The 72,089-nt window shown below is 37.5% G+C and overlaps 1 protein-coding gene across 1 annotated transcript; it reads right to left on the bottom strand.

The window, feature by feature from the left end:
• Positions 1–24,103: 24,103 nt before the first annotated feature.
• NAA30 (N-alpha-acetyltransferase 30, NatC catalytic subunit) lies at positions 24,104–46,836 on the bottom strand. Its single transcript, XM_032623860.1, has 5 exons — positions 46,752–46,836; positions 45,727–46,486; positions 40,844–40,967; positions 39,023–39,078; positions 24,104–30,430 (listed from the first exon to the last, which is right to left on the bottom strand). The coding sequence occupies exons 2-5, from the start codon at positions 46,483–46,485 to the stop codon at positions 30,293–30,295; spliced, it is 1,077 nt and encodes a 358-aa protein (XP_032479751.1). The 5' UTR covers position 46,486; positions 46,752–46,836; the 3' UTR covers positions 24,104–30,292.
• Between the last annotated feature and the right edge of the window lie 25,253 nt (positions 46,837–72,089).

The raw sequence follows: 72,089 nt of genomic DNA, 5'->3' as shown, positions 1-72,089 counted from the left end.
GCTGTTCGGCCCCACCTCAATTTGGAGGGTGCTACTCATCCTCCAAGAATCAACTATGTTTTCTATACAGTCCCTGGGGTGGGCTGTCCATCCCACATACTGTGCAAAGGAGTCCCCAAGGCTCTCAGTTCTCAGCTCCCTCGCCTGCTTCTTTGGAGGCCGTGGAAACTTCCTTGCAATACCTGCAGGAGTCGAGGCTTGGAGGTGCAGGCCCTTTCTACTGAAACATATCTTGTTGCCATTATTACTCTGCTGCAGCCCCCAGATGTTGCTTTAAGGCAGGTTCATAATTTTCATTCTTTTTCATAAAGGGCACACCCCAAAATATATGTTCCTATCCACCCTGCAGATAGAGATGTAGCTTTCTGCTTTTAAGTCAACAAATCTTCCTGAAGACGGCAGGGGATAGTCAAAACATTTAACTATGCACAGAGCATGGGCAGTAGTCAGAATGGCTCCGGCAGGGTCCTCTAAACAGGACGCACTGAATGAGAATCTGCCCGGAGTCTCTACATGATCCCACCTCCCAGGTTTTCACACCAAAGGACAGGCCAAGGAGAAAGCCCCACATAAACTTCTCAGCTCTTTTACTTTCTCCTCTCAGTTTCTTCCAAAATACTTGCCTCTAAGCCAAGGAGGAATTTTCTTTCTTCTTTATGTGGTTGGCAACCTGTTCCTGAGTCATCACCTTTCAACCTCTTACCCTATGTCCAGAACACAAATGCTTCGTTCTCTCTGTTCTAAGACTTATGGGATCTGGCTCTTAACATCTAAGGGGAACTTTTTAAAGTGCAAAAGCCCCCTTCTCAAGAACCTGACCTCGTTATTGAAGACAAAGATCTCAAGGTTATTGCAGCAGCATAAAATTTGAAACAATATTAATGTCTATCTATAGTGGTAATTGAAAAATTATAGTATGGAACCTCAATAAAATCAATGTAACACTATAGAGAATTTTTTTAAAGGATTGTCTTAGGCGTCCATGATATATTACTAAGTGAAAAAACTAAGGCAAATTACAGGGTAATGTGTATAATGTATAACTTTTTTTCCTGTTTATGCATGTCGTAGAAGAGAAAAGTATGAGACAAACTACTCCAAATTAACAGTATTTATGGTAGGGTGGAATTGGAGCATATCTTAGGTCAGGTTCCCCCCAAAGCAGACCCTGAGGTGACTTGAGCACAAGTTATTTTTTAAAGAAGAGATGTCAGGAAAAATCAGTTAAGGGAGGGGGGAATCAGGACAATGAAGGGGAAGAACCCAAATAAAGGTGCAATTTCAGGCAAAATTCTGAGGAAGGTAATTTATCTCACAGGAGACCCTGGAGTATGATTGAGATATCAGAGTTGTTGAGACCGACACCAGGAAGCTCTTCATAATCCTGTAACCTCTAGTCATTGGCTAGGGATGACTGGTGGAGAGTAACTGCCTGGCCCTCCAGCCCTCTGTTCATGGGGGTAGTGAGCTCCACTAGCCCAAAGCAGTTTGCTGAAGATGAGTCTCAGGTGAGAGTCATTGAAAGTGAAAGAAATTTGCCCCAAAGGAAGGGCACACCAAATGGTAAAATGTATTCAAGAAGATCTGGAGTAGCAACAGTATATGCCATGGAGTAGAAGGGGGAGATGATCCAGTGCAACTATATATTTTACATAGTTAGAATCATTGCAAAGTGTAGCAAAACAGACATTCCTGCCATATGCCAGATATATCATATACACTCAATTACTGTTATTTTGAAGTAGTGGATAGATGGATGATTGTGGCAATTTTACTTTTTCAGGAAGCAATCTAGAAGCTTCCAAGAAAGTCTTCAAAATTATTTGTTCTTTTTGACCCAGTATTCTATGTATAGGATAAATTCTTAAGGATATGAACATGTAAACAATTTTTTGAATAAAAAGACATTCAATGCAACATTACAAAAGCAAAGAACTTTAAGATAAATATATTAATTTCACAGAGGTAAAATAGGCTGACAAAAACAAGTGTCTATAAATATAAACAGGTGAAAAAGACAATGTGAAATCTTGAAAATGTAAAATACAATTTAAAAAATAGCTGCTCAATAAATGAGCAGAATTGCATAATTGACATTGAAGATAATTTAGTGAGCTAAAACATTTGTTCAAGGAAATCTCCAACAATGTAGAAGAAAGGGGTAAACCATGAAAGATGGATCTAATAATTCCCCTTCCTTAGAAAAAAGACAGGAAATACAGCAGAACAAAGATGGCAGTAGACTTTTCATCAAAAACTATACAATCCAGAAAACAATAACATCTTTAAAGTACTAAAAGGAAAAAAAAAAAAACCTGTCAACCTAGAATTTTATACCCAGAGAAAATATATTTCATAAATGAAGACAAAGTGAAGACTATTTTAGACATTCAAAGCTGTAACAATTCATCATCAGCTGACCGGCATTGAAAAAAATGTCAAAGAAAGTTCTTTAGGCAGAAGGAAAATGCTATCAGAAGGAATTATGAATCACCCAAAGGAATGAAGAGCACTAGAAATGGTAAATATATGTAGGTAAATATAAAATACTTTTAAAAATTTTTCAGAACCTCTATAAAAGTTAATTGACTGTTTAAAGAAAAACAACAATGTATTATGAGATTTCATGTATACTTATATAGTTATATATTTTAATAATATTAGTATACATTATTATATATTACATTTTATTTATGTATATATCTTTTTTACATATATATGTAAAATGCATGTATTGACATGTGTTGACATCAACAACAATAAAGGCCAGGAAAGAGGATATGGAAGTATACTGTTGTAAGGCTTTTCCACTATACATGAGTGACTTAATATTACTAAAAGGCAGACTGTGATATATAAATAAGTATACTACAGCAACCACTTAAAAAAAAAAAAAGAAAGAGGAGGAATGGCTAATATGCCAGTAAGGGGAGATAAAATCAAATCATAAAAAATAATCTAAGAAAAGCAGAAGAAAGAGGAAAAGTTGGACAAAAGAGAAAATGCAAAAATTAGATCCAAAAGCCAAGGTGTCCTAATTAAACCCAGCTTGTCAATAATTGTATTAAATATAAATGGTCAACAGCACAATTTAAGTGCAAAGATGGTCAGATTTGATAAAAGAGCAAGAATCAACTCTATGCTATCTTCAAGAAACAAACTTTAAATATAAAGACACAGATAGTTTAAAAGTAAAAGGATGGAACAAGGTGTACCATTCCAACATTATACGATACAGAGTAGCCATATTAGCGTTGAACAAAGTAGACTTCAGAGCATGTAACAAGCATCATCACCATTAGCAGCCAAAGTTATATATCCATCCAGTTTAGCAAGGACAGAAATAAAAGATTGTATTGAATCCCTCCCACCCTTCCCACCTGCATGAAACTCAAATCCCCGAAAGGAATCTGACCGCCATGCTGAATCACACCCCCACTCTTTGGGAAAGCAGGTCCAGATGATTGAGAGCCTCACAGAGTCACATGAACTTGAGAAGGGTAGTTTCCCAAAGAATAGATCCAAAGACACTGAAGAAAAGCAGCAGATGTGAAGCAATTATACTCCAATAAAGAGCTATTAAAAATAATAATAATTTTAAAAATGTTTAAGGACTGTCTACTTTCCTAACACATCACACAGGTATAAAGCATAGCAATACCATCGTCCTATCCAAGAATAACTTGACAGTGGTAGAGGAGAATGAGAGGAGCTTTTAGGTGCTTATTAGTTCTGAAGACAATGCACACTAGTCTCTCCTTATCCATGGGGCATAGTTCCAAGACCCCCCGTGGATGCCTAAAACTGTGGATAATACCAAACCCTACATATCAGTATTATTTGTAATCTCAAAACCCTATACATACATATTCCCTTATAATACATATCTGAGGTACGACAGCAAAACTAGCACAAATTTCTTCTTTCGTCTTCACAATTTCGTGGATAGAAAATTTGTTCTTACCATTGATCTCAGCAATCTCATTATACAACTTTTTTTTTTTTTTTTTTTTTTACTAAGTCAAGAACTTCCACCTTTTTGTATAAAGGAAGCACTTTACAGCTTCACTTTGGCATATCCGAATTGCTAGCATCACTACTGTTGTGCTTTGGGGCCGTTATCAAGTACAGTAAGGGTTACTTGAACACAAGCACTATGATACCTCAACAGTCAATCGACACAGTTACTAAATGACTAACAGGTGGGATATACTGGACAAAGGGATGATTCACATCCTGGGCAGGAAGGAGCAGGACTATCACACTACTTAGAATGGCACACAATTTAAAGCTTATAAGTTGCTTATTTCTGGAATTTTCCACTGACTATTTTGAAACCACAGTTGATTACAGGTAAATGAAACCATGGAAAACAAAAACCTTGGATAAGGAGGGACTACTGTATTGCCTTTTAACCAGAAAATGACTTTCCAAGAGAATGAATGAAGAAATAATTTTTCCCCAGAATTTATCAGCATAAACTTAAAACTTTGAGAATCTCAGGAATGACAAAAAATGTTAACATTGAATCCAAGTTTTCAGTAAAGAAACAAAAGGTGATTTTAGTCTCCTACGTTTTGTACTCCACTGGACTTACTCAAATGTTCCTGTTATCCTTCAACGTTTCCCCAAAAATTTTCCTCCAAAACTATAATCGAAATCTTATCCCACCATGTATACTTGGGAACTCTCTACATCTGCTTCCAGATCATAAAACACCGGGAGACTTACGGAGAGCAGGTAAGATTTAGGTCAAGGTAGAGCATCTCAAACCACAGATTACTGGAACTGAAGGGGAATTTAGGAACTTTCTATTCCACCCTCTCTCCCACAGGGACAGAGGTAACCACAGCACTCATAGATGACCTTCAGGACAGGTTGGTTGACCAGTTGATTTTGATACATACTGATTTAGTTTAACTGGCAAATGTCTTCATAACTATTTGAAAAGAAACTTATTTTCCCTTTAGTACGTTTTACAATGTAACACACACACAGCCCACTAACACCACCCATCCCCCCAAAAAAGAGGCACAAATCCCCAGTATTTCTCTAGGAGGGGATCTACCCATTATGGGCCTTCTTCAGTCTAAGGGTTGTAGAAGTTTGCCACCTACTGACCTTTCACTGAAGTACTTTGTCCTCCATGAAATGGAGATTGCTAACAACAATGTCAGCAACATACACTGGGGCTGTAGCATTGTACAACTGTTTCCCAATAAAATGTGAAGGGTTTTTTTTTTTTTCCATTTTCTTAAAAAATAATCCAATAGGAAGGAGAATCAAAGCTCAAAGATCCCACTTGAATATTAAAGTGTTCATGTTTGTCTGAAGGCCCTCTGCTGGCCATTCTCATTATATGTATTCTTTAATGTAAAAAGGAAAAAAAGTGAAATTAATCACAAAAATTGAGGGACAGTGAAGATATTTTCCAACATGAAGCATTTCTTTTTATTGCTCACGCTCCTCACTGGAGTTTGAGACAGCTGCCAGGAATTCCTTATTACCCATTTCTGGAAAACAGGTCTAAAGATCTGACCCTGACCTTCTGTCTTGTTCTGAGCTGGCTTCAATTTTTCCATTATTCTTTGCAAAGTTCCTGTTATCTAGCTTTTGGCTTCTTTCCTGACTTAGTGTTTCAGAGGTGGTCCTAAAAATAGGCTATAATGGACATACCAAGTCTTTAAAATACTATCTAATTACTAACAGACTGGGAGCTCATAAAGGCAGACGCATTATACCATCCTCAGTTACTACACAGTGATTCCCTGCAGGCCAGGTTGTGAACGTGTCAGGACAAGACGTATCACCCACCAAATTCTGAGGGCAGAGTCTGTCCCACTATTTATCCTCCCTTCCCCAATCCCATTTTTAATTTTTCCCCATCCTTGTTTCCTCTTAAGAATCTATTGGGCTTCCCTGCCATCTCTTTCCTTTACCCTGCATGCTAGGATCATCCTTGTCGATATTGGAAAATAAAATATGTATTTATTTGTTTAGGGGTAGGATGACCAGAGGATTTTTGAAATCCCTTATGGACATCTGATTCTGTGGTGATAAATCAATCCACTGCAGAGCTGACTTACAACATATTAACACAGATATAAATGAACTGAAAGTTTTTTTAGATAAATGAAAACTAGTTGATAAGAATTGGCCTATAGAAACTATGACTTGTGAAGGGATATGATTATAACCATAATAAAACTGACCATTAGCAAAAGAGCATAGAAATTCAAAAACTAGAAATAGAGAGACTGTAACGGATACAGACTAGAAAATGTATTACCAGAGCCAGAAATCTTTGAATTTTGGGTGACAGTCACTGCCACAATTTCTCAATCTAAATGCTAAGACGTTAAGAGAAATCTTTGATAAGACATGGCTACATCAAACTGAGCAGAAACTGTTTCTGGTCAGAGATTTAAATTTAACCTAATCTTTTAAATGCTTTAAAATATTCCAGAATAAAACTACCTCTCGGTGAATACCTATTATGCTGCTTCTCTATTGCTACCTATCAAACCACTCCACAATCCAGTAGTTTCAAATAATCATTTATTTGCTCAAATTTGGCAGTTTGGGTGGGACTTGGTAGGACAGCTTATCTCTGGGCCAAATGACATCAGTCTGGGGCACTTCTACTGGTCCTAGAGAATCCATTCCAAGATGGTTCACTCACATGGTTGGCAAATTGTTGTTGGCTGTCAACTGGGAACTGACAGGCCAGAGCTTCATTTCTCTTCAATATGAATCTCTCCATGTGGCTGCTTGGGCTTCCTTATGGCATGGCAACTGATTCCAAGAAGGAAATGGAAACTGCCAGTTTCTTAAAGACTGGGTTTGAAACTGGCACAGTGTCACTTTTGCCACATTCAGTTGATCAAAACCATCAGAGGCCTAACCCAGATTCAAGAGGATGAGCTGCTATGCCTACAAACTCTTTGTTACTCTCTCCATTGAGAGGTAGGTGTGTTTCCCCATCCTTTTGAATCTTTATATAATATTACATAAAATGTTATATATTATATGTATAAATATATACAAATGACATGTATATGTCTTTTAACTTCAAAACACTATGAAGTGCTAATCAGTTTTTCCACTTTTAAAAATTTCCCCTAATTTTCATATGTGTAAACTCATCCCTGGAAATATTAAGTATCTTGACTAATATGATGTAGAGAAATAAGAAAAAAGAACTGAAGAAGTTTTCCTTTTCCTTAACTACCCAAGACCAATCGTAACTTCTGCTTCACACAGAACCCCTGAAGAAGAGAAAAGAAGCAAAGGGGTACAGGAAGAGAAGGTACCAAGGAGAACTGCAGAGACTATCAAGAGAGTTGTTTCTCCGAACGTGATGCTAACGTGCAAGCTCCATGAGGGTAAAGATTTCTGTCTGGTTTGTTCCGTACTAGAGACCCAGCACTAGCCCAACACAACGGTTTCACAAATATCTATTGAATGAATGAATGAATGAATGAATATGTGGTCCAAAAAAACCACTTCAGGTTTTAATGCAGCTTAACATAATAGGAAGAGGATTTGGAATTATATAAATATTTTTCATAATTAAAAATAAACTTCAATCAAAAATAAAAATGCAGTCCCTAAATACTGAAAACAAAGGAATATAAAATTGGTGGCATAACCACACAGAGAATAATTATTTCAAGTTACTGTTCAAAATAGCATTTTGACTCCACATCTTGAGTGGGATATAAGATGAAAACCTAAAGGATAAAAGAACCATGAAGAAAACAATTGTATCAGATACCTTTACTGATAGTGGTAATACCTGAAACTATATGTACATTGTAAAATAAAAAAATAGATAATTATGAACCAAGATTTTTAGCATAAAAGACATAAATGTAAAATCAAAGTTCAGTAAAGCTCTATACTCTAAAATTTGAATTGGAAATTTCAATATGAACACATAATTTTTTCCTTTAAATATATATATGTATATATTTCTTAGCTCTAGCCACTAAAAAGCCCTGAAAGCAATAACAGTCCAGTAGCTGTGAGTACTACCACCACCCAATTTGTGCTCTCTAAAGACCATTTCCTAAAAAAAAAATAAAGACCATTTCCTACTAGAAAGAATCAGGGCTGCTTGGAGAAATGACTGATTCCAGTAAACAGTAGGAAAGTGCAAGATGATCCTGGACCATTTTATTGTGCATGAAAGCAAGAAAATTATCAAATACTATTGATATTATGCTTAAAGGTTATAGTAGCCACGTGAAGGGGTTTCACCTGGTCAATTTGAACATGAAAAAATCTGCAATGGATTAAAATATGAAAGATATAAAAATCCAGTAGTTCATAATCACACTCAAAAGATGAATATACTGATCACCTTGGAGATTTCTAGCACACTAACTCATTATTCTTAAAATTGGTAAGGAACAGGAAAGGAATAGCAATTAATCCTGCCTTTCTTATACAAATTGGATTTCAGCATAATCAAATAGTTGATGAAAGAAAATTCTTTATAGAAACATTCCCACTAATATATACAAACAGAGTGTTAGCATTAGAATGACACCATGTCCATGTCACAACCCCTAATAAAATAATGGATCTAAGCAGTAAACACCAACAGCTACTAAACCTAGGTGAAAAGCTGTTAGGAATTTTGTAATCAGGTCAGGCTGACACCACTTGAACCTACTGATGAATCTTTTCATTATTTTTTTAAAGTATGTATCAAGAACTGTGAAGGGCCTAAGATTTTATTCTATTTGCAAGCTAACAAATTAACCTGCCACAATTTCATGGAAGCTAATGGTTAATTTGGTCTGTCAACTTGAGTGGGCCAGGGGGGCATTAAACATTATTTCTGGGCGTGTCTGTGAGGGTATTCCTGGATGAGATTAACATTTGAATCAGACTAAGTAAAGCAGACTGGCCTCCCCAATGTTGGTGGGCCTCATCCAATCTATCAAAGGCCTGAATAAAATAAAAGGATTCTGTCTTTGAGCTGGGACATCGGTCTTCTCCTACCTTCAGACTTAGACCAAAACTTGTAGCAGTATCAGCATATTTCCTTCTCAGACCTTTGGACTTGGACTGGAACTTACACATTTTGTTCTCCTGGGTCTCTAGGTTGCTGACTGCAGATCTTGGTGGATTTGGAGAACCCACACTAATACAGAAACCAAGGATAGTCTATTACAGCAATTGCAGTAGTCAGAGTTACCATCATTTTCACACTGGTACCTCGAGCCTCAATTCTAACAGACTGACACAAAGAGGGTCAGATGACCCTTACATGTAGTGGACTGCATTAGAGGAAAGGAACTCCAAGCTTAGGGTATTCTAATATTTTATCCTATACAATCAGCTTGCTTGTCTTTTGCTCTAGCGGAAGATACTAGCTCTTTCTTCCAAGACTGTTCACCATACAAACATCCTGGAAAAGATGGTGCAGACAAAGGGCTGCCGTCTAGCCTCAACTCCCTGACCCACTGCACTCACATACATTCACGCCTACTGCCCAGGCTCTGAGGAAAGAGGAATCGCCCGAGTCAGGAGGTCTGGTTTCAGCTTCGGTTCTGGCTCTCACAAGCTGAGAGACATTGGTCAATTCGAGCTTCTGGGTCATGAACTCAAGTGCGGCCACTGAGGTCTACGGGTCAAGGGGCCCTTGCCTCCTGTTAAGAGCACCTGGCTGAAATCTTGACGGGAGGAAGCTGATGGTGTTGGGAGGCATCAAAAGTAGCAGTTTAGATCTGGAAGTGATGAGCCCTACAGTAATCCTTTGAAGGCAGGCTGGTCCTTTCTCCTCGTGAAATCATCCAAATGGTCTTTTTTTTGGTACAAATATAGAGAAAAGAACCTCTATGAAATATTTCCATTTGAGAAGAGGGTCTTTGCTTTAAATCTGCATGACCAAAACCTGGCAGCAGTACATTTAATCCCTCAGTAATATTTGACATTTGATAGATCACAAAAGAGGAGTAAAACCACTTAACAAAATATGTATCTCATGTAAATGATCAATAAGACCAGAAACTGGGCAGCAGCAAGACCCTACACCCAGAATACAGGGAAACCATACTCTGGTCACCACTTATATCCTCGTTCTAAAAGACTACCTGCCTGTGAAAGATTCCTACCCTCAGGTGAAACAAGCCAGTCAAATCACTCTCATTTTTCCCCCACAGCCAATTAAGCATAGAGACCTTAATTGTCTTAAAAATCGTCTTCACATTCATCACTGACCCTTATTTCTTTATTCTGCTTTAAGAATAAGTCTGCTAGTATGGAAGCACCCAATATACATGAATCCTACTGTTAGGCTTAAATTCCTCCAAGACAGTGTCTCTGTTTTCCTGAAGAGCATCCCTTGGAAAGGGAAAACAAAGTCAAAATACAAGAGGCTGGTCCACATAGTGTTTGCTGCATAAAGCGCTGGCTTTAAAGACAAAAGACAAGGGTCAAAACTCTTCATGGTCACTTACTAGCTGTGTGATTATGTGCATACTTCAGACACTCTATCTCCCTTTCTTCATCTGTGGAACAGTGATAATAAATCATCTACCCACCAGGTGATTTATGATGATTGAATACAACATTCTCTGTGAAAGCACTCAGCATAAATGATTAAATAAGTGCTGATGGACAGTCTGCTTTCTTTCTGCTGAAGAGTATAATTTTTCCAGTCATCTCTCCTTGATCCATGAGAAAAACTGGAGAAAGGAAACAAACTTGTACGAGGGATTGTGGAGCACGTGGACTCCGTCTGTCTCTAGTCCCTTCTCAGTCTTAATTAATAAGAACGCCAGCCAGCCAAACCTGAAGGCCTGAAGGCCTGGCCTGTCGGGGTGGCATCCTAGGGGATAGCTCATTGCAACTCTGCCAGGCAGGCCAGGGCTCTGGCTTTGATGCCACCCCTTTCAGACACACTAGCACAGCCTTGACACACGAAAGTTGATGAACAAGTTGACACATTTGTCCTGTAATTGCAGGTGTTGGCAAGCCAAGTTTCAACACACTAATTTGCTTGTCAATTATGAAAGCTCTGATGGATACTAATGACAAGTTCAACCTCACATATGACCAGGAATGACTGACCACAACTTCTAAGCTAGAACTTTCCTAGACCGGAGTAAAAACATGCTAATCCAGTGTTTCTCAAGGTGTGGTTCCCTGCTCCAGAACCTGCTGGGGATCTCATTAAAATGCAGACGTTCCGGGCTTCCCTGGTGGCGCAGTGGTTGAGAGTCCGCCTGCCGATGCAGGGGATACGGGTTCGTGCCCCGGTCCGGGAGGGTCCCACATGCCGCGGTAGCGGCTGGGCCCGTGAGCCATGGCCGCTGAGCCTGCGCGTCCGGAGCCTGTGCTCCGCAACGGGAGAGGCCACAACAGTGAGAGGCCTGCGTACCGCAAAAACAACAACAACAAAATGCAGACGTTCCCCAGAGCTACTGAATCAGGATCTCTGGGTGTGAACCCAGGGATCAGCAACGGCACCACAGGAGTTTGCATGCTTATTAAAGTTTTGTCACCAGTAAAGCCCGTAAACAATTCCAAAGGAATAAAACTACAATTTAGGTAATAAAATAAAGTCTAACCTTTTTTTTTCCTTTGTGCTTCGTCCAGTTTCTCTTGCTCCTGGGGTGTCGCGTATAGAGGCCTTGCACCCAGCACTAGGAACCAGAGTCCCTAGTGCGAAAAGGCAGCACCAACAGTTCAGCTGGAGGAACCTTCTACAGAGACGCTGCACCCAGCACTGTGACCTGGAGCCTGAGCAGCACAGCTGCGTTCGCCTGGGAAGAGCCCCGCCCCCTCCCTGGTAATATATATTCCTATAAATCAGCCCCGCCCACAGCCTGCAGGGAGAGCGCCTGCTCTACAGCTGGAGCTCGTACCTCTCCGTTCTTTGATCAAAGAATAAAGCTTTCCTTTCCTTCTGAACCCAAGAACTTGGTCTCATTCTATTGGTGTGAGTAACATCCAGTAGAAGAACCCTTTTTGGGGCCGGACTCTGGAGGGTTGGTACCAGTTTGAGGACTGGTTAAGCAAACTCATAATTATCATTCAAACTACGAAGGCTTCAAGGGCTATATGTAATAGATAATACTTCAAACCAGGACGTTTAAATATATTGAAATGCTGAATTCCAAAATATTTGGTTATGATTTTTTTTTTTTTAAATGAGTGCAGTGTGAGAAGCATAAACTGATATGGGAAATCGGATTTGGGGAATTGTACCTACATGAATCAAGCACGTTGGTTGCGCTCAAATGGGCAGATCTGTCCACTATGAAATAAAACGACTTCAGTGGTTTCAGCTGGGTGTTACATCAGTCTCTGATAATAAGAATAGCACAGTAGATAGTCACTTGACAACTCAATTACTAGCTGTGATAATTGAATATGAACCTTCGCTTTGGGTTTTTAACATGTCTGTTTTGAACTTAGAATTGAATTCAAGTAAGAAAAACACTTTACGTTACACTGAGTAGTAGAACTTCCACTTCAGGCTTTATTAAAGAAAAAAATATACCATGTCTTCCCCTTCCATTTCCTTTACTCCAGACCAAGAATTTAGCTAATGTAGCTAGCATGGTAAATGGGGGTGGGGCCAAAGAGGCAGCCTTGTGGTTAGGACATTGGTTACACTTGGGAGAATTGACTAAGTAAGTAAATATATTGAGGCTAATGAGACCCAGGTGTTTCAGTGCTGAAGGGAGTTACAAATAGGTAAATGAAGCAAGGATAAACCCTGTGGTGTTGGATTGGAATTAGAGGGATCAATGTGAATTCACGGTTTTTTAACATAGAGAGATGATAGATAGATAGGTAGGTAGATAGATAGATAGATAATTGATAGATGATAAATAGATATAGGTGCGTGTGTATATATATGAATGTGTTCTTCTGCTAAGAAGAGCTAAAAGCAATGACACCCAATACCAATGAGTACTAAGATCGCAGTTTCTAAATTACATTCTCCCCTAAAGTAATGAGGACTCTTTAAAGAAATGACTAAGTCCAGGGCTGTGGCATAGGAATAGCAGATGAGCCTAGAACATTGTTGTGCCAGAAAGTAAGGAAGTGCTCAAAAAATGATGGGAACATGTCAAAAGGACATAGGAACAAGCTTGAGGGGGGTCTAATAAATAATAATTGTAACAGGTAAGAACACATTGAATAAAATAGAAGTCTGCAAGTCCATATTTATATAAATAAATGAATGAATATATAAATTAATGAGGGGAAATGAAAAGCTCTACCTTATAAGAAAATTTCAAATAATAAATATAAAGGAAACAATGAAATTAGAAAATCGCCATTTGGCAAATGGCATGGTACTAACCGATTTAATCATGGATTATCAACAGATGCTAAAAGTAATAGGTGAAAATTTGATGAGAAGCATGATATTTACATAGCTCAAAGCACCTCTCCATAACATACTTATTCAATGCTTATTAATAAATAAGTACATAATAGTTACTAACTTTATAATAGACTAACCAGACAGATACCATCTTAACCCAGTGATTAAAATGAACATCAATAGCGATAGGACAAATAAATATCATGTTCCCCCTTATATTTACACACTGAGAACACATCACTTCTGTAGTATTCCCGCCAGAAATGTGTAATCTGAATCTAGTCATGAGGAAATGCCAGACAAAACCAAATTAAGGAACATTTTACAGAGTAAATTTTTAAAACTGTCCATGTTATAAAAGATAAGGAAGGACTGGGGAACTCTTCTAGACTGAGAGAGACTAAAATAAAGGACAACTAACTGTAACACGTGATCTTAGACCAGATCCCAGACTTACAAAGGATATTTGGGGGTCATTATTGGATAACTGTCAAATTTTTAGTGAAGTCTATGGATTAGATGACAGTATTGTTCAACATTAATTTCTTGCTGCTATATAAGAAAGAGTCTATTTTTAGGGAATTTAAACATTAAGGGACAATGGAATGTCATGTCTATAGCCTACAAATGGTTCAGAAAAAAATAATAAAAATATAGAGAGAGAAGGAATAATAAAGGAAAAGTGGTAAAATGTTCATGTAGGGGAGAAAAAAAATTGTCCTTTATTTGCTTATGTTCCTCCCTGAGGCCTGCAAATTAAACTGACAAAAGACAGCTTAACACAGGAGAAAAAGGTTTATTCATGTACACAGGGGACCCAGCAGAAGAAGTAGCTGGCTTATTAAATGGTTTAAGTTAAAGGTTTATAACCCTAACTTAGGGAAAAAGGAGAGGGGAGAAAAGGTTTTTCTGGGCAAAATAAATAGGTTTCTTTAGGAAAGACAAATGGGTTTTTAGGAGACCAATCAAGAGATAAGAAAGTTAGTGATAATGTTTGTCTGTACAGGTATGAGTGCTCTTTCTGTCTCCTTCAGGGCCATAAAACTCCTCTGGAGAAGAAATTTGGGATAGATTTTATTCACATTCTTCCACCTGGGAGTAAATCCACTCCAAATAAGGAATTTATGGCAGCCTCATTTCCCAGACATTGCTGCTTTTAGCAAGATATGGGAAGCTCCAAGAATACTTCTGCATCTGTTGATTCTCAAATATCTTGAGCTTAAAATAATCTTTACACCAAATCTGGGGTTCTGAGTGAGTCCTTACATTAACAAGTGAGAAATCTTGATGAAAGATATATAGGCTTTCCTTGTACTCTATTTTGCAAATTTTCTATAAATTTGAAATTATTTCGAAACAAAAAGTTTCAAAGGTATGTACACCCCATCCTCACAAATTGGAAATTTAATTTTAAAAATATTGTCAGCTCATTGGTTTATTAAAGAAGTGAACTCTGAAGGATGGATTGAATGTAAAAGGAAAGATTTAATTTCCATAAATAAGTGAGTAGTAAGCATGTATCCTTGAGGAAGAGGGCCGTATAAGGAACATTAGTAACTTAATCCAGGTAGAACAGGGTATTTAGAGCATCCTCAGAGCTCTTCAGTAAGAAATGCAGCCTTATCTGTCAGACAACAGATCTCAGGCTGAGTGTAGGATAACCACTCAACAGAAGGCTCTGCTGACAGCTTTCTGGGCTATAACCTATTGCAAAGATGACCTTGTGTCCGCAGTTTGATTTTCTTGCCTAAATCCTTATCTTAAGAAAGTAACATAATGTTCAGATCTTCAAAGTTAAAATAAAAGATCTTTCAAAAATGAACTTATCAGGACTTCCGTGGTGGTGCGGTGGCTAAGAATCTGCCTGCCAATGCAGGGGACATGGGTTCAAGCCCTGATCCAGGAAGATCCCACGTGCCACGGAGCGGCTAAACCTGTGTGCCACAACTTCTGAGACTGAACTCTAGAGTCCGTGCACCACAACTACTGAGCCTGAGCACCACAACTACTGAAGCCCGCGTGCCTAGAGCCCGTGCTCTGCAACAAGAGAAGCTACTGAAGTGAGAAACCCACGCACCACAACGAAGAGTAGCCCCCTCTCGCCACAACTAGAGAAAGCACGCGCGCAGCAATGAAGACCCAATGCAGCCAAAAATAAATAAATAAATATTTTTTTAAAAAAGAACTTATCTACGAAACAGAAACAGACTCACAGACAGAGAGAACAGACTTGTGGTTGCCAAGGGAGAGGGGTGGGTGGGGGAGGGGTGGACTGGGAGTTTGGGATTAACAGGTGCAAATAGTATATATAGGATGGATAAACAACGAGGTCCTACCATGTAGCACAGGGAACTATACTCAATACTCTGTGATAAATCATAATGGAAAAGAATATGAAAAAGAATGTATATACATGTATAACTAAATCACTTTGCTGTACAGCAGGAATTAGCACAACATTGTAAATCAACTATACTTCAGTAAAATAAACTTAAAATAATAATCACAATAAAAAATAAAAGGTCCTTGTTTTTCTGTTTCGCAAAATGAAAGTTCTGATATTTTCCAAATAATAATAATATAAGCAACTCACATGTATTAAGGACTTACTTGGGGTCAGAACCTCTCCTCAGTGTGTTATGTGCATTGTTTTATTTACTCATCTCCATTTCCCTATGAGGTATGAATCACTATTGTTCTCTTTATTTTACAAATAAGGAAACAAGATGCTCTGAGCGATTCAAGTCTCCAGGATCACCAAGATCTTACGTGGCTGTATCAGAGTTTGAACCTAGGCTTTCTAATATCAAAGTCCAGGTAATTAACTGCTATATAGGGTGCTATGCTATTCCTCATCATTCTGTGGCTCCCTCCAGACTCCAATTTATAGTAATAACTTAGGGTCCAATCATGTAACAGATATACCATCTCAGCCAAAAAAAAAGATCCTGAGGGACATAAGGAACAGACTTGTGGTTGCCAAGGGGTTGGGGGGGGAAGGGATGGACTGAGAGTTTGGGGTTAGTAGATGCAAACTATTACATATGGAATGGATGAACAACAAGGTCCTACTGTATAGCACAGGGAACTATACTCAATGTCCTGGGATAAACCATAATGGAAAAGAATATAAATAACAATGTATATATATAATATATATATATATATATATATATATATATATATATACGTATGTATAACTGAGTCACTTTGCTGTAATAGCAGAAATTAACACAACTTTGTAAATCAACTATACTTCAATTTAAAAAAAACCCTGAGGTGCCCAAAAGGAAACCAATTTAAGGTAACTATCTCAATATAAACCCAAGAAAAAAGGGAACTGCTCTGCAAATAAGAGCTACCCTAGGTCATAGTTGACTCACATCATACAGTTTAATGCCTTTGGTGCCTCACTGCTGTGGCAAACCGATAAGCGTTCAGCTCTCTTTTGTTGTTTTGGCTAAAGGTCAGGAGGGAGAGGTTGTTTGGAAATGATACTGAAAAATACCCATCTCCAGCTTTAATTAATTTTTCTTTATTTATTTAATTAATTTCTCTTTTCAAGGGACTCGACTCAGTCCCTTGACTCTCTCTCACACACAACTGTTAAGTATGTCAAATAGCTGCTCCTACACAGTAGCTACTAAAATAAAATGGGAGCATCGAAGAGCCAGGACCAAACTAGAAGAAAATCATCATCCCCAACTCTTAATTCAGTCCTAGGAATGCTCGAACTCTTTTCTGCTTCAGTACACAAGGGATGATAGTCAAATGTGTGACACACCCCCTTGCACATTTCCTGCAGGATTAACTGAAACCCTACTCAATTCTCTTTCATTCAACTCCGTAATGAACTATTTAGGAAGAGAATCTAAAAAAAGAATGGATATATGTATGTGTATAAGTATAACAGATTCACTTTGCTGTACGCCTGAAACAACCACAACATTGTAAATCAAGTATAATCCAAAAAAAGATTTTTAGAAAAAGAAATCAGAATCAAGTGAGCTCAAGTGACATTATTATACAGAAGCCATCGATTCTAATTTATGAAAAAGAATACCTTTTGTAAACTTTTAAATGCCAACTATTATTGGTAATAAGTCACAAATAGCTATGGATATGATACGTATTATTATTGATATGATACATATTATTATACATATTCTAGGTTAAATTCGATTGTTGCTTCTTTCAGGACTGTTGCATTTTCCCCCTCTTTTGCAAATTATTTTATTTTATCTAGATCCCTACCATAGCAGATCAGAAAGAAGGATGGCAGAGAAGTCTGTTAGAAATTGCTCTAGCCCAAGAATTTGTACTGATCAAGTCTGGACTTCTCCATCATCAGCTGGGAGATAGGGTGGTAAGGACTGTGATGTGGAGAGCAGGGCTTGAAATCTCTCTCTCTCACTCACACACACACGCGCGCACACACACACACGCACACGCACACGCGCACACACACACCTTTACTGAGGTAAAACTGACAAATAAAATTGTGTATAATTAAGTTGTACAACTTGACGTTTTGATATACATATACATTGTGAAATGAACAGTGTCAGCAAGATATTAAGCATCTCCATCGCCTCATATAGTTACTATTTTCTTTTCGTTCTTTTTGTGTGTGTGTGTGTGTGTGTGTGTGTGTGTGTGTGTGTGTGTGTGGTGAGCACTTAAGATCTACCCTCTTAGCAAACTTCAAGTCTACAATACAGTATCGTTAACTACAGTCACTTTGCTGTATGTTATTTCTCCAGAACTCATTCATCTTGCACAGCTGAAACTTTGTACCCCTTGACCAATATCTTCTCATTCCCCACCTCCACCCCCAGCCTCTGGCAACCACCATTCTTCTCTCTGCTTTTATGAGTTTGACTATTTTAGTTTCCACACATAAGTGAGATCATGCAGTATTTGTCTCGCTATGTCATTCCCACGTACAGGACCCCTCTGGTTGTAGAATGTTATCATCCAGGCCCTGGTGGCCTGACTTTGGTAGGCACATTTGACTCAAAGTTGACAGGATAGGGTCAAGGTCCAAAAGGATCAGAGAATGGGTTCCTCAGACCAGATGGCAGCCACTACTTGTGTATTCTTATATCAGCATTTGGGTTCTGCAGGACTTCCCTGGTGGTCCAGTGCGTACGACTCCGCGCTCCCAATGCAGGGGGCTGGGGTTCAATCCTTGGTCGGGGAACTAGGTGCCACATGCATGCCACAACGAAGATCCCGCGTGCTGCAACTAAGACCCAGTGCAGCCAAAATAAATAAATAAGTATTTTTAAAAAATATTTCATTTCTACCCTTGTATTCCCAGAACCCAGAGAGCTGGACAGGTTGATGGCACAAGTGCCACCTCCAAGGTCTGCCTTTGGTGCCCCTGTGTGAAATAGGCTCTGAAAACTTTAGCATTAAATAATAGCAGTAGTAGCAGTAAATTTAAGTACATCATGTCACAGCATGGGCTATTTAATAATCACAAGTATATGAAGTAACTTTTATTATTCCTATTTTCCAGATGAGAAAATTGAGGGGAATTCCCTCAATTCCCAGGGGGAATTTAGGCACTGAGGTGGCCCATCAGAACTGGGGCAAAGTAGCTGGACCTTTACATGCCGACAAGAACTAGGCTTTGAATACAGACTGTTCGGGAAAGGAGTGTAACACTGGGCAAAGCAGCTCTTTTTGGTTGAGGTACTTCCTGAAGGGGACTGACAGCTGAGGACAGTCTGCCAGCAGCACTCCCAACCCTGGGAGAGAGTGAGGTCTTCATTCCTGAAGGGGGACAGGATTATTTCAGAGGGATTTTTGTTTTTGCTACCTCCCCCCAACACACACACATAAAATCCACGACACTCACCAATGCCTTTTAGATTTTTTTTTAAGAGAAGGAACAGAGAGATGCTACAAAAGACTGATTATGAACTGAAAAGAGAGAATTAGACTGCTGAAAAGATCCAGCCACATTTGCATTACTTGTATTGCCCAGTTTTTTTGTTTGTTTTTGGCCATGCCCCACGGCTTGCAGGATCTCACTTCCCAGACCAGGAACTAAACCTGGGCCACAGCAGTGAAAGCCGGGGATCCTAACCATAGGCCACCAGGGAACTCCTTTATGGCCCAGTTTTAAACTGCTTACAAAGAGGACTTCTCCCTTGCTGCCTAATTAATCCTTCAAAATTTGCCTTCCATAACTCTGACTCACCATACATCTGAATGCTTATTTGTTTCCAAGCTTCCCATTCAAATTTGGGGACTGCTGTCTGCTCCAAGAATACAGATAACTCCAGAGCCAGCAGGCTTTCAATTAGCACTTTGTTTTCCCTTCCCTAGACTTCTGCTGTCTTAGACCTCACAGGCTATTTGATGCTAAAGGAGTGGAGGTTTTCTTCCACAGTGTCAGGTGCAGTGTCTGGCACATAGTAGGTGCTCAATAAAGATTGATCAGATGACTAAATGGTATGTTCTAGTTGGAAACTTAAAACATTTCTTCTAATGCTAGCAGCATCTCACCACTCCCTCCGTGTTTGTGCCACATGGTCTCCCACTGGCTACACAAGGCATAGATCCATTTTCCAGGAGCTATGCTCTCAGACTTGGGACCAAAAGGATTAAGATTACCCCCCAGGCAGCCCTCTACCCAGGTATCCAAATACATAAACTAGTAGTTATTTTAGTTAAACCCCTGAGATTTGAAACAAACAAAGTGAGGCTCACACATAGTAAAGTAACCATTCAAAAGAAAATTCAGTAATTTGCAATTAAGTCCAAAAAATGGTTGACTCACACATACACACAAGTTAACCACTTTTCCTTGGTAAAGGCAAACTAAATTTAGTCCAAAAAGTTACCTGTTTTTCAAAGTAGATGTAATGGTTTTTGCTGACATTGCACTTGGAAAAAATTATATCCTTATAATATTTTTTAAAAATTTTGTAAAAACAAAATCATTCTGGATTAAGACTCAGAAGCTTCTATTTCAATCCACAAAATCTCTGCTGATATTCTTTCCCCTTCTTTTGTCTGTTTAAATAAGCAGACTCTTGGCCTTAGCTGGATCCCCTTTGCCTCTGTCTGTTTTTCTATGTATAAAAATGACCCTGTTTCCTGGCCTTGATTCTCCTTGCTGTCAGTAGGCTGCTTTTACTGAAAAGGTGTGTTCATGTTCTTGGCTTTACCAGTAAATTGATTTTATAGCTGAATTGGCAAGGCTCTGTGGGTGGGGAAGCCAGAAGTGGCATATCAGGTGGTCGAGGAATGTGAAAATTTAGGTTACAGATTAGAAAAACTTCAAAATGTACACTGCACATTTTAAAAGCACTGCTGGTTGTAAAGCACTAAAGTTATTCCTCATAACTGAGTGTATGTATAAATAACATTAAAACAAAATAAGTGTCCAACCACATTAGGTTAATAAAAAATGGTTTCATTTGGATAAAATATATAAATTAGACATCTCAATTTCCATAAAATTTTCTTGTTCAGATTCCTGGGTCTAATTTACAATTCAGGATTGATTGTATTTGGATTTATGCGTCTGAGCAATTAAACGTTTGACATGATAAAAAGAAAAATCTCCTTTATATTCACGACAAATACAGTAGGCCTTTGCTTCTTTTTGAAAAATGCAGGAAAATAATACAGAAAGAAAAATATTTAGGAACTCACTGATTCTCCAGGGTTTTTGCCTTGTTAACATCTCTGGCACCATAAAAAGTAATATACCGACCATCTCTGTATATCATAAAGAGCTTCAGGTCGGTCCGTGAGCCCCAAGAGAGCCATTTACCTGGCTTTGTCTTTTTAGTGCCTTGCAGGATGCCTGGCCCAGAGCAGGTTCTCAGTAATTGTTTAATGGCTAACTGAATAGAGCTATTGCCTCATGGCAAAAAATAACCACTTATGATGTAAAGGTTAAGAACATTAGCAGAGGATGTATACTTTCACGACAATGTAGGGAAGGAGGGAGAAAGGAAGGGAGGGAAATTCATAGAGATGGTGTGCCAGTTAACACCTTTGATAACACTGATGATTTTAAGCCTGAAAACTTTCTGTTGTGCACCTTAAAAAGCATTCCGCATCAATTAATGCATTTATGTAATAAGCACTTATGTTATGCTTAATATGCTCTCGGTACTATTCTAGGTAGTGAATAAACACAGCCATGAACAGATTCCCTACTGTTATGGAATTACACCCCAGTGGAACCCACATCACTATCTTAAAGGGCAAGTCGTTTTAACCCCATTTTTATGAGTAGAGATAGTATGATTGACCTTCCTGACCTGTCCAGTGTTTGAAGAGGCACGGATTTTGCATATTAGCATCCTACTCTATTTGAAGGCAAATACAGACCAACCTACTTATTTAACATTGTATCACCAGCAGCTGATATTGTAATTAAAACAAGTTTTTACCACCAGGAAAGGGGTCCATGTACATGCATAAATGTATATACATTTGTACATATACACACACATTATATACACACACATACACACACATATATATACATATATACACAAAAATAATTTCCTAATGTTTGCGTTTTTGTAGGCTTAGCACTATATAGAGAATACTAATATGACCTGATTTTTTAGTGTTTTTAAGTATTTCTACATATTTTAATTAGACTTCAAACTTGATTAATAATCAGTATAGGGTTTTTTTTCTATGAACTCCTTTCCATTAGAAAAGAAATTTGACTGAGTAAAAGTTTACTGGAAATATGGCAAGAGTTACATGCTGGAGCATAATATTTAGAAAATTTTAAACATAAATGAATTATATAAATAAGCGGATTCAGTTCAACTTTCATAGGGCAATATATTTTAAAAGTTCATTTTTAAAGAAGAAATCAATTTCAGTCCCCTTAAATATATTATATACCTAATTATTAGAAACCAATTAGATGTTAAAACTACTTAATCCTAAATCCTTTCATGGATTTTACAAATTAGACCTATTAAACATTTTAAGAGAGCGTTTAAATTTTATGCTGAATCAAACAGCTGAATTTAAATAATTTAGTAGGAGTCATTAAAGTTTTAATTTTACACAACAGAATTAAATATATTGGACTCTATCCTCTTTGGGTTTCATCAAGCACGGAGTGCGATGGGAAGAAAACCAGATCTAGGAGACTCAGGCCTGGGTTGAGGTCTTATCACTGCTTTGTGACCTTAGAGGCGTCATTTAAGCACTTTGAGTATTAATCTTTCCATCTCAAAAGATCTTTCTAAAGATTGAGTAAAAGTAGGTGAAACTGCTTTGAAAACTGTAAAAAGGCAAGCTCACTGCATGCTATTTATTACCATTACTCTACTGCCTTCCTGGCAATGAAGAAAGAACATTAATCATACGTCTCTCCACCCCAAGCTGAGGGGATCACATCCCAATAATGCCAAGCATCCCACAATCAAGCCAGAATACAGTGATCCTCTACTCAGTAGGCTGGGCAAAGATGTCCAGGTGTTCTTCTGTATCTGTAGTCAGGTGCAAAATTGGACTCCCTAGTATGAGAACCACAATTCTGTAGCTCATATTCTATATCAAACCATCTCCTGATTTTATGCATTAATGGCAACCCTAGTCACGCCATGTGGTTTAAGGTTTCTTTATAAATTCGGATAACGGCTGTGGTAAATTTATCCTGAATTATTTCTCTATTAATTCCTTTTTGAATGCAACATTGGGGTGTTAGAACAGAGGGTCGTCCTTACCCTTCCCTATCTTGTCTTCTTTCAAAAGGAAAAACGAAACTGTCTTCACTTGCTTAACAATCTCTATTAAAACTTTGTGCCTATATTAGCACCTATTTTTTCTTTCTTCCTATGCTTTGCTGATTACATTTCAAAAACCCAACCCTTTCTAAACTTCATTCCTTTGTTGCTGTTGGCAAGTGCACCATATTTATCTACTCCATTTTTCCCCCAATAAACATTTGTGTCTTATTATGCTCATAGAAAAACACTAGGTATTTGGGATATGCAAGACACAGACCCCTACTTTCAAACTTACCTCTACGTTCCACTAATTTTCTTTCCTATAATCATTTGTCTGTACCTCCAAACTTGTCTACTAAGGTGTCTAATGTCCTTGTAACAGAAATCTTTCCTCTTTGAAAGAGTAACCTCCTCTGTATTCTATATATTTACTTCTTATGCATCTCCATACTGCTACTAAAAACAATTTCCTAGAAATTGGAATTTTAATACTGGTTATATGATTAAGGATTTGTGTGTGTGTCTGTGTGTATTTGTACACACAGTTTTTCTCTTCACTTGCTACAGTCTGGGCTATTCTCATAAGATCTAATATTTAGATGACTTTTACCATTTAAATGGTGCTATAAAATCCAGTACCGAAATACAAAATTACTATATACTACTATGGTATATATATTAATAATAGCTATCGTTTATTATTTACTATATACTAGGCTACTAGGTACTGTTAAGGTGAATTTACATACATTATTTCATTTATTCTTCACACTAAGCTTATCAAGTATTTATCACTAAAGGTTTACAGAGGTTAAGACACTTGCTCAGTATCATCTGATGGAAATAAACACCTTGAATGCTCATTATCAGTTCCAAATATGAAGAAAATAATTATTCTCACAATAACTCAAACACAATGCTCACATCCATATTGGTGTACTTCAGTTCATATTATCATAAGCTATCAAGTAGACTTGGCCAAAGACAAGGTTGAAATCAATTTACATTTACCTAGTTAAGTCAATACTTGGTGGACGTACAAATTTTATTAGCATTCACAATAAAATGAAATATAATGCTAGCTGACTGTTGAGTCACTGTTTACAGCCATGATTGTAGGGAGGGAGGTAGCAAAGTTTAAGGCAGCAGGTTTAGCTTTAAGGCAGCAACTTCAGCTCCCTTAAAATGATCAATAAACATGTACAATCACAGGATATATGGCCCTACAGATGTTAGTGATCAATCACCTATGTTAGGGCATTGAACCCTGAGGAGTTCACAAACATACATAAAATTTAGCAATTACTTTATATCTTGTATCAGCTTCATACAATTGTGGATTTTAAAGCAGCACAGTTCCTTAAAATTGCCAATATTGTTTCCTATAGAACTAGTGCATTCCTAAAAACACACGTCTTTTTACAAATTTTTACTACTGGTTTTAACTAAAAAATTGAAGATATTTTCCTTTGGAAAATATTTAAATCTTAGGAAATAAAGCTTCTTAAGAACCCCTATCTAAGGGGCAAAAAATTTTTTTCAGTTCGTGCAACCTGCTGACTTTTTTTAAAAGGGTGAATTTCTTTGGCATGAAAGGAAAACACAGGAGACATACAAATCTTTGCAGTTATAAATGAACAAATGAGGGTACACGCATCCTGGAACACAGATCTCGCTAAATAAGAATATGTTTACTGAAAAATACAAAAAAAACAACAAAAAAAAAAAAAACCAAAAAAGAAAACCTCAGTCAAGGGGGCCAGAAAAGGCTGTTTTTAAGAAATTTCAAATAGATTCACTGTGTAACAAATTCAGTCACAAATGTCTTTATACAATTTCTTTAAAAGCCATGTCCTTTCTCTAGCATATGGTAAATTATTTTATTTACAAAAACATACATACAGATTCTCAGGAAATTGAGGTATTAAAAAATTGAGATATATTCATACAGCAAAGAGGTAGTCATAAAAATCCATCATCAACTAAAAATGAGCTTATTTCTTAGCATTATAAAAACCTTACATTTTTAACCCCTGCATTGTTTACATTTTTCTAAGTAGTAGAAGGTAGATTTCGGCACTTTGGTGATCTTTATTATTCCTAGGTCTTTTTCACATGAAGATTAAACACTGATTCGTATCAATAGAACGTGCGCCTTGAGCTCTTTCCCCAGCAGTGTTAACAGGCTATACCAAGTCTGGCACTCCCTTTTGCCAGGTGTTTCCCATCTCCACGCCTGCTCTTTTGATGAATTACACTTACGAGATGTCCAGCTAGAATCAAGATTGACACATCGTGGCCAGAGAACACAGGAAAATAAATCTGGTTCTCAGAAACAAAAACACTTGCCCTTGTATCGACATACATAATCTTCTATAATTTAGGAACAAAAAAAAGTGTAAACATGATACACCTCCATGTTTCAGTTTGACCACTCATAAAACGAGAAATGACCAATCTCATTTACAGGTAAAATTATTTCAAATTCATCTAAAATGAGAAGTTATTAGGCTTAATGATGTAAAATATTTTAATGCTAAAAAGACAGGAGTCTCATCAGAAACCAATTTTTGGCACTTGAATCTCGGAACCTCTGCAACCCAGAGAACTACCAAATAACAAAAACTGAAAGGGCTGCTTTTCTCAGAATGGCTAATTCACGGCAAAAGCAGGGAGAGGGGTGGTGACAAATACTGTTTTAATGAAATAGGTTTTCGTCATAAATACTGTAGGTATACTCTTGTATAGAGTATATTGCTCAGAGGTAATTTTTAAACATGATCCTATTTCATTCTTCAATGAATTAGATAGTAGTCTTTAAAAAATCCTTTTCAAAAGCTGTTTTCCTCAGTTATTGCTGTCTAAATATTATCTAAAGCTATGCTATCCAGTGCAGGAGCCACTAAACCACATGTGGCTGTGTAAATTTCAATTAATTAAAAATTCAGTTCTTCAATCATACTAGCCTTTCTTCAGGGGTTCAGTAGCTACGTGACTAGTGACTATCATATTGGAGAGCACAAATTAACATCTCTATCAAAAAGAAGTGCTACTGGACGGCTCTGAATCTGAAGAAAGTGCATTGTGCTATCTGCTCATGAAATTTTTCAAACTCATTTTTAAAAAGTTGCTTAAAAGTATCACTACATCTCTAGGCTACAGGTTATTATTGATCTCTGTTCATAGGTGTGAAAGAACTTTCTGGTCTTTATTAAGACAATTTATGAAGTATTTAGAATTCCATATAGGGCCCAAGTAAAACATGAACTCAGATATTTTCACTACTTGACTATAAAAGAACAAAGTGAAGATTTGACAGGCATGATGAGAGTAATTTAGCAGTCCCAATTAAAACAGATCTCTTCTTCCACTAATATCCATAAATCCTGAAATATGAAAGAATACATAACTGCCATTTAATCTTCTCACAAGAATGGGACAAAAAGCCCTTTAGATATTGCTCTATTTTCCTTTGGTCTTAGCAAGGGGGAAACAAAACAAAACAAAACATTACTTAAGTATAAACAAAAAAGAGTGAATTAAAATAAAAACTGTCTTACATATAAATTGCTATGGGACAAGGACAGAAAAACAAGTTTTGGTTTAATGCATGAGAAAATGCTCTCATTTGTATTGATAGCTGATATATGAGCTGACTAATAACTCTGAATACTTTTAGTAAAATCAAGTTCACGTTGTTATTTTCAAATTTGTCAGAACACAAGGTGAGAGAGATAACAATTGTGTATCCTTCTTCCAAATAACTCTTAGATGCAAGGCAGGAAGTGGGGAACAAAATAGATTGCCTATTTTTTTCTTTTTTCTTCTTAGTAGGTGAAAGTAAAACAACTCGAACATAAAATGCACACAGCTGTATCTAAAAGAAAAATGCAAACACAACTTAACCATACTTTATTTGACTGCATCTTATTTAGACAGCTTGCACATTTCAAATCCCATTAAAACTCTCTCTCCAAAAGGATATGGGACAATAGAAGAAAATTATGCAGCAATATCCAGTCATCAAACAGCAGTCCAATATTTTGAGATACACATGATATTTTATAGATACTCAACTCATATCTGACGTCAATATAATTTATGGTTATATTTTTACAAACCTGAAAGCCCTATAACAATATAGCACTCATTTTAGTGATGTCATGGTGCACTGAAAAGTAACTCTGATGCACTACCAATTTGCTTTTATCTATGCTCCTGGAAAGTGATGAACTTTATGATTTTTAGACACCATAATAAATATACACATCCAGTCTTATACATGTCAGCCAATACCGTAACACAGGGCAAGGTAAAGTTAAAACATGTGACAAACAAACTTCTTTACATAGATTTGTCAAGCAAATGGGGAGGGTACTTTAGGGAAGAGGCAGAAAATATTAAAACCAATTTTTTAATAGTAATTTTTTTTTTTGCTGGCTTCAGCTTCAAAACTACTGTCTGGTTTATGATCTGTGGAATTCTCTAGTTTCATCCTAATGTAAGGGAAATTATAGTCAGCCCACACATTAAAATGGTAGTATACCCGTTAGCTTCTTCAATACTAACATATATAGCTTCATGGTAGCATGTATAAAAATGTTCAGCAGTAGCAGCTGCCAAACCAGTGTCAGTGGATAGTACAGTCAGTCTTAAAGAGGCAGCACCCCATTAAAAGAAAGTTGCACCAATTTTGCTCAGTTTTAGCCAAGTGAACTCGCTCTATCAATTTTAAGTGGAGCTGTTTTAAGATTATATAAGAAAAATGAAAGCCCAATATCAAAATTTAAGTTAATGTTTGATGCTACTTCACCTGAAATGGAGACTTAATTTTGGTGCTGGGTTACCATGCTAGAGGATAAAATTTTAGTCCACTTAAGTAAACAATTTCTGCATACCCAATTAAAGACATAAGGTAGACACAGATATTCAACAAACACCAGCTAAACAATATGACAACCATTTGACTTTTCAGTCACACAGTTAAGTTTGTGTTTAAAACACCCAGTCAATTCAGCAAAATTTGGTCAATTCTGGGTGAAAAGGTCAATAGTGATGGTTTCATTGACAATCTGCCAAAAAATTAATGGCTGAGCTAAAAATCTAGCATGTATTTACTTTAGAACTGTCCTCATTAGTGAGTCAAGCAAATGTACGTTCATCAACAATCATTACCTATGAACCAGCAAGTCAAATATAAAGTGGTGAGATAAAATTTGATAATGAAAGTACTGAACTATTTTATTAGTTCAATTCCCTCCATATTAAAAATAATAGATGCATCATTATGATTGGTATTCCTCTAAGTGCTAGAGTCCAAATGAAGTCTGACCAAAAACGTACTCAAAATGGTCACCTGGAAAGCTGAGTATTGTGTGGTCTTCATATTTTTAATGTAACCAGTATTCTGCCCATTAAACTTTCAAGGCAATATAAAATGGAAAGAAAACGTTTTCTTTAAAAATAAGGAACTATAAATGATCCCATCAACAGGAAGATTTTATTTTCACCAAATTTATGTATCTTTATTTAAAAAATACTTGTCACCATGTTCACTTTCAAGACACTACACTGAGCAAGGAGCAGCTTTCCCTTAAAAAAAAAACAAAAAAACAAAAACAAAAAAACATAACAAAAAGGCAACAAACTTTCCTGAAAGGGGGCTTTTACCAACTGTTAATGGAGGTAGGGTTTTTAAAAATACAGTAATTATAGCCATAAAATAAAATTCAAACCAAATCCTAGAGCAGAAGTAAAGCATATCCAAATTAATGAAAAAACAATACATTCCTACAAAACATTTTTCACAGAGAATGAATCTTTTCTTTAATGGGCACCTCGGTTTTCCAGTCAAATAAATTATCCATCACAGGTCTCCTGACTCCACTGAAAGCAATCAACTTTAAGAGTAATTACATTGCACAGACTGGCCAAAACACAATGTAACTAATGAACATGGTGGCTATTAAGAAAACCTATAGAACTCATTCCAAGAATTTTCCATTTCTCCCTTTTGTTTTTCTGGGAACTAATAAAGTAAAGCTCCCCCAAGAATTTGCACAAGTGAAAAGAAAATAAAATCAGTTTAAAACAGATACAGTGCACCTTGGAATTTATTTTCAAGACCAAGAACCAAAAGCGAAGCATTTTAAGAAATGGAAGCAATGTGAATCCAAACCAAGTGGGAAAAAAGTTCCAACTACTTTGTAAAAGCTGTTCCTCACAGCTTAGTAACAATTTTGATTAAATAAAATCATACCAATTTACATTAATTTTTCTACTCTTTTCCAAAAATTCCCTCACTCTCAAAAAAAAGTGCATCTAAAACCCAGCAATTCCCGGCTTCATCAACTTTTCTCATCCCTTTTGAGTCATTTCTCAAAGATTTTCCAAGTAGATTCAACTTCTTACTGTAAGAAAAGAAGGGACTTCTACAGTAAACCACTCTGTCACTCACCTGGAAAAAGTATCCAAATTATAAAAATCTGAAATAATTTATTACCAAATTTAGAATTTAAATAAAAACAGAAGTTTGCTTGCAAAGGCCTTAAAGAAAAGGAAAAGGTAGCATGCATTCAAAAACTATAGAGATGAAGACAAATATACTTATCTACACAGGCACTGGCAGACGCAATTTAATTGTTATCTTTACTCATTGTTAAGACACACCCAACCCTACATAACATTTTTTTTCATTCACTAATCACTGAGGTACCAATATTCAAGAATGGAAATTTAATATTGAAAAAATAAAACCTAAAATTGAAGCTTTTCCCCCACCCCCTCAGAAAACTATGGCAGGTTTCATGTGAAATGTTAGTATACTCAGAGAATTTTACAATCTACATTGGCTTTTTTAAGGAACAAAAATCATGTTCCACTTCCTGGTTCTGTGATAAAATTATCACTGTGTAAATAACAATGTCAGCAGATTTTGCAAATGAACAAACAAATCTTGGCTATCAACTGGCACATCTTGTTGGTACCAAAAGAACTCTTTAAGTTTAAAACAATCTCTTTTAATTCAAAACAAATGCGCCATGCCAAAGTGCAACAAATATTGTGCGACACTCAAATGAGACACTGACAGATAAGAGCTGCATGGAAATCACTAAATCCACCTGCAAAGCAATTCTGTACAAATTGCATTGCATGCAAAGGTCGATTCTGCATCGTTGGAAAGTTGTTCCTTGATGTCAGTTTCTCAACGCAGCCACAATTTAAGTCGCAGTGCATCAACTCCATTTAAATAGTATCTGAACAGCCTCTTATCTCGAACAAAACCAAGATTTTCATAAAGTTTCAAAGCAGACTTATTCGTTATTTCTGTTTCCAAAACAACCTTCAAAAAAAGAGAGAGAAAACTAAGTTATAATTTTATAATATTTGAAACTAATTTATAATTTCATAATTTGACAAATAACTTAAAAACAATAAGATCAAATATTTAAGAAAAAGAAACTACATTTAATTGTCTTAAAGTTGATGGTGAAAACAGTAAACATTAATGACATACAGGAAGAACCCAGAAAAACAGTCATCAGAATTATAAAAGTCATTCTCTCTCAGGGCAAGGGTGGGGTGGGAACACTGGGGACATTTTCTTTTCTATTGATTTTTGTGAAATGTTTGGAATTTCTGGCAATGAGAATATATGTTTTATACTAAAACAAAGATGAATTCGTTCCCTGTATAGTGTGACAAAAAAATGAAGAAAAAAATCAACAATCAAAGATTTAAGAAAATAAACCAGTACTTGAAACTATTCAGATTGACCTCCAACTCCTATATTTTCATTAATATGTCATCTTTTATCCTGGCGACAACTACCATATTTGTCTACAGTCAAGACCAGAGTCTGAAAACTATCGTCCTTAGACCAAATATGCCTACTGCCTGTTTTTGTAAATAAAGTTTTATTGAGACACAGCCATGTCCATTGGTCTGCATGATGTTTATTGCTGCTTTCTCAATACAAAAGCAGACCTGAGCAGTCGCACCAGAGACCTGTGGGCTGCAAAGCCTAAAATATTTACTATCAGGCTCTTTGTAGAGAAAGTTTGCCAAACCTAGATCAAAGGTACCAAAACTTTAGTGTACCTGGAGGGCTTATTAAAATAGATTGCTGCACCTCCCCTCCAGAGTTTCTGAGTAGGTTTGGGGTGGTGCCCAAGAATCTGCGTTTTTTAAAAATTGCCAGGTGATGTGGATTGCTGCTGGTAAGGGGACGACATTCTGAGAACTACATTCTGAGAATGTCTAGACACGATGGATATCAACATTTAACAGAGGTATTAACTTCTTTCTGGATCTATTAAAATACTACTGAACCAGCGGCCCTGACAATGAAGAACTGATACTTTTGACTATTATGTGATGTTCTTCTACTTTACTTCTACCTTCCCCTACCAAAATATCCTCTATCCCATCTCCCAACTTTTACATACATAGCTCTATTTGCCTTTCTATTGATTCTCTACCTACCTCACTGAGAATCAACACAGTGAGTCACAGTTACTGTCGGGATGTTATAACCCCGAGGTGTTTGGAGTGGGAAAAAAGGGCAAAGTATAATTAAACAAAGGCCCAAGTAAAGCCTACGAGTCTCTTCCTGTTCTATCGCAAGCTATAAAAAAAAAAATCTGACAAGAATTCAAGCAACAGATATAAATAATAGAGAAAAGACTGTACTTCAACTCATTGGATCCAAAAAACTCATGATCAACTCCTCTACAATTCCGCACATCAGTAACAAGATCTCCATCCCATCAATGCCTCAAACCTAAAACCTAAGAGTCATCTCTGTACTTCCTTCCTCTCCACCCCGCTACATACATCCAAGCATTGAGTATTTCAATTTTCTCTCTTAAATCTCTCTTAAACTGATCCTCTCCTTTCTATCCCCATTGACAACATTCTAGTCTAAGCTGCCATCAACTTTTATTATAAATACAAGAACCTCTTAACCCAAAGGTCTCCCACTCTAGGTACAGTGATGCTCGTTAATTCCCTGCTTACAACCATTTATTGACTCTCTTTTGTCCTCAAGAAAACGTCCACAATCTAACAGTAATCTAAAGAGACCTAAAAGGTCCATCAAGATATGGCCTCTACCTACCTTGCTAATTGTGCTTTAGGTCTCCCCCAGTTACTCGCCACGATCAACACTAAACTTTCAGTTTCTGGAACCCACCATTATCTTTCCTACCTTAGACCTTTCACATAAGCTGTTTTCTCTGTCTGGAAGAACACTCTTCCCATCCTCCTCTTCTTGCTTTTGGCCTTAGCATGTCACTTCCAGACTGGGTAGAGTATCTCTTTCCCTTCATACTACCCCACAGCACTCGGCACTGCTCCTTGTTCAACTGTACTTTCATTCAATGTTTGATGAGCATGACATCTTTCCCAGCTGGTGAGCCCAACAAGGACAGGGATCATGGGTACCTTGTTCACAGCCATTTCCTCTGCACCTAACACACTGCTTGACACACAGAAGGCTCTTAAACATTTGTTAATTATATATGCCCTTAGTACCTTTCATTATATTACATACATTACATAAATAGGAAACAAACGAAAGTACTGCCAAGCTTTTAAATGACCAGAGTACTTAAACAGAAAGTATCATCTTACGGCAATTACCTATGCAAACAACTCATGAGAGCAAATCACACACTAATCCAAACTTTAAAAAGATCTAAAACCAAGTAATTAATAGTTCAAGATCAAGGGAAAATGTTCCTATAAAAGTTATACAGCAAGCAAACTGGTTCAAGATGAAAATAAAAAGTCAACAATTTCTCTCTGCTCTTAAAAAAATGGAATTTAATGTTCAGTGTATGCCATCCTCCAGTTTGGAACACCCCAGTCTGGTCAATGCAATTTACCAGTTTGGAACTATTCTCTTGAGTAATTCCTAGAATTCTGTTTTATGCCAGCACCTAATTACAGCTAAAATGTTAAATCAAAACAATATGAGAAGCAATAAAGCTGCAACAACTCAAAACTTAGAACTGATTTCACAGAAATAAAAAGGAGAGCGACAGTGTAAAAAAAATAATACTTTTTGAAGGCTTACTAAGTGCTACGTAAAGCATTTCACATGCATTATCTCATATTACATGCATATGTCATAATGTTATTTTCACAAGAACCCTATGAAACAGATATATCTCTAACTTACAAGTGAATGAAACTCAAGGCCACCAGTAGAACAAGAATAAACCAGACTCCAAATGTGAACTAGAGCTTAATAGTATCCACTCTTCTGTACCTGTGATTGCACCCCAAAGTAAAACAAAGCAGTGAATGGGAGATCTAACATAATGAAGGGGATCCAAGTCCATATTCATTAATATCCAGCAATCTAAAATATTCAAACACAGCTGAGGCTAACTATAGCTACATAAATATACACCTGATGTGTAAGTTACGAGTTGAATTCAGGTTTGTTGGCAGCCTAACGGATTAATAAAATAAGGCCCAATTTACAGAAAAACATTACACAAAGTGCTAACACCTTGGTTAAAATGAAAAGATTCTCTCAGCACACTCACATTCTCTAATCAAAGAGATCATGTATTATTTGACACAACAGAAAACGCCACAAAAGAAGTAACTACTTTTTAACACTTAATTACGAAATTCTTATAAACATACTAAAAGAGAATCTGGGTTTATACTGAAAACTCTATAAAATTATTCTTTTAGTTCACATCATGGGAATATTATATAGGAAGCCAAAGCATAATAAGGTTATTTTAATCCTAAAGAAACTTGGCTAAGTTGAATTCTACTTAACAGAAAATAAGGGTTACAGTGAAGTTCTATGGATTCTCTCAGGAACACACCATTGTCAGGACGAGCCAAACCATTACAGTTTAGAAAGCCTTTTTTAATATTATAGGCTAGGAGCTCCTGGAGGGACGGCAAGCACCATTTTATTGTCTGGCACCTCAAAGGCCTCACACCAACAATGCAGACTGAACAATTTTACTGCTCTTCATAACATCCCTTTAAGATCAGAATCACCATCACACTGCACAAAGAGACAGACTTTAAAAAGTTAAATGACTTTCCTATAATCACACAACTATATCGACAGAAGATGGATCTAGAACCCAGGCTTATCATATCCAGAACTTTAACTAGGCCAAACTACTCAACCAAAAATCCTTACAGTTTAAATAATTCCATTTTACTCTGTTCCTTACCTAGCTGCCCTGTCTCACAGCCAAACTATATGTTTCCAATGAAACTAAAAATGTTAAACATATAATTATTAAACACAAAAAGCTTAAAAGTCATCTTGTACATTACTATAAAATGTATGTTATTTTGTTAACATGTAACAGGTTTATTATTGGTTATTTAAATAAATTTCCCACTGTTGGTGGGAATGTAAATTGCTACAGACATTATGGAAAACAGTGTGACGGTTCCTCAAAATTAAAAATAGAACTATCATATGATCCAGCAATCACACTTCTGGGTATACAACCAAAGAAAGTAAAATCAGGACCTCAAAGAGGTCCCCATGTTCATTACAGCATTATCACAGTAGCCAAGATAAGGAAACAACCTAAATGTTCATCAACAAATGGATGGATAAAGTGGTGCGCGCTGCCAGTGTGACAACATGGGTGAACCTGGAGGGCATTACCCTAAGTGAAATGCATCAAACATAGAAAAACAAATACTGCGTGATCTCACTTATATACAGAAACTAAAACAGTCAAACTTAATAGAAGCCGAATGTAGAATGGTGGTTCCAAGGGGATGGGGATAGACGAAAATAGGAAGACGCTGGTCAACTAAAAATGTTTTAAGGTCACATACTGCACACTTAACCTCCATTAAGAAATTCTGATTCCAGTATATTTTCATCATTTATGAGTTAGTTCTGAGTATTAATATCGTAGTAACCATACCATAAATCTAAAAAAAATTTGAAATTTAAATTTCCAGAGGTGAACATTTCAGGGACATCTGCAGCTTAAAAAGTCCTGTTCATCATGCTGCTCCATTCATTCTAATTTATTTCCAAAAAAAGTACATAAAAGTAAATGGCCACCATGTGGGTTCATTATTTTAGGTACACATGAAAACTCAGTCATGTTATTTGTATATGTTTTTCTTACTGTCTCCCCTAATGTAAAACCCAAGCTCAAGAAGCTTCTCCTGGTAGCCACTAAATGTTTGGCAGCCAGACCACATAGAGGAGTAACCAAATTCAAGCTAGATTAGCAATATAGGTAATGCATTTCTTACTCATGAAGTAATGAATCCACCTGTTTCTTTTTCTGATGCTATAACTTTTTAGTCAGATCCAAATATACAGAAAATGGAAAAGATCTTTAGCTACGCTGTTTAAACATGTCTAATTCTGATATAAAAAGTTAGGAAAGTCATAGTAAGGCAAAATGAAAAGATCTATTAGACCAGAAGAATAATACCATTGTTACTTGGGCAAAAGCAAGATCTACATTTCAACTCTGTGAAATGTACAGATCTACATTTCAACTAACCTCGGTTTAATTCACTCTGAATTTATCTTAAAACAACAAGTGGCAACCAAAAGCAATATAAACATGACTCAAGGTCATAAATAAATTCTGCAAACGGAACAGAAAGTAAAAATTGACTGGATGTGTACAGTAAAGCTTCATAGAGATTTCCAAATGTATCTCTCTTAATAGGCTCATAGATTCAAAAATCTCTCTCTGTAAGATTGAAAAAACAGCAGCACGACCTAAGCAGTAGAAGATGTAATTTAAAACCCTTCACAAATGTCTTTCTGATAATGTCAAAATTTCTTAACACTTTAAAAGAAAGGAAGACTGACCTAACTTAATGAAAGTAACATCACATGTCAGTTATTTTATAATTTGGTCATTGTATTCTTGGATAATTATAATTTCCAAGTTTTCCTCAGAACAATGAATTATATACAAAACCATTTTTATATATAATTGCTTTTATCAAAGGGTACTTTAATAACTTGGTTAACCCTGCAGATATATATTTTTTTCAGATATATTTTTTTATGTACACACACACAAAAAAAAGACGATTGCTGTTCTTAGAAGCTTAGAGAGAAAGACAAGTTAAAAACTAATTAGACTGGGAGATGGGGATTGACATATATACACTAATATGTATAAAATAGATAACTAATAAGAACCTGCTGTATAAAAAAATAACTAAAAAAAAAGAACTAAAAAACAATTTTTTAATGAAAAAAATAGACATATCGAAATTCAAAAGTCCACCCCCCCCCCAAAAAAAGAGGCATAGATAAGATACTGGAAACACAAAACTGATCATTCAACCAATATTTATGAACCATGTACTCTATCACAAATGCTGTACTAAGTACTAAGAATACAGCAGTAAACAAGAAAAGGTATCTCTGCTCTCAGTGGCTAAGGCACAGTCTTTGAACAAGTAAATTTAAGAATTTAAGCATAGTAAGTATTACAGAAAGGGAGGTAAAGAAAACCACAGACGGTGGTTTTCAAGGAAAACTTAAAAGGAGTTGTTGATATCTGAATTGGGTCTTAAAGACTGAGAAGCATTTTAATAAGCAGAGGAAGACCAAGAAGCTACTGGGTCTAGCAAATACAAAGTAGTTACACTGGAGTGGAGGGGAAAGAAACCAAACCAAACAGGATGGGATGGTAATATAAGGAAGTAGAACCAACAAACACACTACCATCAAAAAGTAGAAGGGTAAAGAGGACAGAAGAGTTTGTTGCTTATATGGTTTAAAACTCAATGAAAGGGAAAGTGAAAGCCTAATAAAGAGTAAGCAAGAGTTCTGTCCCTTTTTACAGCAAATCCTTTATCTGAACAATATGGGGCACAGATAACCAATTTTTTTAAACCATGGAAGACTTCCCTAATCCAGAGGCAGAGCTATTCAAACTGCAAAAACCATCCACTTAAAACCATACAACAGAAATAAGTTCATGGAACTATACCCATTTCAGTCTACGATTGAGGAAAACTCATTGCTTGAAAAGTAAGAAAAATGAATCAGAATTTTAAGCCTACAATGAATAGTTCTACCATAAAATGTATCACTAATTTAGGCCTTAACCTTAAGACTATAACAATATAACCAAAATCTCATCATTCCGCAGAACTTTCAAAGAAAAACCAATACTATTTAAACATTTGATCAGTTAAGGTAAAGCATACTACCTGTCTCATAGGCAGTAACTAGGATAACTCAGAAAAGGCTTTCATAAGGGACATAATACTCCCTCCTTATAACATCCCTGTTCACTGGGAACCACACTACTCAGTAGAGGATCAAAACATGGTCTTATCATCCCAAAGATTTCTCTGAACTGTTAAGCAGCTTTTGTGAAGCCTGACTTCTATTCTTGGTGAGCTGTCTAAGCCAATATAGCCATGGTCCATATTGGACTTACACTGATGAAAAAATTTATATTCAATTTTATACTCAAATTTTAGTTACCAATGATGTAGATAATCAGGGTACCTTTTACTTTTTTTTACAGATAATCACTGTACCTTTTACATTTTGAAATTAAAAGCTGTGAATATGAGATCCTTTGCCATGTGTGAATTTTCTTATTCGGGGTAAAAAAATTAAATATCCGTAAATCCCAGGATATCTTCCCTGTGCTGCCCAATATATCTGTAGGCCTTCTCATACAACCACAATTTAGTGTGATCTGTCAAACTACGAACTATGAATGTGGACAAGGAGCGTGAGAATACTCTGCTGTACATCTGTACTGACATGGAATCCTGTTCATGAGTTACTGTTAAGTGGCAAAAGCAGTTATAGCAGAATAACTGTGATTTCATTTGTATAAAAAATATGTGTAAACATCTGCATTCACATGTGCTTAGAAAATGGGAGGATGCAAACTGCAAGATTAATAGCAGCTGTAAGTGGAAAGAAAGATGAAGAGTTGAAAAGCGTGAAGATGGTAAAAGAAAGGACTTTGCACCCCAAATACACACAAATAATGACAGTTAGTGACTGTGAATAAATTTTGTGCCAAAAAAACCCCACTTAAAAAAAAAAAAAAGTAACCAAAACAAGTTACTTATTGCAGTCTGAGAAAAAATTTACCTAATTTCAAGTATTTTGAGAACTCTCTAAGGCACATTTGCCCTCCAATAATAAAGACAAGTGTTAGCAGTAATGCTCATAAAATTACTAGCACAACTCTGGTCCTTCTTAGTCACCACAGTTATATTAAAGATATCTGTACTTCCCTAGTTTATACTTATCCCCTTCCACATTACATAATAGTAAATCTTAACATTCCCAACCATCACTATTATTTATTGAGCACCTACCGTATGTAAAGCACAGTGCTGCAGGATACAAAGATACTACCTGCCTTCAGGCCTTACAAACAATCTGAAGAGAGAAGACACTTTTATGCTAATTTACAGATAGATCTACATTTAAAAAGTGGTTGTCTTTCCCCCCTCCAGGCTTATTATTTAATGATGAGATTTTTTTCAAATGTGAAATGTTCTTCTATGGGCTGACAGTTGGCGCACAGGGAAAAAAAAAAAAAGTATTATTTAGAGAGAAACCAAGGCCAATACACAAGTAAATTACAATAAGGTTTATAATAAGAGCTACCTTAAATGATTTAACTGATAACAAATCAGAGTTCTGAATACCAGTTATTTACTAAAAATATCTAAAATTTTACCTTTACATTCTGACACAAATTTTAGCTCCCATTATCATCTTAAAATTTGTTCTAGGTCAAAGTTCATGTGTTTTTCAACGGAATGTAATTTTCAGCACAAGTTACATTTGTACAATAATAGCTTGCAATGAAATCTGCAGTACAATTTATTATGGGCTATTTATAAAAATACCCAGTAGAATACAGCCCAGGATAAAAGGTCTTAAACATTTAGGAAGACTTACCTCATCACAGTCTCCTTCAACCATAGCATATATAGCTTTCTTAACCAAGTTAGTACCTAGAATACAGAGCTGAGTATTAATGAAGTAAAAAATGTAATTAATTTTTTAAAGATACCTAAATTATAATATTCATAAGAAGCAAAGAAATGTCAAACGCTGGATTCTACCCTGAATGATACACAGATTATCTCAAATTAAGTGGGGGAAAAAATTTAGACTTAAAACTGAGAGCCCAATAGGACCTGTGCATAGCAACACAAGTTTCCTCTTGAAAGACCTATCTCCCGATATAGATCCTTTTCTCAGGTGTAAATGCTGTTTAATTCCAAGAAAAAAGGTAAGATATGGCCAGAGCAACCCAGGAACTTCTTCAGCTGGTAAGAACTCACTCCATGACCTTTGAGCCAATCTTGCCAAAGATCACACCAGAACTGCTGTGACCCAGAGTGGGCTCAAGACACTGTGTTAGTTTCCACAAACCTTATAGTAAGCCTGGGCACACCAAATGACGTCAGTGGTGTGTCTGTATCCTAGTTTAGGGTCAGATATACTTAGCACATTAAAGAGAAAACAAATACTAAATCTGATCTTAAGAGAAGAAATCCAAATTTTCTCTCTCAATTTTCAAACCATGAATACAAGCAAGCACACGTTACATGGGCCATACAAAATATGTCTGAGGGCCAGGATGCAATCTTCAAGGCACTGGTTTCTGTCCTCTGAAGTAGCCAGGCAATTTGCCTATCATTTTCCATGAGTCCTTACCAGCTCTTTTTAATACATCAAAGACTCAAACTTGGCTTGTATAACAAGCCCAATTCATTAAACATCTTAGTGGCAAACTGTAACACTATAAGAAAAGTTGGCTGAACCTAATGTACTAAGTAAACCTATTCATAATGACTTCTCATGATGTCTCAGATTGTGTGAAGCAGTCTTAAACTGGACACTCATAGTTTAAAAAGAAAAAACTACAAGTGACAAAACTGCTAGTAATTAAATACTGGTACAGGCATCAAACTCTTTTTTCATGAATACTTACTTAGCTTCAGTACCTCTCAGAATGTGCCATGCTCAGACAAGCGCTTCTCTACCTGATCCTCCATCTTGAACAAAGAGCCAGTAGGTCTTAGACACTATGACAGCTGTTCTTAACAGGCTTACATCACAGCCACCTGGGGAAATTTCAGCCCTACTTCTAACAGGACAAGATTCTCAAGGGGAGGGGCTTAAGCATTTGTTTTTAAACCACCCAGATGATTCTAATGACCATTATAAACCATGAGTATAAGATTAACTGCAAAGGCCAGGAAAGGTAGCCCAGGAAAGAGATGAGTTTGGGAATAGTAGTAAGAAACAATTCTCCTTTTTCCTGGTCCTTCCCGAATTGCTAATATAATGTTTGATGACTAGTACTAAATAATGGTAACAATTTCTCCATAATTTTGCCTTGATTGAGGACCATTTAACCCAAGTACACACAGCTGCTTGAGTGCTGTGATCAAGCACCCTAATAATGTTATTAAAAACTGCAGAACTTAGTATAATGCAAAGCAGTTTGGATATGATCAAAAAAATGTCTGGAGATGAAAACTGATCACCTTCTAATTGTTAGAAAGATAATCTCTCAAATAATTAAACAGTAATAAAGGAAACAATTCATTTTTAAAACATTTTGAAAATATTTTGAAATAAAAGCAATCAATTTTCTTCCCTCAGCTTCATGCTCATTTCTACATACTATTTACATTTAAGTCTTCTGCTTCAAAAAAAAAATGAAAATAACTTAGGCATTTTTTTGTGACATAATATTTTTCTTACCAATGCCATTTCTCCTGTATTTGGAATCCACGGCTAACATGGCTATATAACCTCTGCGGAACATCTTTTTGTGCATATCCAACTTGCAAACGATGGCACCTACACACTCCTCCCCTACCATGGCCTTAAAAATAAACAAACAGTTACAAAGAATACATTGCCATCAGGTATTGCATAATTACCCACAGAAACAGCAGCCAACCATTGGTCAGTGTTTCTGAGGGAGGAAGAAATAATGAGAATTCTAGCAAGAGAGCAGTCACAGAAGTGTCAGAAATCTAAATCCCAGAACTCCTTCAAATGTTCTAGTTTTAAAATCTTTCAACATTCTTTAGGACATGAATTTCTTAGGCTCATTATTAAAGCCTAGGGGAAAAAAAAAAGCAAATTTCCACATGGTAAACATTCAAGTACTTTATGAGGTGCTTATAATTAGTTGCAATAAAGAGCTACATGTTTAAGATCTGGGAAAGGGGAAACATGTGAAAATAATTTTTTTAAGAAAGGCTTTTCATTAGATATCACAAAATATTGTGAAACTTATCAACAGAGTACTATAAATTTAATTATAATAAAGTTTTAGTGAAAGACAGATATAAGACATAATATTTACACCTGAATAATAGTTAGATTTTGATCAGGGGAAAAAAATCTAAAAGAAAAAGGATTATTTTTAAGGTATTCCTTAGATCCTACCCAAGGGGTTTTTGTTATTGAAGAACTACAAAAACTAGATATACGATGGTCTCATTTTTAGGGCTCTACTGACAGTGTGAGTCATTGCCATAAAGCTCACAGAATATCTAGATCTCAAAATCAAAGCTTCATATTAAAGCAAAAGCTGTAATTTTTACAGACCTTTCTATTTTAATAAAAATGTACAGCCTTCCACACAAAGATTACTTATTAAATAAAAGCTAATCAGCCTCCATTTTCATTAAAATTTCCAGTATCACCATTGAAAATATGTTTTTCAAAAATTCCATCACCAACAAAAAGTTCTAGTAAATATTGTACTCTGGTAAATATAAATAGGGCAATAGTTCCAATTGTTTAATAATGTGTCAGACAGAAATACTTGTTTGCTGTAAAGAGCCCTCATAAAAAAAATATGAAAGCTTCAAATCATCTCTTAATAAAATTAACTTTTCAGAAACTATTTCAACAACAAAAACCAGGAATGGGTTAAAAAAAATCAATAAGCAAAGCCCAATTTACACTTAATACCTCTCTTATCTTGAATCTGTTATGACTTTTTTTAGTTCATCATTCTGTAAATTGATTAAAAAGCCTTTTTTTCAACTGCAGAGAAATCTTTAGGCAAGATAATTCTAATCCATTTCACGCAAGCCTAAACTAGGTCAGGAGGGATATTAATTTTATTTACTTATTTTAATTGAAGTATAGTTGATTTACTTTGAAGGGATATTAAATTCAACAATCCACACTAATTCATTTCTGTTTTATCAACACAATCCAAAATTATGTGGGGTCAATAAACCTCTAAAATTGTTATTTCCATTTTCATTCATGATAAATCAATCTGGTTCTTTCAAAATTCTTTTGAAAAGTAAAATTTCTTTCTGTATTAAGTCCTGAAGCATATACAAAAGTTGCCTGGTTGAACAGCATTTTCTGATTTGAACATAACTTATTTCAAATAGATGTGTGTGGTTGTGTGTGTGTGTGCATATATCAGAGATGAGAGGTACATTAAAAAATTTTTGACCTGACCTCATAAGCTAGGAGAAATGGAAATCTATACCAATCTATGATACAAAATTATAGGACAGCTACATTTCACAGTAAACCATCCAAAAGGGGAAAAAATTAAAACCACTAGACACAATATATCTGGACAATACTTTCAAACTGGATAGGCATTTCAAACAAATCTTCTTTGTCCTCGGACCAAGAAAGTAATAAGCAAACAAAGCATTATATTAGTTCACTTAGACTAGATTGAGTTCTTACTAATCAAGAATCTATAGGAACAAAAATCAAGTTGTACACATCATTTAAAAATAAAAGCTCAATATATGATTCACTGTTATTAGTAAGATGTTTAGTGAGGAAGGCCAATTCTGTATTTTTTCCTGATAAATTGCTGATTTACAAGAATCACTGAACTGCATGTTAAGTTTTTACAAATAAAAGCTTCTGCACATAAATTTGGAACTCATGCTATTAAAATGTGTTCTTTTTTTCAAGGATGGGAACTGAAAAATTCCAGGCAAGATTAAAATTTAACTCTACAAGGCCAAATGCTTGTCAATCTATAAAACTTGAAAAATATAAGCTGTGTGAAATACGGATTCCCAAATTCCAGAATATCACAAATAGGAAAACAGAGGAATCTGGAAATTTAAATTTAGAACAAATAACAGAAGTACTATAGTATATCACTGGTAATAAGTTTAAGAAGTTCAAAAAGGCACCAACAACTGAAAATACCATGAACTCAAAAGAGACAGAGATAAATTATTTAAGTACAGAGTAAATGACAGTGCCTCCCATTTGTACAGTACCATACTTTCACATCTGTTACAATTATTAGGAAGAATCATTAGAAACTGTCACTTTTGTTAGTCAAATATGATCAAGTATTGGCGATTTTCTAAGGTTCAACCACATATATTCCATTTGATCCACTGCAGGTTACTCATGGAAACCAGGAACATTCTGAAGATTTCTAGTCTCTTAATATCGTTGTCTGCAAGGACAACTATTACTTGGTGAAGCATAACTTGGTGACACAAGGATCTTGGCTGAATGACTCAAGGGTATGTCATTTTTCAGCTTCTTAATTGTTTCCATAATGACAGGCCAGGAGACCTGGGTTCTAGCTTTACATCTCTGGACCCTAAATATCTGGAGATGTGAACATTTTAAGTCACTCTGGTCTTTAATTTTCTTTCATTAAAAAAAAAAATTAAGCTGAACTAGATTATCTCTAGGATCCTTTATAGTTCTAAAATAAAATGAATTGAAATAAACATACATTTATATTTGTTTTAAATTAGTTCTCATGAGAAATTCAAAATTTTTAAACGCCAATATAAAGGCCCCAGTTCCAAATGGCCTCTGACTGTTTAACTATTGTTTTATGTTCAATACGTCTAGATCCATACTTGCATTAGTAAACCTTACAAGTCAACCACTTGCATATTATCACAATTTCTAGATATTGAGAGTTTAATGTTAAACAAACTGGCTATTAAGGGTTAAAGTTCAAATTAGCTGTTGAATTGGGAGGAGTCTATGTAAAATCAAAGTAAAGTTTACTAATATTCAGTTTATCAGTTTAAAATGGCAGACAAGTTGAGAGAGGTGTAGGTAATACCAGAACTCAAAGGCTGACTAATCATCACACATACACAACTATTTTCTGGAATTAACAGAAATACATACACTATTTCAATTTAAACTGTAACTAAATTGTATGCTTTTGTGAATTAACTTACAATTAAATCAATCTACAATCTTCAGCATTTATAACAGCATTTGATATGACATTTATAATAATGCTATGAAAACCATCTTCCCATATTCATTTGACACAGACGTGTCTTAGAACTTCTATTTTGATGCAATGGTTAGAATCCTGTAAGAGCAGTTTTGTAGAATATAAAATAGGTCCCAGTTTAAACAAACATACTAAACTGAAGTTTAGCAAAGTGAACGCAGAAAATAGCACAGCTACCATTATCAACAATACTGAGGTTATATTTTCAGATCACCACCAAGCTATAGAATCAAAAAGACAGATTTCTAAAGTATTGTCAAAGCATCTTACAGGGAATTAGTAAATGCAATTAAGTCAATTCTAAAACAACAAACAATGGTAGTGGCTTTTCCCTTCACATATCGTAAAGCACTCCTTAAAAGCATGTTGTCTTTCTTCAATAAAATTCAATGGAAACAACATGCTTGTGAGTACATGATATAAAGCACATACCTACCATCAATATTTAAGTGAAAGGTTTCATAGACTGAAATTGGTCAATATTATTGGGAAACTATTGGTACTACCAGTACTACGTAAGTCAAAAAAAAAAAAAAAAAATTCAGCTTGTTTGGTTAAGCCAAGTCCTTTTTACTCATATATTAAGCAAAAAATTTCTGTCAACTACATCACACACAAGCCAGCAACAGTCCTAGAACTTAAGCATATCTATGACCAGCTTCTTTTAAAAAAAGAAAAAAAAAATTAGATTAGTTAACAATTTCACACTTAGTTTCCTACACTCCCAAAAAGGGTATTTTGTTCAAGTTTCTGGAGTCTTTCAGCCACCAGAAGTGTTAGTAGCGCCTTCTGCAACCATGCACCAGAAAGCAGGCTGGCTACAACTGCTAACTGCCCTGCTGAAGTAAAAGGAAACAATCTCCATAATTATGGAATACGCTTCTAAGATTTAATTCTCCAGTGTGGCCACAGCAAGTTTACTGACAATCATGTACACCAAAACATGTTTATGCATACACTCTTCCCTGATTATGGCTGTAATTGAGAGATTAATAAGGCCTGTATCCGAACAGAACCATGTTCAAATTAAATGACTGCAAAGTGCTTTGAGGATGAGGGAGGATAATTAAAGACGGTTAAACATGATTATAAGCTAATGTAAACAGGATACAAGACCCCCAACATGCATCACACAGGCTTATTGCATTTACATCAGTATCAAGTTAACCCGGATCATGAACCCTTACCTTCAAAGCAGTTTCATTAAATAATTAGAAGTGCATACACACACTTTACATCACGTAACGTACTATGAAATGCAGGATACATCCACTGCCACTCCAGCCCTCACACTCCCTGCCCCGCACGGCCTGAATCTCTCTGCTGGGTTCACCCAATTTTCATTCCACCCACTTACCAAGAAGCACAGCTGTGGCCAGTTGTGGATAAAATATCTATAGGTATAAATGGAGTAGGGTTCAGACAGATCTTTGGTGATCAGTCTCATGATATCGGGCATTTGCAGCTCGGATTCATATCGGACATAACGTATAGTCCGATCCTCCCCAGGCTCAACCTCCCGGCCTGAAGGGCTTCTCAAACTGCAGCCGGCGGTCAGGGATGAAGACAGCAGCCGCACCTGCTCGTCTTCCTCCTCCTCCTGCTCCGGGCCCTCCGCCAGTCCATTGCGGGCCGCCGCTGCCTCTGCGGGGCTGGGGAGCGCAGTTCTTGCATTACTGGGGAGGCAGGGAGGGGGGCTCTCGCCCGAGTGTACCCCGGCTCCTTTTGTTGCAGTCGCTCTGGGGCCCCCGGCGGGGGTGGCCGTGACCGTGGCCGCCTCGGCCGCGCTCAAAACCTTGCTCTTGAGGGAGGCGGCCGTCCGGAGGTGCCGCAGTTCGGGGTTGATCAATCCGTTGAGCTGCAGCTGCTCCTGCGGCGGCTGGGGGCAGCGGAGGCACGGATGCCCCTTGGCCGCCGCCGTCGCCTCGCCGCCCGCCGGGCTCCCGCCGCCGCCGCCGCCGCCGCCGGCTTCGTGCTCCTCGTCGTCCTCCTCGTCCTCGCTGCAGCAGGCGAGGGCGGCCCCCGCCGGGAAGGGACAGCGGGGCTCGGCCGCCGCCGAGGCCGGAGGTGCTGGTGGTGGGAGGAGGCTGCTAGGCCCAGGCGGTACCTCCGCCATCCTAGAGGAGACACAGACCGAGAGGGGAAGCCATGAGACCCGGCGGACGAGCGCGGAGTAGAGGGAGCGGGGGGCGGGGGGCGGCCAGGGTTGGGGGGGAAACAAAGGCAGAAACCGTCCCTCACAGAGCTGGCGCCCCAATTCCGCGGGCCCCCCCAACTCTTCAGCGCCGCCCAGCTGCTCAGCCGGCCACCGTCCCCGTCCGCCCGCGCCCATCCGCCAGCCCTGTCACCCGCGGCCCCTCCCCATCCCCACCGCAGGCTCACCCCGCACAGGTCCCCGCCGCCACTGCCGCCACTCCTCTTCCTCCTCGGCCGCCGCCGCCTCCCGCACCGCCGCGGCTGCCTCCACCGCCGCCAAGGCTCACACTCAGCCGCCGTCGCCGTAAAGCGCCTCGGCTGTTACCCCGGGTAAAGTTTCCTGGGCCTGGCTTTACGACACTTCCCTGCCTGCCGGCTGCCAGGGCCGAGGGAAAGGGGCGTGGAGGGAGGTGACCTGTGGAGGGGCGGGGACGAAGGTGTCTCCTACGGGCCCCGGGGGAGACCGCGTGCTAATGGGTGGGGCTGTAGGGCGGGGAAGTTGCAGAGGGCTTTGGAGTCACCAGCTCCCAACCCACTGTCCTCGGCCTTGGGGCTCAACCGCGGATCTTGCAACGCGAGGCCCGGGAAGGATGGGCGGGACAGGCGCTCCCACGGAGCTGTCGCGAAGCCCGCCCGCTCCGGGCCTGCTGCCCCGGCCTTGGACAAGTCTCCTAAAAATGCTTTTCCTCAGCTGTACAACGTTTAACCTTAGCTCTGACCGGGGGCGGGGGAAGGGCTACCCGCGTCCCTTAAAAATGGAGCAAATCTGGAGAGAAAAATCCCTGAAAAGGAGAGGAAGTTAAAAACTTTGAACTGTGAAAAATATGGGAATGACTGATGAAACCTGGTCGTTTGCAATGTGAATTAGGTTTAGTCTTTGCCGCTTCGAAGCAAGAGAAAGTGGACAGGTAGTCCTCTTCCTCTCTCCTTATCCCCTTCACCCCGCCGAGGAAAACTAGAAGTAAATGGGATTAACAGGTGCGGGGGCAGCTGCAAGCACGCCTGGGGAAGAGTTAGAGATGTTGAAAGAGAGTGACAATGGCTAAGAAGCACATTCCTAAACTTGTGACCCGAATTGTGATAGGGTGAGAAGCACCAGTCAAGAGGTGTCCTGAACCTGCTCCCCGCCTTCTCTTAACAAGTGGTCCCCCTGCGCGGATGCAGAGGGAAGAGAACTGACGCACGCGCCTGAGCGGGAGGTTCCGCTCTTTCCGCTCTGGTCCACAGCCACGATTTTCATAAGAGGAACACAGGTAGTGTTAACTCACCAGCACACTGAGGAAGTTAAGTTTTTTAAACTGAATGTAGAACTGGGCAGGTCTGCAGCAGATGAATGTTTTCAGGGATATAATTCTCTGTTTGCAATTTTTGCCGTAATCTAAACTAAAAAGAAGAATACATTGTAGCGTAGCTGTTGGATAGCCATTAAGGTCCTTGTCACCAAAGATGTTAAGCAAGTACTATCACCTTCTATCTAGAAGGTCAACCTGTAGTGATAAAAATAATATAATGTGTTACTATGTGCCAGGCACTGTCCTAAATATCTTACATGTATTTATTAACTCATTTATAGGTTTTTATAGAAATACATTTGTGCACAAATAGACATGTAGAAGTTTATTTATTTCAGCCTTTTCTATAGTAGGAATAAATAATTCCAGACCACCTAAGTATCTATCAATACAGGAATGATCTTATGATACATAAATACTATAGAATATTACTGTTAATTATGTAATTGTTTAAAAGATTGAAACAGACATATATTGGCACTCCTCCTGCTACTATAGCTGCATTGCAGATTACCCCACAGCATGTGGTATAAAACAACTACTTATGCTCACAGATTCTTGTGGGTCAAGAATTCATACAGAGCACAACAGGGATGACTTTCTCTGTTCCATCGTGCATAGGGCTTCAGGTGGAAGACTGGAGGCTGAGGACTGGAATCATCTAAAAACTTTTCACTCTCCTGTTGATGGTTGTTGCTGACTGGAGACCGCAGTTTGGGAGACCGCAGTTTGATCTCATGTAGACCATGTTGTCTTTTAGTATGGGCTAGTTGGGGCTTCGTCACAGCTTAGTGGCTGGGTTCCAAGGGCAGGTATGCTAACAGAGAGAGAGAGAGCCAGGTAAAAGCATATTGCCTTTTATCACTGAGCCTTAGAAATTATGCAGTGTCATTTCTGCTGCACTCTTATTTGTCCAGGTTCCAGAGGAGGGAGAATAGACCCTATCTCTTGATTGGGAAGAGGCAAAGTTCTTAAAGAGCATGTGGGACCAGAAGTATTGGCTGTGGCGTCTTTGGAAATTACAAGTTGCCACAGGTGCTTACATGGAAAGACCTCCTAAATACCTTAAGGGTAAATAAATGAGATGTATAATAAGTACAATGTGATCCCATTTATGGTTTTTAAAAAGTACAAAACAAAGCTATATTTCCAAATGTACATACAATGTTTAAAGATATGTCTGTTTCAAACCACAATTAAATATTTGTGTAGTTTTATTTTACATGCCATGTGGTTCTTAATCCTACTAATCCTATCTGTTATACATAAAGCCATGAATATGAGTGTCCTTAGCTTTGTTTTATCCTAAATGAAAGAAAAGGCATACATCAAATTTGAGGGCTATAGAATTTAATCAAAGTATGAATATTAGTATATTGTTTTACCACCTGTAATCCTGGAACACTATGAGATTCCCAGGTCAAGTGTTTTAGTTAACAATTTGATTCTTTCCCTTGAACTTGTGGTGGGGAGGGGTGAGTGCTGACAGTCTGCTCTTTGACCCTCTTTCCCTTTGAGAACAGTGGTTGGCAATCCCCACTGTAGGCACAGATTTTGCTTGTAGAACTGAGGCCCCAGGAGAGTACGAGGAACCAGAGAGTGCTATGGTCAAATGGTCCCCATTTCTAGTACTTTCAACCTCATTCTAACTTTCATAACCTGCCCAAAGACATGGACAGGCTGATTCACAAATCTCCATCTGGACTGGGGAGAATTATGTATTCCTACCTACATATTAAAGCTATCGAAAACTCTCGGTTTTCAATTTAGCTATGCTCCCAGCACAGCACTCTAGAATTATCTTACCTGTCTTCCAGGTTTGCTTCATCCAGCAGCAGCTATCCTTGACCACTACAGTGCTTGCTTCACACTCCTTCTCAGCAGATGATTCTGCCACCGTTTCACTAAGAAAAATGAAGTATTCCATAGGTGCACTCCCTCAATGTTCTCCCCTCCTATAAATGCATCTATATCTGAACTTACTCTTAACCTCCTTCCCCCTAGTCTTAGTGGGAGGGAGACGGCCCAGTTCTTCAAGACTAATGCCTCCCTCCACCTGTGAGCTTGATGCCATCTCTTTCAGTCTTCTTTGGGACTTGTCCCATCATTGTTTCTCTCTCCTGAATTGTCAGTGGTACCTTTGCTAGCTACTGCCTCTAAGTTTATAAATGTGCTCCATCTGGAGACCTGCTACCATGGTTTCTTCCTCTTCTTTCCATCACAGTGAAACTGCTAGTCTGCAATAGATATGTAGCCACTCACTGTCTCCACTCAGGTGTAAGTTTGCTCTTCAGCCAATTGGTTGGCTTCCACCTTAGCCCTTCCACTAACACCTTTCTGGCAAAAGTCATGCTTTATGGGAATTCCCAGGCGGTCCAGTGGTTAGGACTCCACCCTTCCACTGCAGGGGGCATGGGTTCCATCCCTTGTCGGGGAACTTAGATCCTGCAAGCCGCAGAGGTTGGCCAAAAAGAAAAAGAAAAAAAAAAGTCACCCGTTATAAAGGCTAGACCCAATAAACTCTTTTCCACTCTCGTGTCACTTTATTCCTCCATGGCATTTGATCCTGCTGTGCTCTACTGAAAACTCTTTGCTTGGCTTCTGTCATACCACTATCCTTTGCCCTCCTTCTCTGAACATTCCTTCTCTGTTTTTCTTGATAATAGTGGTCTACAATCATAATAGTAGTAGCTAGCGTTTATGTGGGCCTACCCCATACCAAGTATGTTATAAGCAGTAGCCCATTCAGTTCTCATAATAACCCTATGAAGTATGCAGTTTGAATTGGTGGTTAGAAGCCAAACCAGAATTGAGTTGCCAGCCTATTTCTGTGTCAATTACTGGAAAGGGGCTGGGCTTACTTTTATATCAATTAGGTCTATTTGAGGCTGAGAGTAAGATGAGCTTCTTCTGATTATGGCTTGGAGGGTAGATGGGAGGCATAAAGAAATGTCTATAATAAAAGTGGCTTCAAATCCTGGCTCTGCCACTTACTAGCTATGTGGTCTTGGACAGCTTAATGTTTCTGGACTTCAGATTCCTCTTATTGAATCTGGGTAATATATTACATGCCTCATAGGATTTTGGAAGTGTTAAATGAATTAATATATGTAAAGTGTTTTAGACTAGCACAAAGCACATAGTAAGGCCTCAGTAACTTTTAGCCTGTCTCCCATCCCACCCTCCATCCTCAGCACTTCTGCCACTCCTGTCCTCATAAAATGCAAACTGATTATGTCAGTCTCCTGTTTAAATCTCTTCAGTGACTCCCCATGACCAAATAATCAAATCTAAACTTTGGTTGGGGTAGTTTGGCCACAGATAACAGAAAAAACAACTCAATCTAGTTTTTAAATAAGTGAGTGAATTAGATCATGTAAAAGAGATCAGAAGCAGGGTGAAGTGCAGGGTTAGTTGGTTCAATGATATTATTGAGAATCCAGTTTTTTTCCTCTCTTCTGCCATTCATAGAGTCAGCTCCATCCTAAAGCTGGTTTAGAACAGACACGTTGATCATTACAGAGACTGAGTCTGTGAAACTAGTCCAGGAAAGTTAAATTGTTTTGTTTGCATATTGCATTAAAACACAAACTATGTGAAATTAAATGCTTGTTTTATTACTTTGTTTCTGAATGAGGAAGTATAGAAACAATCAAGACATTGAAAATCTAGACTTAGCACGATATGAATGTAATGCTAAGAATAGTGCCTCAGGACTCACTGGGGTGGTTAAGTCTCTAGTCCTAATATATTTTGATTTGTTACTCCTTTTAATATGTGTACAAAACTGTAAAACCTAAAATGCAACCACAGTGAGGAAATAAAAAGAATATGGTGACCAAGATATTTGTAATGTTATATTTATACACTGTAATGGAAGTCTCCAAGTAATCTCACAGCTGCTTCTCAGAGTTCCCATAGGACAAACCTTTGAAGTTCAGGGAGTGGCTAATGGTCCCTTTGATCTCCTTAGTCTTTTTGCACTTCAGGGAGCTTTGGAGGAGGGCAGTTTTGCTTATCACTGGGCCTATTGTTCAAGCAAAAGAAAAAGCAACTTCCTAGATCTATTGAGATAGGTGGTGCAGGTGAGGGACTTTCCCAGACTAGCTGTCTGAACTGCTGCTTATGGCCTATTTCAAGAGGTAATTCTGCCCAAGTTAGCCTCTCCCCTAATCCACTTCGAGTAACTATACAGTTAGTTAATTGCCTCTAACCTCTCCTTTAGTCTTGTTTTAAAATGTCATTTTATTTGTGCTTGGCATAATAATATGTGCGTTAATTTACTTTCTAAGCCATTTCGCAGACTATTCTTTTTTTTTTTTTTTTTTTTTGCCACGCTGTGCAGCGTGTGGGATCTTAGTTCCCCGACCAGGGATCAAACCTGTGCCCCCTGCAGTGGAAGCCCGGAGTCTTAACCACTGGACCACCAGGGAAGTCCACAAAATATTCTTTAATAAAATTGTTTCCCCTTGAGAAATACGAAAAACTTTGAACATAAGGATATTTAAGTTAAATTTAAGATGATTATAGTTTTGTAGTGTCTCCTCGTAGCATCTGCATTAAAGGTCATTGCATTATTAAATCTATTCAGTATAAAATATTTTTAAGTATATCTGTGCTGCATGAAAAATATTCATGCCTATCCTTGAGTCTTAAAACAAATTTTGAAGCAACTGCCTACACATAAAGGAATTCATTTTATTACAGAAATTTTTTGATAACCCTTGGTGTTTTAATGAAAGTAATACACACTCATTCTGAGAGAAATCCTGAAAAATGTAAGGAAGAAAAGCAGTTTACATGTGATGATCCTCAGAAATAATCACAATTTACTCTTCAATGCATTTCCTTTCAATTTTGTATTATGTAAATACAGTATATATTATGAAATTTCTTTTTATGTGGGAGAGATTAGCTTATTCTATGTATGTAATTTGTGTACTTTGTAAAGAAACTTAATATTATATTATTAATAATATTGTTATTTTCCCATGCATTTAAAGATAACTATTTTATGAATCGTAATTTATTTAGTCCCCTATTGTTGAATGAAGGTATCCTTTTTTTTTTTTTGCAGTACGCGGGCCTCTCACTGCTGCGGCCTCTCCCGTTGTGGAGCACAGGCTCCGGACGCGCAGGCTCAGCGGCCGTGGCTCACGGGCCCAGCCGCTCCGCGGCATGTGGGATCTTCCCAGACCAGGGCACGAACCCGTGTCCCCTGCATCGGCAGGTGGACTCTCAACCACTGCGCCACCAGGGAAGCCCTCCCGCCTGCCGATGCAGGGGACACGGGTTCGTGCCCCGGTCCGGGGGGATCCCACGTGCCGCAGAGCGGCTGGGCCCGTGAGCCACGGCCGCTGAGCCTGCGCGTCCGGAGCCTGGTGCTCCGCAACGGGAGAGGCCGCAGCAGTGAGGGGCCCGTGTACCGAAAAAACAAAAACGAAAACAAAAAAAACTGGCCAGTGTATCAGAGTGTTTTTTTTTTCCACTACAGGCTTGAAAAATTAATTTGAAAAATTTCTTGAAGCATTTGTGCATGTACACATATATCTGTTAAGTGAGTACAAGATGCAGGACTAAAGTGCTGAGTGGAGAACTCCCAGCATCCCCAGGACCACCACCATCACAACATGTGTCCTCTTTATTTTGATATGCAGTTGCATCAATTAGAGTACCTCTTTAAAGAAAGTCTGGAGAAGTTGAATATAATTAGGCTATTTCTCTTATTCATGCACTTATTCATTCATTCAGTAAATATTTATTGCTCCCTGGTCATACATTGTAGTATCAAGGTGAACGGGGGAGACTCAGCCCTGGCCCTCACTGAGCCTGCAGTCCAGACAAGAAGGACAATTAAACCAGAGAATTTAATTATATACAGAAAGGGCTTTGACAAGGGAAGCAGTGATTATAATAGGAGCACACAGCGGGTACAGCTAAGTTTTCCCGATGAAGGTGACATTTAACCAGAGACTTGAAAAGTAAGCAGGAGTTAGCTAGATAAAGGAGAAAAGATGAGTCCAACCTGAGAGAACACCTGAGGAAAAGCCTGGTGAATGTCAGAATGCCTGGAATGTGCAGTGGAAGCTGAAGAGGAGGCTAGAGATGTAAGCCGAAGCCAGATGATAAAGGGCCTTGTCAGCCACCGTAAGGAGTTTAGAGTTTATCCCCAGGGGCACTGGGAATCTGTTGAAGGTTTGCTCTTTGAAAAGATCACTCTTGCTGCAGTCTGGAAAATTGTTGCAGGACTGCATGTAGAAAGACCAGCTCTTTAGCTCCAATCTAGCTGATAAGTTCCTACATGAGGGCTGGAGGTGAAATGCTATAGCCATCCTTCATTTCTCTCAGCCATTCATCACATTTAGCTTCTGACCCTTTTCAACCAACCTAGCACATATTTAGCATTTAATAAATGGTTGTTGCTTTGTTTGCTCTTTATGTGTTTGGAGAAGGAATCATCCATCACCTGACTCTTTTTCTCTTCTAAAGGATGAAGTGTTAGGAGAGAAAGTATCCATCCTAAGAACTTTCCCCACTATTTCACTGATCTAGGGACCCCTCTACTTTTCTTCAGTGGCTCAACTGGCTACATCTGAGCTAGTTTCTGAGGTCTTAGTTTCCTTTACAAAAGCTTTCTGAGCTTGTACAGAAAGCCCGAAAAATTCCTGTTCTGAAGGCAGTACCTCAATTCTGCTGATATTAGGAACATGGGGACTTCCCCCATTATAACAATAATACATTATTCAACAATAAAACATGGTAAAGTACCAACAAGTGAAATACAGAAAAAGCTACCATAGTGCTACCCCCAAATGACAACCACTATTAATATTTTAAGGCATTTTTTTTTTAGACTTTCTTTAGTCTTGGGAGAACTGCTTTTAGAAAATCATTATGATACACACACACGTGTTTATATCCTGAATTTTTTAAACTTAACATCATAACAAAAACTGTACTAATTTAAATATTAAAATTTTAATTGTTGCAAAAAATTCCATTGTATCATTCTATTCCAATCTAATTCAACACACAGTCATATTTAGGTTGTTACGAATGTTTGCACTTCAAATAATACTATGATTAGTAGTATGAGCATTAAGTTTTGGGGGTACTTAAGTTTGTGCTTTTGAGATAAATTCCTAGAAGCAAACCTGATAATCCTTTTTTAAGGCTTTTAACATATACTGTCAATTTGACTCACCAAATAAGGAGTGTACCAAATTTACATTTCAACATATGAGAGTACCTGTTTTAATTAGGCAACTTTTAAAAGAAAACTGCTAATTTAATATACAAGGAAAAAATCATAGAAAATAATTTAAAATGTTAACAGTGCTTTTATGTATCCATAATAACTAAGTGAGCTAAAGGGAGAAACTGACTGCAAGGGTATTAAGCCAGACCTATATTAATAGGCTAATTGGCTGCATTTTCCATAACTTGGTAAAGTGGGTAGTTAATATCAGGGTTTTAGTATTCCTTGACATAATTCTAAATTTTTCTTTATGTAATTACTTCTGCTTAACTCTGCTTTTTGTTAACTTTAGCTCATAGTATTTTATAGATTAATTCAGAGGTTTAAAGGAGTAGAATGTATCACAAGCCATAGCACTAACATTAGTTTCTGATTTATATGGTTTTGAATATAAGGCTTTGAAGTTCATTTAGTACTGAGTTAATTTTAGATTGAAAAGTTACAAGCTGAATATTAAATTGATAATAATAATGGTTTAGCTAGAGAAAACACAAGAGGGCAATCTTGCACAACAATAAAATATCTTTGCATAAGATAAAAAATAATTCAACATTTTTAATCAACTGTGATTTTTTTTCAATAGACATTTAAAGTCTTATCAGTATGTATTATCTTTTTATTAAGTAATAGAAGTGTGGCTTTGCAAAGAAATTTAGTGTCAACAAACATATAATAAATTTTGCATGTATTTCAATTATATTTTTTAATCCTGGAAAGAAGTGAATCTATTTTCCATTATTGGAACCATATGGCCTGGTTTCAGTTGATAAGAAAGCAAGGAAGTAGATCTGCTGTAGAAGAGACACCAAAAGTATTTTTTTTTCTCCTGGATTCACCATAGATATATATCTCAAAATGGAAATTGTTTTATTTTTTCTGATTAGGAATATGTGATCCATTAAGTCTCAAAAAAAAGGCTATTTTTATTTATTTATTTATTTATTTATTTTTTGCGGTATGCGGGCCTCTCACTGTTGTGGCCTCTCCCGTTGTGGAGCACAGGCTCCGGACGTGCAGGCTCAGCAGCCATGGCTCACGGGCCCAGCCGCTCCGCGGCATGTGGGATCTTCCCGGACCGGGGCACGAACCCGTGTCCCCTGCATCGGCAGGCGGACTCTCAACCACTGCGCCACCAGGGAAGCCCAAAGGCTATTTTTTTAAAAATAAAAATTAATGAATTGCTAAAGGCAGGGCCTGGTCTAATGATTAGATCCCAAAATTCACGTATGATCTTTTACGTACTTTAATTTTCTGACACTTAAATAGGACTGTAATTTCGGTTAACTCACTAGGCCCTAAAAATTAAGGGCATGAGAAAATGAGAGGTTTAAGACAATTGCATGTACTTTTGCAAGTGCAAATTCTGAAAGATCTTAATTTCATCTACGAAGGAAACACAGATAGTATCTGTGTGGTCTTACTTCCCATACCCCTGTGGTCCTTCTCCACTCAAACTAATTTAGAGTTTAGAATGCCAAACTGGATTAAAAAAGGAATAGAAATAGGTATTTTTCTAAACGTACTGGTGGGAGCAAGCCTTAAAAATTCTGTGATCAAGTACCTGGTACTTAGAAAAGCAATATAACAATAGTTAATCACATGGAAATTGAATCCTCAGTTTCTGCCACATATTAGCTGTGTGACTTTGGGCAAGTTCTTAACCTCTCTGTGCCTTATTTTCCCCATCTGTATAATGCAGTTATAATGGTACACATCTCATGAGGTTTGTTGTGAGACTTAATATGTAAATATTTAGAGCAGTATCTGGTACAAAGTAAACTTTATATAAGTATTTGCTGTTATGCAAGGGAGCCTAGGAAAATCTCTAATGGAAGTAAGAACCCTGATATTAGAATATGAAATGTAGGCAGTAACCCAGTTGGACATACAAAAGAGGGTCCTCAAGACCAATAAGAAGAAAAATTCATATTATAACCATTTCTAAAGCTACCCCTGGCTAAGGGTTTTCTACAGTTCCTAGGGAGAAGGAATCCAAAACTAGCAGCAGCAACTTACGGAATGGTACAAGAGTTTTGCTCATGTTAACCATGTAGAAAACCATACCTACTTCTTCTCCCACTATGAGGAACGGTGAGTCATTCTAAAGTACTTTTCTTTAATGCTCATAAACCTCTCTATTAACGAGTCCTCAGGGTCTAGTACTGTTATTGATAGGATCTGAACTGATGAGTATTATTTGAACGATAGAGTTAGGATATGGGTTTTCCAAGAGGGCAAATGAGATACATAGCAGCTTATAGGAGTTGCTTTAACAAAGCTTATTTCTGCCATATGCAACATGACTTGCAGTGGAAGATAGTTCACTTGGGTCACTTTCATATTCAGAAAATAGTCTTTCTTTGGGAAAAAAAAAAAAAAAGAAAAACCCTGAAATTGGAAACCCAAGACATGCCAGTTCTATTCTTACCACTGCCATTGCTCTGTTCTGAGAACAGGCAAGGGATTCTCCATGATTCTGTTTGTTCTTTAGGTGAATTTCTCATCCCCATTATCATGGTTTCTAAATTGTTTGAAAAATCTGAGTAGAAAGGTAAATGAGTCATTAAGAAAATTATTAACAATATTATACTTGTGCTTTGCATTATTCCATCTATATTTTAGTTTCCACTTTAGATAGAGTGGTTAAAATCTTACAATATCTTGGTAGGAAGAAATAATTATAGTAATTTAAGAGCTTGTGCACATTTCTACAGAGATCATTTTGGAATATCAATGAAAATTTCTATCATATCCTTGTGGTGCTTGAACAATTCTGAGTACTATTAGAGTTTGAGAGGCTCCCGGTGTGCTGGAAAGATTTTGCAGGGAAGGATGCCTGATTGACTTTATTATAAGGTAAATTGGTGAATTGCCTAAAATCTACAGCTTTACTTTTCCAAGTTCTAGCATTTAATTTCTAGGTTCTGGTCTGAGTGGATTGGACCAATCAAATTTATAAGAGACTGATGTATAAATGTAGCAAGCACTGTACAAAAGATAAACACAATCCCCATCCTCACTGAACTTAAGGGAGAGAAAGAGTAAAAAAACAGACATACAACTAATTATTAAATTTAAAACTCAGCGTAAAAAATCCTCAGAGTTATAAAGCACATGACGGAGCATGTTCATCCAGCAGCTCATGAAGAAAGACCCTTTACTTTAAGGTTTACAATTTGGCCTTTTGTTTATTTAGTTAAATATGTGTTATCATACTGTAATAATTTCCTGTGTCTGTCTCCACAATGGATGTATCTGTTCCATAGACTTGTAATTTACAGTTTGCTTATCAAGGTTCTCCAACTTCAAATTGCATCTTCACCTTCTGCTTTTCCTATACTTTCATACAAGCCATTTCCAATTGTTGACGCATTCTTTAAATATGGCAATATCACAGATCAAGTTAGATAAAAGTAAGGAGCTCTTTCGGACTCAGAGGCTTGTCTTTCACTCTGTACTAATGTTATTGGTCTGAGTATCTGAATTTGTGGCTTCCTTAGTGCCACAGTACAAACACTCAAGGCACAAACAAAATAAACCATTCCAAAGTTAATATATGCTCTTATCAAACTCCTGTGCTTCGGAAGCAGCAGGAAATAGCCACCCAGCTGTGGTATAAAAATTCATAGCAGCAGAATTCACAAAAGCCACAAGGTAGGAACAACCCAAATGTCTATCAACAGATGGATGGATAAACAAAGTATGGTATATATACATACAAAGAAATACGTGAATTTTGGGATCTAATCATTAGACCAGGCCCTGCCTTTAGCAATTCATTAATTTTTATTTTTAAAAAAATAGCCTTTTTTTTGAGATTTTCTTACTTTAATAGGAGCTTTTATTTATGTTTTCTTATTGAAGTATAGTTGCTGTACAATATTATATAAGTTACAGGTGTACAATATAGTGATTCACAATTTTTAAAGTTTATATTGCACTTATAGTTATTATAAAATATTGGCTGTATTCCCCATGTTGTGCAATATATCCTTGTAGCTTACTTTATACCTAAGAGTTTGTACCTCTTAATCCCCTACACCTGTGTTGCCCTACCCCCCCCCCACCCCGTCTCTCTCCCCACTGGTAACCACTAGTTTGTTCTCTATATCTGTAAGTCTGCTTCTATTTTGTTATAGTCACTAGTTTGTTGTATTTTTTAGATTCCACATATAAGTGATTTCATACAGCACTTGCCTTTCTCTGTCTGACATTTCACTTAGCATAATGCCCTCCAAGTCCATCCATGTTGCTGCAAATAGCAAAATTTTATTCTTTTTTATGGCTGAGTAGTATTCCATTCTGTATATATGACACATCTTCTTTATCCATTCATCTGTTAATGGACATTTAGATTGCTTTCATATCTTGGCAATTGTAAATAATGCAGGTATGAACATTGGGGTGCATGTATCTGTAGGAATTAGTGTTTTTGGTTTTTTTGGATATATACCCAGGAGTGGAACTACTGGGTCATATGGCAGTTCTATTTTTAGTTTTTTGAAAAGCCTCCATACTGTTCTCCACAGTGGCTGTACCAATTTACATACCCACCAACAGTGAACAAGGGTTCCCATTTCTCCACATCCTGGTCAACATTTGTTATTTGTGTTCTTTTTGATGACAGCAATTCTGACAGGTGTGAGATGATATCTCATTGTGATTTTGATTTGCATTTCCCTGATGATTAGCAATGTTGAACATCTTTTCACATGCCTGTTGGCCATCTGCATATCCTCTTTGGAAAAATGTCTATTCAATTCTTCTGCCCATGTTTTAATCAGATTGTTTCTTTTTTTGATGTTGAGTTGTATGAGCTGTTTATATGTGTTGGTTATGAACCCCTTATCAATCATATCATTTGCAAATATTTTCTCCCATTCAGTAGGTTGTCTTTTAATTTTGTTAATGGTTTCCTTTGCTGTTTAGTTTGTTCAATTTTAATTAAGTTAACATTTAATTTTAAGTTTAATTAGGTCCCATTTACTCATTTATTTCTTAAAATATTAAGGAAAAATAGATTATAACTTAGATCTGATTTGTAAATATTGCCTCTTCTTTTTTCATCCATGAGATAAGTATAAACCATGGGAAAGTCCAAAGTAGAAAAAACGATATTGTTTACCTCTGTCTCTCCTGTTTTGCTGCTCTCCTGTTTTGCTGTTTTGCTGCAAGGTATTTCAGGCCAGGAACTGTGTCTGCCTAATCTTTGTAGCCTCAGAACCTAACACAGTGCTTGGCACAAAATAAGTGCTCAATAAATGCTTGTTCAGTATTGTTGATTCAACTGGGGAGTATTTGTCATCGTTAATTGGTGTAATATGGTCCCAGGATGTGCATTATAGGCTATAATACACTGTTGATACAATATGTGAACCTGGCCTAAGACACTACTACACACCACTTGGTTAAGGCCACAGACAACTATGTGCCTTAAAAATTTGGGAATCCAAAGTATAAATCATGCACAGATAGTTTTCTTCTCCCAGGGTCCCAAATTCAGGGTAGTGGTGACATTCCTATGCATCACATTCTAAAATGCACACCATGGGCTTCAAGGGATCTCAGTACCCTAGATGATTTTCATAAACAAGAGTTTTGAAGGACCTTTTAGAATTATCTATAGCAGTCTTTCAAAATATTGAGTAGAGGAGCAATTGTATTCCTAGGACAGTGTGCTACAGCAGAGGCAAAATTGCCACATGTGCCAATGCAGGTTAAACACAAAGAATAAATAGAAATTAAGCTGTACCTAGTTATTTCATACTTTTGCCCCAAACTTCATTTATCCGTCAAATTTCAGTGTTTAAAACTTAATATTTTGAGCTCTACCCACCACCAGTCCCTCCCATCAAGCCTCTTAGATAGCCTCATCCACCAGAGGGCAGAGAGCAGAAGCAAGAAGAACTACAGTCCTGCAGCCTATGGAAAAAAAACCACATTCACAGAAAGATAGACAAGATGAAAAGGCAGAGGGCTATATACCAGATGAAGGAATAAGATAAAAACCCAGAAAAACAACTAAATGAAGTGGAGATAGGCAACCTTCCAGCAAAAGAATTCAGAATAATGATCGTGAAGATGATCCAGGACCTAGGAAAAAGAATGTAGGCAAAGATCAAGAAGATGCAAGAAATGTTTAACAAAGACCAAGAAGAATTAAAGAACAAACAAACAGAGATGAACAATACAATAACTAAAATAAAAACTACACTAGAAAGAATCAATAGCAGAATAACTGAGGCAGAAAAACGGATAAATGACCTGGAAGACAGAATGGTGGAATTCACTGCTGCAGAACAGAATAAAGAAAGAGAATGAAAAGAAATGAAGACAGCCTAAGAGACCTCTGGGACAACATTAAATGCAACAACATTCACATTATAGGGGTCCCAGAAGGAGAAGAGAGAGAGAAAGGACCAGAGAAAATATTTGAAGAGATGATAGTCGAAAACTTCCCTCACATGGGAAAGGAAATAGCCACCCAAGTCCAGGAAGACTAGCGAGTCCCATACAAGATAAACCCAAGGAGAAACATGCCGAGACACATAGTAATCAAATTGGCAAAAATTAAAGACAAAGAAAAATTATTGAAAGCAGCAAGGGAAAAACAACAAATAACATACAAGGGAACTCCCATAAGGTTAACAGCTGATTTCTCAGCAGAAACTCTACAAGCCAGAAGGGAGTGACATGATATATTTAAAGTGATGAAAGGTAAGAACCTACAACCAAGATTACTTTACCCCACAAGGATCTCATTCAGATTCGATGGAGAAATCAAAAGCTTTACAGACAAGCAAAAACTAAGACAATTTAGCACCACCAGACAAGCTCTACAACAAATGCTAAGTGGGAAACACAAGAGAAGAAAAGGACCTACAAAAACAAACCCAAAACAATTAAGAAAATGGTCATAGGATCATACATATCGATAATTACCTTAAACGTGAATGGATTAAGTGCTCCAACCAAAATGATACAGGCTTGCTGAATGGATACAAAAACAAGACCCAAATACATGCTGTCTACAAGGGACCCACTTCAGACCTAGGGACACATACAGACTGAAAGTGAGGGGATGGAAAAAGGTATTCCATGCAAATGGAAATCAAAAGAAAGCTGGAGTAGCTATACTCATATCAGATAAAATAGACTTTAAAATAAAGACTGTTACAAGAGACAAGGAAGGACACTACATAATGATCAAGGGATCAATCCAAGAAGAAGATATAATTATAAATACACATGCACCCCACATAGGAGCACCTCAATACATAAGGCAACTGCTAACAGCTATAAAAGGAAATTGACAGTAACACAGTAATAGTTGGGGACTTTTACACCTCACTTACACCAATGGACAGATCATCCAAAATGTAAATAAATAAGGAAACAGAATCTTTAAATGACACAATGAACCAGATAGATTTAACTGATATTTATAGGACATTCCATTCAAAAACAGCAGATTACACTTCCTTCTCAAGTGCGCACGGAATATTCTCCAGGATAGATCACATCTTGGGTTACAAATCAAGCCTCAGTAAATTTATGAATATTGAAATCATATCAAGCATCTTTTCTGACGACAATGCCATGAGATTAGAAATGAATTACAGGGGAAAAAACGTAAAAAACACAAACACATGGAAGCTAAATAATACATTACTAAATAACCAAGAGATCACTGAAAAAAATCAAAGCAGAAATCAAAAAATACCTAGAGACAAATGACAATGAAAACATGACAATCCAAAACCTATGAGATGCAGCAAAAGCAGTTCTGAGAGGGAAGTTTATAGTTATACAAGCCTACCTCAAGAAACAAGAAAACTCTCAAGTAAACAATCTAACCTTACACCTAGAGGAACTAGAGAAAGAAGAACAAACAAAACCCAAAGTTAGCAGAAGGAAAAAAATCATAAAGATCAGAACAGAAATAAATGAAGTAGAAACAAAGAAAACAATAGCAAAGATCAATAAAACTGAAAGCTGGTTCTTTGAGAAGATAAAAAAATTGATAAACTATTAGCCAGACTCATCAAGAAAAAGAGGGAGAGGACTCAAATCAATAGCATTAGAAATGAAAAAGGAGAAGTTACAACAGACACTGCAGAAATACAAAGCGTCCTAAGAGACTACTACAAGCAGCTCTATGCCAATAAAATGGACAACCTGGAAGAAATGGACAAATTCTTAGAAAGGTCTAACCTTCCAAGACTGAACCAGGAAGAAACAGAAAATAAGAACACACCAATCACAAGTAATGCAATGGAAACTGTGATTAAAAATCTTCCAACAAACAAAAGTCCAGGACCAGATGGCTTCACAGGTGAATTCTATCAAACATTTAGAGAAGAGTTAACACCCATCCTTCTCAAACTCTTCCAAAAAATTGCAGAGGAAGGAACACTCCCAAACTCATTCTATGAGTCCACCATCACCCTGATACCAAAACCAGACAAAGATAGTACAAAAAAAGAAAATTACAGACCAATATCACTGATGAATATAGACGCAAAAATCCTCAACAAAATACTAGCAAACAGAATCCACCAACACATTAAAAGGATCACACACCATGATCAAGTAGGATTTATCCCAGAGATGCAAGGAATCTTCAATATACGCAAATCAATGTGATACACCATATTAAGAAATTGAAAAATAAAAACCATATGATCGGGCTCCCCTGGTGACACAGTGGTTGAGAGTCCGCCTGCCGATGCAGGGGACACCGGTTCGTGCCCCAGTCCAGGAGGATCCCACATGCCGCGGAGCAGCTGGGCCCGTGAGCCATGGCCACTGAGCCTGCGCGTCCAGAGCCTGTGCTCCACAATGGGATAGGCCACAACAGTGAGAGGCCTGTGTACCGCAAAAAACAAAACAAAACAAAAAAAAAAACATATGATCATCTCAATAGATGCAGAAAAACCTTTTGATAATATTCAACACCCATTTATGATTAAAAAAAACTCTTCAGAAAGTGGACATAGAGGGAACCTAACTCAATATAATAAAGGTCATATATGACAGACCCACAGCAAACATCATTCTCAATGGTGAAAAACTGAAAGCATTTCCTCTAAGATCAGGAAAGAGACAAGGATGTCCACTCTCACCATTATTATTCAACATAGTTTTGGAAGTCCTAGCCACAGCAATGAGAGAAGAAAAAGAAATAAAAGGAATACAAATTGGAAAAGAAGAAGTAAAACTGTCACTGTTTGCTATACATAGAGAATCCTAAAAATGCCACCAGAAAACTATTAGAGCTAATCAATGAATTTGGTAAAGTTGCAGGACACAAAATGAATGTGCTGAAATCTCTTGCATTCCTATACACTAATGAAGAATATGAAAGAGAATTTAAGGAAACACTCCCATTTACCATTGCAACAAAAAGAATAAAATACCTAGGAATAAACCTACCTAGGGAGATAAAAGACCTGTATGCAGAAAACTATAAGACACTGATGAAAGAAATTAAAGATGATACCAACAGATGGAGAGATATACTGTGTTCTTGGATTGGAAGAATCAGTATTGTGAAAATGACTATACTACCCAAAGCAATCTACAGATTCAATGCAATCCCTATCAAATTACCAATGGCATTTTTTACAGAGCTAGAACAAATCATCTTAAAATTTGTATGGAGATACAAAAGACCCCGAATAGCCAAAGCAGTCTTGAGGGAACAAAACGGTGCTGGAGGAATCAGACTCCCTGACTTCAGACTATACTAGAAAGCTACAGTAATCAAGACAATATGGTACTTGCACAAAAACAGAAACATAGATCAATGGAACAAGATAGAAAGCCCAGAGATAAACCCACGCACCTATGGTCAACTAATCTATGACAAAGGAGGCAAAGATATACAATGGAGAAAAGAGGGCCTCTTCAATAAGTGGTGCTGGGAAAACTGGATAGCTACATGTAAAAGAATGAAATTAGAACACTCTCTAACACCATACACAAAAATAAACTCAAAATGGATTCGAGACCTAAATGTAAGACCGGACACTAGAAAACTCTTAGAGGAAAACATAGGAAGAACACTCTTTGACATAAATCACAGCAAGATCTTTTTTGATCCACTTGCTAGAGTAATGGAAATAAAAACAAAAATAAACAAATGGGGCCTAATGAAACTTAAAAGCTTTTGCACAGCAAAGGAGGACATAAACAAGATGAAAAGGCAACCCTCAGAATGGGAGAAAATATTTGCAAATGAATCAATGGACAAAGGATTAATCTCCAAAATATATAAACAGCTCATGCAGCTCAACATTAAAGAAACAAACAACCCAATTCAAAAATGGGCAGAAGACCTAAATAGACATTTCTCTAAAGAAGACATACAGATGGCCAAGAAGCACATGAAAAGCTGCTCAACTTCACTAATTATTAGAGAAATGCAAATCAAAACCACAATGAGGTATCACCTCACACCAGTTAGTATGGGCATCATCAGAAAATCTACAAACAACAAATGCTGGAGAGGGTGTGGAGAAAAGGGAACCCTCTTTCTCTGTTGGTGGGAATGTGAATTGATACAGCCACTATGGAGAATAGTATGGAAGTTCCTTAGAAAACTAAAAATAGAATTACCATATGATCCAGCAATCCCACTACTGGGCATATACCCAGAGAAAACCACAATTCAAAAAGACACATGCACCCCAATGTTCATTGAGGCACTATTTACAATAGCCAGGTCATGGAAGCAACCTAAATGTCCATCGACAGACGAATGGATAAGTAAGTTGTGGTACATATATACAATGGAATATTACTCGGCCATAAAAAGGAACAAAGTTGAGTCATTTGTTGAGACGTGGATGGATCTAGAGGCTGTCATACAGAGTGAAGTAAGTCAGAAAGAGAAAAACAAATATCATATATTAACGCGTGGAATGTAGAAAAATGGTACAGATGCACCGGTTTGCAGGGCAGAAATTGAGACACAGATGTAGAGAACAAACGTATGGACACCAAGGGGGGGAAAACCGTGGTGGGGTGGGGATGGTGGTGTGCTGAATTGGGTGATTGGGATTGACATGTATACACTGATGTGTATAAAATTGATGACTAATAAGGACCTGCAGTATAAAAACAAACAAACAAACAAAAAAGAAGAACTAATACTAAACTTTCTTTGGGTTATTTGTATGGAAATATGTTAATATAAATGTTTCAGACATTACATGAAATTTCTAAAAATCTTATATGTTCTGGTATAATGTTATAAGTCATAATTCTAGTTATTACTTTAAAATGTGTATCTCAGAAATAACTAATTTCCTTGTCAATTGCATTATTATGAACTTTCGTCAAATCTTTAACCGTGGTCATTTTTAAGTCTTTTGTCATTTACAGAGAGTTCTGGGTGTACTCTGATGCTTTTGCAAAGATGTTCCTATAAAAGGGTTTCATCTTCAAGGAATTCTTGGAAAAGACTCTGACAAGTACAGGTTTCTGGTAACTGACTATACTGCTGAACTGAATGAATAAGCATTTTCAGAACTCTAATGGAAAACTGATGAATTCATAAAAGTGCTAAAAAAATATCAGGATGAAAAAAAATTAATTACATGGGACTGAGTGAACTGATGGGGATGATTATAATTTTTGTGACTTTCTGTCTGAATAAAAACAAATCCCACAAGGACTCAGAAAAAAAAACACTTAATATTTTGAAGTATATTCCATAAACTAGTATTTAAAAACTTGCAATAATATAATATTTTAGCAAGTTCCTAACCTTGGATCTACTGCTAATTATGTAGCTTTGGTCAAGAAATCTCTTGACTCCTCATTATTGGTTTAGATTAGTCAAAAATAAACAGATCCACCTTGCACAACTTTAATCTTTAATCTTTTGGTTGTGGTTTTGTGTAGCACTTTTAAGGATGACTTTGAGGCTGTCTCAACTCTATAGGAACATGCCATGATGACTCAACAATCTGTCATGGGCATGCAAAGAAGGAGGGTGAAATGTGTGCAGTGCTGTATGTAGGTTCCATTTTTGTTTATACTGTTCTAAATTAGTTTTAAGGTTTCTTCAGTTCTAGAAGTCTAATTCTATTTATAAATGTAGAAATTATGTTAATGATATATTACCAATGAAAAATTATAACTATGTGTAAGTCCCTTCTGTGTATACATATTTTAGCATAGAATAAATTCTGGAAAGATACTCATTGAATTGTTACCTGATAATCTCTGGTTGGTAGAAATAATAATGTTTATTTTTGTCTTTATTTTCTATTTTTCTTTCATAATCATGTTTTGCTTTCGTAATAAAATGGTGACACATTTTTAATGTCTTATTCTAAAACAGGTACTTAAGTGAATTTCCAAATTACATATTTTAACAGGTATAAAATTAAAGTTAATTAAATCATGTTAGATGAATCATTTATTTACTATAATAAGCAAAATGAGTCTGATATCACCAAATAGTATTTTTTTTTTTTTTTTTTTTTTTTTTTTTTGGTATGCGGGCCTCTCACTGTTGTGGCCTCTCCCGTTGTGGAGCACAGGCTCTGGACGTGCAGGCCCAGCGGCCATGGCTCACGGGCCCAACCGCTCCGCAGCATGTGGGATCTTCCCGGACCGGGGCATGAACCCATGTCCCCTGCATCGGCAGGCGGACTCTCAACAACTGCGCCACCAGGGAAGCCCCACCAAATAGTATTTTATGTACATATTTAATACTAGAGTCTTTCTAAGAAAATGTTTAAAATTGAAAATAATTATACATGCTTCCAGTAAAATTTACAATAGTACAAAAAGAGTATAGAGTAAAAAGTAATCTTCCTCTTATCTGAGACTTCTAGTCTTTTTCCCAAAGACAAATACAATTAGTGGTTTCTTATATACCATTACAAAAATCTTCAGATGATATATAAGCATATGTGTGTATTTATACATTCTTATAGAGAAATAGAAGCATCCTATATATAGCATGGTATATTTTTATTTACTTTGTCATGATAATATGTATTAGAGATCATTTCCTATTAGCGCATGTAATTCTACTCCATTCTTACTCTGGACTGCATAATATTCTGTTTTATGGATGAACCATAATTTGTTCAAATTACTCTCAGAAAAGTTGTACTGATTTACATCCTCACTAATCATGTATGAGAATGCTAGTTTTGTTAAATCCATGCCAACATGATATAGTATCGAACCTGGATCTTTTATTTATCTGATTGGTGGGAAATGATAACTTGTTTTAATTGGTGTTGCTTGAATTATGAGTACTGTGATATCTTTCCAAATTTTTTATATTTTATTCTGAGAATTGCCTGTTGCTGTCCATTCCTCATTTTTCCATTGTATTTTTTCTAAGCTTTTTCTTCCAGAAGTAGTTAATGAGTTAACAGATGATAATAAAACATTATCTAAAATTAGTTTCTTATAAGTTGTTTGTCATTTGTATCTTTAAAAACATAGATTCGGTTCCACTTAGTTCAATAAACATCTAAGGGAAACTTTCTAAATGCAGAGGTGTAGACCCTGGGGGAGACAAAAAGGTTAAGTGGATAAATGGATAAAGGGTTATCTCGGGGAACTCATTATTTAATACAGAAAATGTAAACAAAAGACATGCTCTAAAAATAATATTATGAGGCTGTAGGAGAGCACAAGAAATCACTTTGACAGATTGAAGTCAAGGAAGGTTTAATGGAGTAGGTGTCATATGAACTGTGCTTTGAAGGACAAATGTATTGGTTTCCTACAGCTGCTGTAATAAAGTACCGCAAATTGGGTGCTTTAAAACAGCAATAATTTGGGACTTCCCTGGCTGTCCAGTGGTTAGGACACTGTAAAGGGCGTGGGTTCAATCCCTGGTCAGGGAACTAAGATCCTGCAAAAGCCACATGGCCAAAAAATTTTAAAAATAAAACAGCAGAAGTGTATTGTCTCACCGTTCTGGAGGCTAGACACCCAAAATTAAGGTCTTGGCAGGCCCATGCTGTCTCTGAAACCTGCGGTAGAATCCTTCCTTGCCTCTTCCTAGCTTCTGGTGGTGGCCAGCAATCCTTGGCATCCCTTGACTCATGGCTCCAACAATCCAATCTCTGCCTCTGTTGTCACCTTGCCATCTTCACATTGTCTTCTCCCTGTACCTATCTGTGTCTGTGTCCATATTTCCTTTTTATAACGACAGCAGTCATTTTGGACTAGGACCTCCCTAATGACCTCATCTTAATTTAACTTGATCATCTGCAAAGACCCTACTTCCAAATGAAGTCACATTCACAGGCATTCTCCTCAACAGGGAAGAACAGGGGGCTGTTGGTAGAGAGTGGATATCCTAGGAGAAGAGAATAAAATGGGTAAAGACTTGTCAGTAGGAAATGCAGGGCATGTCCAGAAAACATCAAGTACTTTGTCCAGTTTTTCGAGTGCGTGTTGCAAGTAAGAAAACAGTGGGAGGGCTTCCCTGGTGGCGCAGTGGTTGAGAGTCCGCCTGCCGATGCAGGGGACACGGGTTCGTCCCCCGGTCCGGGAAGATCCCACATGCCGTGGAGCGGCTGGGCCCGTGCTGCTGAGCGGCTGGGCCCGCTGCTGAGCCTGCGCGTCTGGAGCCTGTGCTCCGCAGCGGGAGAGGCCACAGCAGTGAGAGGCCCGCGTATCGCAAAAAAAAAAAAAAAGAAAAAGAAAACAGTGGGAGAGGATCTTGTGTGCATTTGTTCTCCAGGGAATGGACAACCACTGAAGTTTTCAATCAGAGAGTGCCCAGTTCAATCATGGGTGCCTTAAGGAGACTGCTGTAGCTGTGCAAAGAATGAATGGGATGGGGGAACTAGTGAAGGCAGGAAGACCGGAGAGGAAATGATTGCAGCTGCCCCAGAGAGGTCAGACAGCAATGAACCTGTAAAGACAGTAGGTTAGGGCATCTGCGCTCACCCTCAGACCCTACAGAAGGGCTGCTTGCTTGTGGTTTGAAAATACCTGCAATCCAGAGGGATCCCCTAGCCCCATCAGAAAAATTGCTTGAAATATATTTCTTCATCTGACTGGGTTGCTTTAAGAGTGACAGTATTTCACTTTGACAAAGATTACACATGTTGCTTACTCTGAAAGAGACCCCAGGGTTGTTTATGACTCTCTAGAAGGCTTTTCTTTCTGCTTTTTTCTTAGTATTTTCAGACTGACTCATCAACATCTTGGGCTAGAAAATGAAATTTGAAAAACGTCTTCTCCTTTAAGTTCTTAAGAGTTTTTCTGCACCATTAGCTCAAAAGAGCATATAAAAGTGGGTTAATGGCTGAATTAAGCTGTGCCAGCCAGGCAGATATTGTCTGCGTCTGAGGAGGAAGCGTCCACCCACTGTTTACCATTGTGCTTGCCTGCGATATGCTTGCAATTATGTAGGGGATCCAACAACAAAAGAAAATAAAAGTCACCAGAAATAGATGAAACGTGCCCTTGTATTCAGAAGCAGGGCCGTTGCACATTTCAAAATGTCCTGTTTTCTGCTCCATGGAGAAAAGGCACTGAATATGTATAAAGTATCAGCCATTTTCTAAGACTAAGTAGGGCTCCTATCTGCAGTTGTTTCTCTTGAGATCCTCAAATACATTTAGAATCTTCTTGGCTCTTCTCTACAGAGAAGGCTATACGTGGTTTCACCTTTCTCAGCAATTGACTTTCAAAGTCACGTAGCCAGTTGGCTTGATCACTAGTTACTTCTGTTTTTCCAACATAACACAATGTGCCAACACACAGGTAGCAAACAAGAAGAACAAAACTTTATAAGCCTGACACAGGTTAGCCTGAGTGCCCAGTGTTGCAAGTAGCTGGCCAGTATTCAGAAGGCCACCATCTTACAAGGAGGAAACCTTGAAAAGGAAACTTAAATTCAGATCCAAATCCCAGTGCTAATACTTGTTTTAAAGATATTCTACATTCTGTGCCAGACACTGTTCATCTATCTGTACACATTGTAGCTGATGTGTATGCTCAAGGTGTGCAGTAGACCAAAAAGCTATTGCCCAGATAGACGAAGCAAATGCATTAGGCTGAGTTCTAACTGATAGCATAGCAGTTATAATTGCTATTACCAGGTGATCCTGGTAGTAAAGCTGAATTCAAAACACAAAAACTACGCTAAAAATGTTTGTATCAAGATTAGTGACTCGATTATTATACATTCTCTTAACACAGTGTTATAAATTCTAACCTCAAATGTATTCATTGCCCTCTGGAAGAGCTAGATACCCGTTTTTCAGAGTAATTTGACTTTAATACAGAAAGGCTTTTGTAGACAGTCTATTCACTTATTCAACACTTTTAGTACCTTTCAGTGGTGGGAGCTGAAGTATCCCCTAAGCTATTCAATTATCTTTTAGAATAAACAAATATATGAACACCTTAACAGCAAATATCAGTGTAGGAAAATCTACCCAAGCAGTACTTTTTTTAAACCAGAAATAATCATCACACTGCATTATTCTTGTATTCAAGAACATGGAGAAATAAAGATCACTTTAAAAAGCCTCTTTCCCTTAAAATACAATAACAGGGGGCTTCCCTGGTGGTGCAGTGGTTGAGAGTCCACCTGCCAATGCAGGGGACACAGGTTCGTGCCCCGGTACAGGAAGATCCCACATGTCGTGGAGCGGCTGGGCCCGTGAGGCGTGGCCGCTGAGCCTGCACGTCCGGAGCCTGTGCTCCGCAACGGGAGAGGCCGCAAAAGGGAGAGGCCTGCGTACCGCAAAAAAAAAAAAAAAAAAAAAAAAAAAAAAACAGGAAAGAAAAGCATTCAGAACCACTCTTTTTTAGTATTGTGTGTACTCAGGAAATAAAGACATTTATTTAGTGAAGTATAGATATTTTAAAGTAATAGCAACTACTATAGGGAGATTTGCAGAGAAAAATCTCTTCATGTTTACCCCCTTTTTCCCTCCCTCTATTTCTTTTACCTCCTTCCCTCTTTTCTTT

Source organism: Phocoena sinus, chromosome 2, assembly GCF_008692025.1.
Source record: "Phocoena sinus isolate mPhoSin1 chromosome 2, mPhoSin1.pri, whole genome shotgun sequence".
NCBI classification, from domain to species: Eukaryota; Metazoa; Chordata; class Mammalia; order Artiodactyla; family Phocoenidae; genus Phocoena; species Phocoena sinus.
This window is presented reverse-complemented; position numbering and strand designations above follow the sequence as displayed.

Coding starts and splice junctions, on each gene's coding strand:
- NAA30 (XM_032623860.1), bottom strand. CDS start 46,485: ATGGCGGAGGTACCGCCTGGGCCTAGCAGCCTCCTCCCACCACCAGCA. Junction 40,968..45,726: donor GGCCACAGCTGTGCTTCTTG/GTAAGTGGGTGG, acceptor TTTATTTTTAAG/GCCATGGTAGGGGAGGAGTG. Junction 30,431..39,022: donor TTGAAGGAGACTGTGATGAG/GTAAGTCTTCCT, acceptor CTTTTTTTGAAG/GTTGTTTTGGAAACAGAAAT.